The sequence below is a fragment of the Pseudorca crassidens genome, chromosome 18 (assembly GCF_039906515.1).
Source record: "Pseudorca crassidens isolate mPseCra1 chromosome 18, mPseCra1.hap1, whole genome shotgun sequence".
In the NCBI taxonomy this organism is placed as follows: Eukaryota; Metazoa; Chordata; class Mammalia; order Artiodactyla; family Delphinidae; genus Pseudorca; species Pseudorca crassidens.
Window position 1 is genome coordinate 2,221,013 of NC_090313.1, and position 71,017 is coordinate 2,292,029.

Here is a 71,017-nt window from a genome sequence, read left to right on the forward strand (position 1 = left end):
AAGGAAGAACTCAAGGGTCCAGCCTGTGTGACTGAGATCACGTAGCCTGCAGTGAGGGACCAGGATTTTATTTTTAATTTCCAATCTGCCATGGAATGACACTTTTGTAAAACATAATAAAAACAAATTACTGTAACTGAGCAGGACGCTGTGGGGCTTTCCCAGGAGACACCTCTCTCCGCCATCACCTGCCTCTTGTTTGTAGGAAAGTTTTAGCCTCCTAGGCCTTTTCCAGGTTCCAAAGAGCAAATTCAACTAGAGAAGTGAGAAAATTCAGAACCAAAGGAAAACAGTCAAGCAAAACAAAATAATCATACAAAGTCAAGGACCTGTCGTTCCTCCTCAAGGGCTGTAGAGAGTATCCTGAGCCATAGCCTTGAGCCGTTTTGCAGATACTAACTCCCCTGCCCCCCCCAAGGGGAAGACGTTAACTGCATGCTGACCACCAGCACATAGACCCCAGACCGGTTAGAACCAGAGGTTAATGACTGAGATGCCCGAAACTTCCCCACTACCTCACCATCAGTCAGAGAACTGCAGGAGCTGAGCAAGCACCACGTGACCCTCTCCCTTCATTTGCCTTTAAAATCCCTTCCCTGAAAGCCGTTGGGAGCTCGCATCTTTTGAGCATGAGCTGCCCGTTCTCCTTGCTTGGTCCCATGTGGGGAGCCTGCGGCAAACACTGCACTTCCCTTCACCACAACCCGGTGTCAGTAGATTGGCTTTGCTGCGGACCCAAGTTTGGTGTGATAACGTTACTACAAAAGTGAAATAAAAATAACCATCAAGATACGCTCTGATTTTTTTAAATTATGAGACTCAACAGACATAGCGTTACTTGTGAAATTGCTACAGAAGTTCCTAACTTCTCACTCTGCAATGCAGCCCTCTCCTCCCACACACGGTCACACATCTGTGGGTCGGCTGCTCGACCACACTGGGGTTGGAGACGGTGTGGATTCCAACCTGCCTGTAAAACTGGTCCAACAGCCTGACGCGCACTGGACGCGGTGTGGCGCAGTAGTAGTTGGTTTGTTTTCCTTTTGCTGTGTTTCCCAGAAATGGACGTGAAGTTGTGGTCATTTTAGATCCAAAAACCAAGGCTTCAGTGTCCTTCTTCTTTGGGGGTAACATTGTTATTCCTGAAAACAAGCAGTTCCTGGGACATTCAGGGAAAAGGGAGAAAACAGTTGTTTCTTAAGTCACAGAGTGGTCTTCTGAGGGATGAATCAGGAGGTACACACAGTACCGGTGACAGTGCAGATCTCCCCATCCCCGCCGGTGGGCGTGAACCCCTGGGGATGAGGTCACGATTTCATCAGCCACCGAGATGTCTTAGTCGGCCTCACGTCCACCAGTGCGGTTGAAACAGGCCTAGGGAGGCTCTGTTTTCCCTCTTCAGTGGGGCTCCGTTTGTTTTTCTGTTTGTCCAAACACCTACCATGCAGCTCCTGCATCTCAACAGAACCCCGAGAACAGGCTCCCTGGCAACATCATGAACACTGACCGGGTTTCTAGAACCAAGCAGAGATCTGGAATTCTTGCAGCATTTCGCGGGCAGCGGGCAGAGGCTTCCTCCACTGGGGCTGAGCCCGTGTCCTGGGGTGACCCTGGCTCCAGCCTGGCAGCCTCACCTGCTCCTTCCTACGTGGTTACTTGTGACGGGATGTGCGGAATCAATTGGATTTTCTTTTCAAAGGAAGGACCTACTGACAAAAGTGACCCTAATGAGTGTCATTAAGGCAGAAGTGCTGTGCTCTCGGTGGCCACCGAGCCGGCCCTCAGGGCCAGGAAAAGCCCAGTGTCTCCATGGCAACAAGCAGTCAACGTTTAAGTTTTCAGTGTCTGAAGGAGGTAATTACTTTCTTCTTCACATTTGTATAGTTTATAATCGCAGTAACGCTGCCCCCACCCCCAGGCTGGACAACTCCGGGGATTAATGAGCACCTGGCCGTTTGCATCTGCTTTTTTCCTTAAGGGGCTTTGATTTCCCTTCCGGGTTTTGAACTCCTCTGGTCACTTGCTAACTGCAAGAAGATGTCCTCCGCATGGGTCACGGAGGCCATCCCAGGCTTGGTTTTAAAACAAAGGCAAATGGACCAGCATCTCTTGCTGTGTGGCCCCAGGCTGGTTGGGTAGAGGCTCTGTTTCACTCTCATCCTGTGTGTGTTTATGCAGATGGATTTGGGCGTTTGAGGAGCCATGTGTAAGGATGTGGGTGGCACAACGGGTATGTGCTTTTAGGACCTGTTCTGTTTAATGCCACGGCACTCAGTCTCCATCACTGAGTACAGTTCTCTGTGTTTTACAAATGAAAACAGCAATACCTCCCTCCGCTCACTCACTGTCCATGCAGGGGCTTAAACTTTATTTATAACACAAGAAACATTTATCCATCACCAGCCGGGACATGTGCGCTAGGTGATGCGCGATTACAGAGTTCCTTTTTGTCCTTAATTGGAAATGCATCACGCCTTTGCTATGTACCGACTTCTTCACTTTGGGCTGCGCACAGGATGTGCTTATATAGTCCGTTGAAAGAGACAGGTGTAGACGGGAACTCATGCCACGAAGCACTCTAATGAGGCATCGGTGAGGCACCTTGAGGGCATCTAGATATGCTAGCACCTTTGTCATCTGCAACCACGGCACGGGCAGCAAGAGGACAGCACCGTGTACTGAATGTCTGACTGCACAGGTGCTCCTTAAACATCGAAATGAGGAGGCATTTGCCTGCGCTCAGGGCAAACTTCACGGTGTTTAAACAGGCAGCACTTGATACAGAGATCAAGGACGCTGAACAGAGGTAGGAAGCACACAATTCTCTGCTGTGTGTGAGCACAGGCTTTGCTGTAGCTGGTGGTTTGTGGAGGGGGAGAAATTTGTAACCCCAAAAGGACATCTGCTGTGACTTGGAGATGTGAGGGCCCCTGCTGACCCAGGCCCCGGGTCTGGACATGTCTGGTGAACCCGGTTTGGGTTCGTGTCGCCATCGCTTAGTACCGGAGGATGTTGGATAACACGCTCCTGCTGTAGTGGGTGCTCAGGGGTTTTTAATTTACTCAGTAAAGCCCTCTCTTCGGTTGTAACAGTCCTGAGATCCCAACAGAGTGACGTGCGAGTGATTACATCTGCCGCTTTTACTTTTAACTCCTTCAGTGTGTGTCGTGCGCCATGTGTAAGGTCTTCAAACGGCAATCGTACAAGTGGTCGCTGTCTGTGTCCAGCACGTGTGGCCAGCTGGCCGGCAGTGTGTCTGATGCCCTCATGCTGGAAGGTGGGGCGTGACTCAGCCATGACCTCTGTGTGGCCGTGTGGCTGACGGGACGGGAAGGCCCGGGTCCACCTGTCTCAGCTGGACTTGCTGTACTGCATGCTGATGGCTTTGCCCCTTCCCTTCACCATTCACCAAGGCTCATGGCTCAGAAAGCCACAATGGGAAAGGAAGGGTCTTCGATTCACTGACGCCGGGCGCCCACTCCCTGTGCAGCTGCCCAGCATCCGGCTGCCTCGCCGGCCCAGCCGTCGGTCCCACCCTCAGCTTGCCCTTCAGGTCAGTCACTCTGTGTCTTCTGTCCCCACCCTGCAGTGAGGAGCCGCAGTCACTGCCGGGCCGCAGCTGCTCGGATGTCTGTCCTCCCAGCTCTCTACACACATGACACCCTCAAGCGCTGTACTCTAGAAGCAGCTCGAACCACCCTCATGTGCTCTTGGCCGGAGAACGGGTCCCTCTGCCACGTAGGAAGCAGGGTTTTGCTTCTTTGACCCACGAGCATTGTCAGGCACCTGCCACATGCCGCGCCTGGTCCCGGGGTGTGAGCCTGTGTTGTCCCCTGCACACGGCAGTCAGACTCCAGGGGCGTCCACGGCAAGTGACACCAAGGCCGTGTCCCCTGCTAGGTGGCCTCTGCAGAGGTGACACTGAAGGCAAGTCCCAGTCGTGGACAGAGCACCCTGGGCTGAGGGACCAGCAAATGCAGAGGCCCAGAGGCTAAGCGAGAGTGAGCCTGGACTGACCAGGGTTAGGGGTGGTGTGGGCAGGACACTGGAGACCGCAGTCAGGGGAGGGTCTCACAAGGGAAGTGTCTTGATGTCACCGGTCATTCTAAAGGTTCTCTGATGCTCTATGGGGACCAGAGGGGACGCAGGCAAGGAAGGAGGGGAGACGAGTGGGGAGGTGATTGGGGAGATGGTGGTGTGGGCAAGTGGGAGGGGGGATGGCGGGATGGTGGGATGGTGGGATGGCGGGATGGAGGGATGGAGGGGGATGGAGGGGGAGGGGAGGGGTAGAGGGGAGGGGTGGGGATGGAGGGGGAGGGGAGGGGGATGGAGGATGGAGGGGAGGGGGATGGAGGGGGAGGGGTGGAGGGGGAGGGGGATGAGGGGATGGAGGGGATGGAGGATTGAGGGGGAGGTGGATGAGGGGGATGGAAGATGGAGGATGGAGGGGGAGGGGGATGGAGGGGGAGGGGATGGAGGGGGATGGAGGATGGAGCGGAGGGGGATGGAGAGGATGGAGGATGGAGGGGGAGGGGGATGGAGGGGATGGAGGGTGAGGGGATGGGGGAGGCGGATGGAGGATGGAGGGTGAGGGGATGGAGGATGGAGGGGGAGGGGGAGGAGGGTGGAGGGAGATGGAGAATGGAGGGGGAGGGGGATGGAGGTTGGAGGGGGAGGGAGATGGAGGGTGGAGAGGGATGGAGGTTGGAGGGGGAGGGAGATGGAGGATGGAGGGGGTGGAGGGGGAGGGGGATGGAGGATGGAGGGGGAGGGGGAGGAGGATGGAGGGAGATGGAGGATGGAGGGGGAGGGAGATGGACGATGGAGGGGGATGGAGGGGGATGGGGGTAGGATGGGGGATGGGGGATGGAGGGATGGAGGTAAGTTGGGAGCCCTGAGTGGGGCGGGTGGAGAAGCACTGACTGGACTCATGCTGGCTGGGCACCACGCTGAGTATCTGGGCCTGTGGGGATCACCAGCCCTGGAAGGAGCAGCTGCACTGTGCTCACCAATAGCGGAGCACTGAACGTGATTTAATCTGATGGTAAAAAGACCCCTGGTGACCTTGCAGTGTTTTGAACAGCAGCTACCACTCTCCTACAGACAACAGAGGGGGCAGTTACTTGCAGTTCTAGAGTGACTCATGCACTAGTTTTTACCCCAATATTCCCCTAACTGCCATGATATACTTTGAAAATGCATGTGGAGGAAATAATGATTAGATGTGGGTCGCTCTCGCTTGACCGAAAAGAATCACATGCAGGGCCCCACCTCCTTTCTGCTCTGGGGGGTTGTCTGCAGATAAGAGCCCTGCCGTCCACTTACCAGCCCTCCTGCAAAGGTGTCCTGGTAAATTTCCGTGGCCCAGTTTCCAAGAACTTAATGAACTTTGTTCCCTCTAACCAAGAGCGGAGCAAGTAAAAGGGGCGCCTTTAGAGGAGCTTTTCTCTCAGCCCAGGTTGTAGGTGAGCTTCTTAATTAATTGAACAATTTGACTGAAGGAGGCAGGAGTTTCTGGTGAGTCTTTCTGCATCGCCTGTGTGTCATCGGGATCACGCTGGTACTTTCTGTTTGGTTTTAACCATTACTCACCTTTTCTCAGTCTCTTATTTTGTGCTATGCCCCCTGCAGACGCCTCACCCACTTCCTTGCAGGTTGTCTGCTGTTAACTAGTGGCTGCCACGAACACAATATTCCTCCCCAATCTCACACCTATGGCTTCACACCCCTTTCCCTCCCCAGATAAAAGAGGGCATTGCAACCTTTATATCTATTCAGGGCCTTATTTACTTCTATTTGTCAAGTGTGTTTTTGTATAGCATGTTCTTCTATTTAAAAGAAAACGTCAGAGAATAAAAGCACATGTTTCAGGCAGGTTTGCTGTCGAGAAATGGGGAAAAGGAATCTATTTGGAGACAAGGAAAAGAGGAAGGAAGGAAGGAAGGAAGGGAGCACAGCGGAGCAGCGGGGCGCGGAGGGGCTGAGAAGGGGCCCTCCAGGGCTGGGGCAGCCGAGTGCCGCAGGGAAGAGCCTCTCCATCCAGCTTCAGGAAGAACCTGAGGTCCGGCTCAGGGAAACAACTATGAAAGCCCCTGCCCCAGAAGCAGTCATGGCATTGACTCTTCAGGCAGCTGGAAAGAAAGGAGAGTGAAACGGATGGGAAGGCCCCAGCTGCTTGAAGAGCTCGGAGCTCTGTCCTGTCACCTGGCCAGCTGGAGCCCAAGAGGTCTCTTCATCAGGACCCCATTTGGGGCATGGAGACCAAGGGAGCCCTGTGGTCAAAGGGTCAGAGCCCTTTGATGATCCCTTAGATGCCAATCAGCAGCTAACACACCCAAGGGATTGATTACCAAGGGGAGAGGGGAATCTGACCAACACTACGAGCCAACTTGACCTTGACATTCGTAGAGCGTTCCACACAGGACGTTCACCAAGATAGACCACACTGCATGTTGTTAAACAAACCTTAACCATTTTAAAGAATTGAAGTCATAGATATTATATTGTTTGAAATAACGGAATGAAGAAGGAAGTCAATAACAAAAAGATGCCTGGAAAATCCCCAATGTTTTGGATATTAAACAACACATTTCTAAATAACCCATAGGTCAATGAGAAAGTATCAAGGAAACTTAGAAAATATTTATTTGCCTCATAAAAATGAAAACACAAAATATCAGAATTAGAGGGATGTAGCTAGAGCAGTGCTTAGGAAAAAGTAGATTTAAATGTTTACATTTGAAAATAAATCATGTCTCAAATCAAGAAGACTCTAGCTAGAAAAATAAGAACAAACTAAACTGGGTTTAGCAAAGAGTTATTAGATACGACATCAAAAGTATAATCCACAAAGGAAAATTAATAAATTGGTCTTTATCAAAATTAAAAATGTTGTTCTGCCCAGGTCATGCTTGAGAGAATCAAAGTACAAGGTACAGATTAGGAAACATTGTTGTAAATCGCATGTCTGGCAAAGGACTTATATACAGAATATGTAAAGTACTCTCAAAACTCAACAATAAGAAATCAAGCAGCCCAATAATAAAGCTGCCGAAACATTTGAACACATTTTTACCAAAGAAAATATGTGGATGGCAAATAAGCACAGGAAATAAGTGTTCCACAGCATTCGTCATTAGGGAAACGCAAATTAAAGCCACAGCGAGATTCCACTCTCTTTAACAGACTTAGTATTCATAGTAAACAGATTAGAAAATTCAGTTACCAAGTGTCCATGAGGATACGGAACCTGTGGAATTCTCGTGTAAACTGGTTCAGGCATTCTGAAAGACAGTTTAGAAATTTCTTATAAAGAGTCTTATCATAAGAACTGGCAATTACTCCCTTGTATTTGTATTTGCCCAAGTGAAATGAAAACCAGTGTTCACAAAAACAAACAAACAAAAAACGAAAACACTTTTGCAAATGCTTTTAGTAGCTGTTTTGGTAATGGCCCCACACTGCAAAGAACCCACGTGACCCTAGAGTGGGAATGGAGGCTCCAACTGCTTCCTCCAGACAACGGAAACCTAGTCAGCAAACCAACGGGACAAGCTCCCTGGGCTCGCAGCTACACGGGTGACCTCAACTGTGCGTGCCAAAGTGAAGGAAGCCAGGCCAAAGCCTCCATTCGGTGTGATTCCATTTGTGTGACATCAGTTCTGGAGAAGGCAGAACTATGGGGTCAGAGGACAGAGCAGTGCTTGCCTGTGCTGAATGCAGGATCGGGGGTGACAGCAAAGGGAGTCAGAGAATTTGACGGGGGGCGGAGTGGTAATGATGGGACTGTTTAGTCTTTTAATTGTGGTCGTGGTTACACAGTACTTTGCATTTGTCAAAACTTACAGGGCGTGCATTAAAACCAGTGAATTTTAGTGTGGATGAAGTTTTTAAATGTTTTAATAAAAAGAGTGTATATTAAAAATTGATTTGTTCTTCCCATAAAAAATCTAAACATGATTTAAAAAACAAAACAGAACTAAAACTTAGAAGAAGGGAAAATGCCCCACACCTTAGCCAGAGATAACTACAATGGACTTTTTGGTGGATTTCTTCGTATTTTTCTATGGCTGCGTAGTCTTAGTTTTCGATTTTTGTCTTTAGGTTGTCATGGATGTCATCCAGAGTCAGCCTCCTGGAGGCTCGAAGTTCTCTCTCTTTCTAGGATAAGATTGAGGTGTCTCATGTCCCCATCCACCTTGGCCCATCACACCCTTCCTTCACTTTCCGGGCTTCTTTACACAGCGGGTGTTTCTCCCGGTCACATTTGCCCCAGGGTCCTTCTTGACAATAACTCTTCATCCTCTCTCAGCAGCTTGATGTCAAGGGCCAGCCTCAACTTGAACTGCGTTTCCCACAGTGACGTTCCCTTTTTCCCTCTTCCTCCCCGAAGCCAGGCACACGGGCGCTGTGCGCATGACCTTCTGAAGGTTTGGAGTCCCAGAGCCGTCTTTTTTGGGTATTTCCAACGTTTTCTGGTTTATAATAACACCTCTATAAATACCTGTGGCTCTGAATCTGTATCTAAAAGTCTCCCTTTAGAGTAGACTGTGCACAGCGTAGGGAAGGATTTGAAACTGAACATTGAGTGTCACCTCCTCAAGCATCACTGGCCATTTTTCCCACGAGGAACCTCCCAGCCAAGTCTTCAGATGGCAGCAGCCCCACTGTCGTCTTGACGATGACTCGGGAGAGACCCTGCCCGGAGCCACGGCGTGGAGGGCTTCCCCAGTGGTTGATTCACAGAGCCCTAGGGGACGGGTGTTTGCTGCTCAGTGTGGGGTGGCTTGTTACACAGCGATCGACAGCTAGTGCAGCGCTCAGCAAAGCAGGGCAGCCGGCCATCGGCTGATCTCCTGCGAGCGAGATACTCACTTTGGACAATGTGAGATATGAAACGCAAGCTTGGGAGAAAAAGACCCTTCTGCTATGTCCAGTACTGAAATACATGGGAAACTAAGACAATGAAGAAAATTTGACGTGGTAACTAATCAGGTGACTCACGTCATCTCCAGGAGAACGGAAGCCCTCCATTTCAACACCTGCCAACTCCTAGGAAACGGATGAAAGTGTTCAGTACCAAAGTACGCTCTTGGGTTTACAGAAAAGCCTTTATTCTAAGGAGTAGCTAAGGATTATTGTGAACACTCCATTTTGGTTTTAATCGTCATGTTCACTGATATGTATATAAACGGTGAATAATAACCTAAGGGTTGAAAAAGATGATTTTTTTTTTGAAGTCTCTGACTGGATTGAAAGAAAGAAATTATTCCATACATTATGAACCTTGATGTGAAGTTCTCAAATAATGGTGTTGCAGATTAACTAGAGATACTACCTTGGCAGCTGTCCTGTGGGCACACAGAACCCTGTGGAGAGGAGAGAAGGATGGGCTGTGGCTGGGATGGAAAAGGTGATTCCAGAAGGGAAGAGCTCCGTCCTCTGCACGCTCTTAAAATTCTGTCTTTGTGTCCCAGGTTTCAGCACAGTGCACACTCCGTTTTGTGCGTCAGGGCGGGACCTGTCTCGGTCCCCTGGGGTCTCCAGTGGCCCAAGCTGTGCCCCTGTTCCCAGAAACGACAGGATTCTGAAGACCTGGCTCCGTGTCACTCATGGGACATACAGTCTCCAAACAGGATTACCTGTCTCCCTCCTTCTCCCATGTGATGCTCTCTTCTGTGATCAAAAGTGTTTAAGGAGAGGGGCTTCCCTGGTGGCACAGTGGTTGAGAGTCCGCCTGCCGATGCAGGGGACACGGGTTCGTGCCCTGGTCCGGGAGGATCCCACATGCCGCGGAGGGGCTGGGCCCGTGAGCCATGGCCGCTGAGCCTGCGCGTCCAGAGCCTGTGCTCCGCAGTGGGAGAGGCCACAACAGGGAGAGGCCCGCGTACCGCAAAAAAAAAAAGAAAAAAAAACTATTCCTGACTGATCTCATAAAATAAAAATTATCTTTAAAAAAAAAAAAAGTGTTTAAGGAGAAAAAGACTCCTGATTTCACTGCACGCACACTCATGCCCCGTAGAACGGAGCTTGCGTTTTGAAATCTGTACCAAAAAAGCCGTCGTTCGTTATATTAGTCATTTCTTCCAGCTATTTCCCAAAATACCTGCAGAATGAGTCTGGTACTTCCTTTTTTGCGGTCCGCGGGCCTCTCGCTGTTGTGGCCTCTCCCGTTGCGCAGCACAGGCTCCGGACGCGCAGGCTCAGCGGCCACGGCTCACAATGGTACTTCTTAATTCAAATAACCGAACCCAGCAGTAATTATACTGTATTTCCACGTACCTTGATAAATTGAGCGTGATCACAAAGCAGTTTTATGGCCGTTTTCCCTTAAACAACTGTTTTCATGAAATCTGAAAATGACTATAATTAATCTTTCTATTTGGGAATTTCTGGAACATCCCTGAGTAATTATCTCCAACACCATTTCTCCGAGAACACAATGATGGCTCAGTTTGTTAACGCGAGCCGAGCTGGAGAAGAAGCAAATGCTGCTGATGCCCCAGAAGAGCAACAAGCCGGCGACCGTCTCCGCGTCACGGGCTCCGTTCACGTCACACACGCTGATCCCGTGAACACCCCGCTCGCCCACCTACCGCGCAAAGACGGCGACATTGGAACCGTCCAGAGCTGCCTCGGTGAGCTTCCGCTGAACACAAAATATCACGTCTCCCTTGGTCAGGAAAGTTCTTTGCACCCAGACTCGGAGCTTTTTGGTTCAAGACTTTAAATAGGGGATGTTACAGCTCTTGTCACCAGATCGTCCAGCTACAGACCGGGTGCTAACCAGTCCATACGCATGGCAAGGCCAAGGGCCTTGGGCCTTGTATGAAGGTCACAGGAAGGCCTCACCTTTCTAGGAGTGTGAACCAGCCATACTGTCTACAGCACAGACACCTGCCTCTGCCCTGCACCTCCCAGGAGGGCTCCTTATGCTGGCGTCGTGCAGCCCGTGTCCGTCTGGGTCTAGAGCAACTGTGCTTAAAGCACGACCGGGGCTCCCAGAGGATCCTGCCATCCCATGGGGTGGGGAGAACCATTTATACACTGTTCACAGTCATTTATTTATTCAACCAGTCCTGAAAGATGGTCTTTTTTCTAAAGAATGAAATTCAGGGGTGGTAAAAATAAAAATGTTCACAAGTCGTGCCAGCCAATCCCTGGATCAGCCCCTGACTTTTTTTTTTTTTTTTTTGCAGTACGCAGACCTCTCACTGCTGTGGCCTCTCCCGTTGCGGAGCACAGGCTCCGGATGCACAGGCTCAGCGGCCATGGCTCACGGACCCAGCTGCTCCGCGGCACGTGGGATCTTCCCGGACCGGGGCACGAACCCATGTCCCCTGCACGAGCAGGTGGACTCTCAACAACTGCACCACCAGGGAAGTCCCAGTCCCTGACTTTGAAAGGGAGAAGCTGGTCTTCGCCGTGTCCAGTTGGAGGCAGGGACACTGGGACCGCGGTGAGGAAGGGGGCAGCCCTCGGCACCCCTGCCCTGGGCTCAGCCCCTGACCGCCTCTGCTCGTTCCCAGCAGTGCTCTGCGGACACCGAGGGGAGCGAACCCCATTCCTGCAGCTATTGGCTTCCTCCTCGCCTGCCCCCCAGCTCTTCCCTCCCCACTCCCACAGCCAAGTCCAGCTCAGGCCGGCACCGTCCTCAGTGCTGAAGACACAAGTCAGAGGCAGGGCTCCTGTCCCAAAGGGGTGAGAGGGACAGAGAAATGGACCCATGATTGCAGTGTTCCGTTACAAACTCGAGCTGGGAAATACCCTCAGGGACTTGGAGGAGCCTCTCGGGCCCTGGGGCTGGAGGGGACCGAACGGTCCTGCAGAAGGACACGGGCTCTGGGCCCCGAGCGCCGTGGTGGGGAGATCAGGCAGGGGTGCGGAGCCCACTCCCGGTGGCTGTGCGGGCTGGCGCTGCTCCCCAAAGGCCCCAATGGCGCTGAGTCTTCGCATCCAATTCGCTCGTTTTGAAACGTGTGCGTGAATCTGCGTAGCACCCTGTCTCCTGCCCGGTGGTGCGTTCGCTACGTGAGGAGTGTTTATTTGGCTCCTCGTTTATTATTGTTCATATTCAAGTTCCAAGCATATGATTTCACCCTGAGAGTGCTGAGGGGGGCAGGAGTGAAAGGGGGACAGTCTGTCATCCCCAGCGGGTGCCGTTATCTGAACCAGCCCAGCGGCCTCACTTCCCAACCCCTCTGGGGCCGGGCCACGTGGCCGGCGGCCGCTGGTCTCGCAGCTGTGAGCCAGAGAGCTCCGGGGGTCTGCGGGGGACGCCCCCAGCTGCCGAGCCCATTAAGGCCCCTGAGGTCGTCCCAGCCTCGAGAGCAATCTGGGCACCGGGCAGCGTCGGATTGCCCCCTGACAGCCCCCTGACAGCCCCCTGATTGGGGCTCGTCGGCCCAGCAGGGCTCCAGGAGCTGAGAGTAAAACACGCCTGAGCCTCTGTGTCACCCCAGGGGCATCGCAGGGTCCTGGACCTGAGTGGCAGCGCCAGTGCTGCCTTAGTTTAGAATAATTGCAAGGTGGGATCCAGCTACGCCGATGCGGCTTTGAATCTAATCTCCTCCCGGACTGATTGGCAATCACGCTGCCGTGCGTTGGTCGGTGCAATCAGATCTGAAATCATCTCCATCCCGAACGCTGCCGGCGCCGAGGCCTCTCTTCCTGCGGCCAATGCAGCGGCCTGCCAGCCCGAGAAGCGGGGACGGGGAGGCAGGCTGCAAACTCAGGCCCTGGACCGAGTGCAGCTGAGAGATGACAACGTGGGAGGGTCGGGACCCCAGCTGTAACTGGCTGGGTCCATGGGAAAATGAAAAAAACAAAACAAAACCGAGAAGGAAACTTGAAAATTCAAACCAAGTGGGGAGCTGGGCCCACTGGGTGTTGCTTTTTTTTTTTTTTTCCCGGTCCTCCCACTGTTATGGCCTCTCCCGTTGCGGAGCACAGGCTCCGGACGCGCAGGCGCAGCGGCCATGGCTCACGGGCCCAGTCACGGGCATGACTGGGGGCTGGAGGGGTGGAGGGGTGTCCACTCCCCTGGCTGTGGCCCCGGCTCGCGCCTCTTTATACCACAGCCTGCCCCGGGTTCGTTTGATGACACGGCCTCCTTTGTGCCTTTGGGCCTAGGGGTGAGAAGGGCTCCGGGGTCATGATCCCCGAGACCCACGCCACAAGCCCCAGGCCGTGCTGGCCCCCAGTGCCCCCAGCCCACGGGCTGTTCTCTGGTTGAGGACGTGCCTACCCCCCAGGCGCGTGTGGGGAGGGTGGAGGGTCGGTTCCCCTGCAGGGCTTGTTCACGGGGGAGACTCCGCACCAAAGGAGCGCACACGGGGCCTGCACAGCAGACGGCTCCCTGGGAGCTCTGGACCCAGAAGCCGGAAATCAAAGGTCGGCAGGGCCAGGCCGCCCTGAGGTCCCCGTGGGGGGTCCTTCTGCCTCCTCCTAGCCTCTGGCTCCTGCTGTCCGTTTTCGGCCTCCCTTAGCTCCTAGGCCTGTCCCTCCCATCCCTGCCTCAACTTCCCGAGGCCTCCTCCCTCTCTGCCCTTCTTATAAGGACGCCCTACTCCGGTGTGACCTCATCTCAGCTAAGTGCCTCTGCTACGACCCCATGTCCAAATGAGGTCGCGTTAGAGGTTCTGGGGGTGAGGGCTGCAGCATGTCTTTTAGGGACACAATGCAACCCCTGGTGGGGCTGTCCGGCCAGTCGGCCCTTCCCAAAGCCCGGTCTCCCATTCTTCTGCTCTCTGCACACATCAGGCCTCGGTCACCCAATGCCCAATGCGGTGTGGCCAGAGTGCGGTGTCCTCCCTGTTTCAGGGGTGTTCCTGACCCCCTATCCCATCACCCTTCATTTTCTTTCCCTTCTACTAGGTCACCTCTGTAATCAATCATCCAAACCAGGGGCCTCTTGGCGCTGGAAGCAGGAGGGGCCGGGCAGCAGGCTGGACGCTGGCAGACTCGCCCGCCCGGGCCCTTTCTCTCAGGGACCCACCTTATCAGGACTGTAGCATTTACTGGTTTTTTAATTCATAGGCATGGACAGCTGGCTGCATATTTTTTTCAGAGCATCTGTACTAATTTGGGGAAAAGGTCACATGATTTCTCAACCCCCAAAATGTGAAGGTCGTCACCGTTTTTTCTCACTAATCAGAGTTGAGGGATGACAACATCTCTTTCTCTTCTTCATGTTTTTCCGCAAAGGCCCAGTGGGGCAGGGCAGGGCAGGGCGGTTGAGAGCGGGACTGGGGCCGCGCCGCCGCACCCGCCACTCACACAGATGGTGCATCAGGTCACACCCGGGACCCGAACAGCCTCCTGGGGCTGCTTTGGAGATTGTGCGAGGTGATCCCGGTGGAGGCGGGGTGTGCCGGCGCCCCCCGGGGCCCTGGCGGGCTGTGTGTGTGACCCGTTAGCCCTTTTTGTGTTCTGTCCTCCCACCAGCTCAATCTGAAGGGAAGAAAATATCCTGTATCGACACACGACCTCTGTACAAATTAAGGATGTGACATAATTTTCTCAAAGTGTGTGTTGACCTTTAAGTCTTGGACATTTCAAGGGCCACTTTAACAAGATTTAAAGTGGAAATAATCAGACCAGAATAAGGAACATACGGAGAGATTCTCTATAGTTTCATTTTCGTTTCTTTAATTCTTTGAAAAATTGACAGGAAACGACATCTATACATATTTAAGCATCAATTATGTGTTTGTATCTTTATTATCAACTTTTAACTAAAGGCTCATTATAGCGGGAGAAGCACTTTATGTTTTATCAGTGTTGGCAAACCAATTTTTGTTTTTAAGAAAAAGTGCCTGGGAAACTATCTTCACCCAACGAGCCTTGTGCGTGTAGCCTGCTTGCCTTTAGCGCACAGGCTGTCCCTTGCCTTTGCTCAGCTACCTCTTCGCTGCCCCGTCCTCCACGGGCATCTTCTGTGGATCCTGGTCATCACGCCGACTCCCCTAAGATGCCCTGGACCCTGGCATCCCAAGGCCCGGCCTCCGTCCCGCCTTCCTCTGCGCGGAACACACGTGAGCTGGCCTCCTCGTGTGGCGTTTAAGTGCTGCCCACCCGCTTCCAGCGCTGCCTGGACTCGCGTTGGCCTGGTCTGCTCACCCCCCAGCAGCTCCTGATTCTCTGTGGCCTTTGTCTCCATCCTGCCCTCGGGCACCTACTCTTCCCCCCTTCCTTCAGCAGATACCCGTGAGCACCTACTACGTACCTGGCCTTGTTCTAGGCACTGAGGATATTGCAACAAACCACACGGCGAGACCCACGTCCCAGAGGCTGACATTCTGGGTGGGGAGACAGTCATCAAAATGAACCGGGCGTATTTTGGGGTGTCCCCTGATGGAAGCGCCCTGGAGACCAACAAAGAAGAAGGAAGGATGGCGGGGGGTGGCAGATCCAGAGAAGGCAGCCCTGACAAGATGGCCTTAGAGCAAAGAGCTGCCTGAGAGAGGAAGTGAGGCTGCCTAAGGGAGAGGAAGCGGCTAAACCAGGGCCCTGAGGGGGACCAGTGTGGAGGTCACTCTGGACAAAAGGGACTAACCAGAGCGGAGTGTGAATCCAAGATGCGACCAGAGGGGTAGCAAGGGGCCAGATGGTGGTCCACGCACAGCCAGAAAGGGGCAGCCCACCTGCTCACCACCCGCTCTGGTCCCTCTGTCTGTGTCTCCGATTGCCTCTCTGTCTCTCCGTGTGTGGCTCTCCGGCTCTCTTTCTCTGTCTCTTTCTGTCTGTGTCTCAGATTCTTGTCAAGGACAGTTGGATTCTCATGGACCCAGGAGCAATGAAGCAAAGCCCTTTAGAACCCTAACTGTCCACAGCCACAAACCCAGACCTCACCACAAACCCCTCATGTCTCCTCCAGCTCAAAACATTCGCTGGGTCCTCCTCACGCAGAGAATCAGGTCTCCGTTCGCTACCGGCTGTCCAGGCTGCCGTGATCACCCGGACCCCTGCCCAGCATCGTCACCTCCTCTTCAGGTGCTGTTCTGCTCCGACCCAAGCCAGGGATGCCCCGCCCCAGGACGCTTGAACACCCGCCTCATCCAGCAGCTTCTGCCCCGGGATGCTACCTTCCCCTCGGCCCCCCAGGCGTCGTCTTGTTCCAAGATCCTGAGCAGCTCCCGCCTCCCTCTGGGAGCTCTCCTGACTACCACCCCAGCTGCTCCTCCCTGATGCTCCTGGGCACAGGCGCTGGCACCTCCTGACACCACTTCCTCTTTGTCAATGCTCTTCCCCGCCTAGAATGCCTTTCCCCTCCCCTCGTCTTTCTCCAGGACTGAGGTCCCTGGACACCGTGATCGCAGCAGGCACAGATGCCCACGGAATGGCCACACTGTGCGCTACTCAAGCGTTCACGTGCTCTTCCCGCAAGGTTGAGAATTTCTTAAGCGCGTAAATCATAACCGTTATCTCTTGTAGTTTTGTCTCCTGCACTTTGTCAAGTACCAGACAGATAATAGATACCTAACATATACCTATTGAGGTGAACTCCTACCCCACTGCTGTCACCTTTCTTCTGAGCAGGACTCTGTTACTGTTGCTGCTTGTGAGGGTTGGTTAGTTTTTGCAGAGACTAGAAACGCATCAGATCTTCAGAAAGATGCGCTCATGGGCTGAGCTTGGAGAGTCCTTCCCTCCCTTTGTTCCATCTCTTCTCCTCAAGAGAGAAGGACATGAAACAGAAGCTTCCAAAAGCCACAAACCCGGGGCATGCTCAGATCCAGAAGGAAAGAGGTATGGGGGGGGTCTGGGTCGTGATCGGGAAGGATGCTCCCCCATCGTCCGGTGTCACAAAATGTGGCTTCTGGAGCAGTTCCAAAGGGGCCACAGACGTACTATTCTTCAGAGGGGACAGGGCGCCACTGGAAGGGCTGTTCCTACTCCCCAGACATGACCCTGGCGCTGGGCACGTGGGGGTCTGGCTGGATGACAGCCAGCAAGTGTGTGAAAGGCCATCCAGACACAATGCCCAAGGTAGTGTGAGCCTGTTAGGTGAACCAATCCCCCAAACGCTAAGGTCAGATCATCCCAGTGGGAGCTTCTGAGACTCAGGTAAGGAGGGTGAAATACTAAGGGCCACATCTGTCCCTGCGACCCCATCTTCCCATGGACACGAGTGGCCCTGGCATCTGGAGCGCTCTGGTGGCCAAAGCACAGATGCTGGGCTTTCTAAACAGACCCCGCACCAAGAACACTGTTGGGATGGGGGTCCTGTCAGTTCACCCCGACATTCACCCCAGACCCGCGAGCAGACCGGGGTGGTCTTCAGCTCTCATTTTCCTGTGAAATTTACTATCTTAAATTGTGAAGAATCCTTTATTCCGGACCTCAGACTCCGACTTGTTTTGCTTTTTTCTATTTCTGTTCCGGCAGCTGCTTCTCCAGAGTTCCTCTCTGCCCGCAGCTGCTGCTTTGCTGCGGTATTTGAACGACCACGATGTTCTTCGGCAAAGCACTCACTTTCCTATTAGGACGCAATCAGGAATTTTCGGGTTTAGGCCGCTGGATTTTCTCCTTGGTTTTATCTCATTACAGTTTATTGCACGCCTGAGCCAGTGCGTTTGCATTAGAAATGAAAGTTAAACCCGAAGATAAAGGCTACCACAGATATCGCCACCCAGAAATACGTTCTAAATACAGTCAATTTGAAAAGGGTGGCATCGTCTAGGTGTTAGACTAGTCCGTGTCTATTTTTGAAATATATTTTCTAACAGCCATTCTGTTAATCATACCAAATTATCAACGTATTAAGTATCTTTTGTGTTAATAAATAGGTTGTAATGGTAACAGAAAGGACAAGTCAGTGACCTTTGATAAAAGAACCATGACCAAGGATCGGATAAATGTAGCACCGCCACCCCCCAGAAAGCGGCTGCAGAGGCTGACTGGGGAAAATAAACTGAGTTACGCTACTGACGTTAGCACGTGTGGTTTCTGTGTGAAGGTCTCAAGAACCTTCTTTTCCAGCCCTTGGTGTTTTGGTCTCATCCTAAGGAATTTCATCAGTATCAACAGCAGTTATCAGAAAGAAAGAATGTGTGAAGTTAAACAGTGAAGAGGCAGGAAGGGGCCCTCTCGCAATGATTCTTGGGTGTCACTCTCCGGGACCCTCTCCATCCCAGAACGCAGTAGACTGTCCAGACGATGTGCCCCTGAATTTGATAAACTTCGGGCTTTCTATCTTGAGGAAAAGAACAATGACCCCACCAGCAACGGATGGGTGTGCAAACCATCGTGCCTGGCTTAGAATTCTAGAAACTTTAGAAATGCCTGCTTTCCCATACAAGTTGCCTAACTTGCAAAAACCTTCACAATTTGCTTACGGCCATATTAAAATCTAGATAAGACCCCTCATTTACGAGCAGGCGCCATCGCTTTCTTATCTGCTTTTGAGACATGTTGTAATAAGTCTTGTATTTTTTTTTTTTTTTTTTTGGTCTGTGGTGCTTTTTCAATCACTGTCGCTGACACCAGATCATTTCAACACGAGGGACGTATCGCACTAGCCCTGTACGAACGTTGACCTAATTTTGTTAACTTAGATTATTTATCCAGAATATCTTGCCTGTGAATATTTGAAAATGTATAACCATTATAGTCTTTAGGGGAAAAAAGAAAACTGGAAGAACCAATGAAAGTGTTGTCTCCAGTTTTATACCACGACGAAGCACACGAGGCCACACAGCACATAGATGAAATAAGCCAAAGAATGGATCCCTGGGACCTTTGCGGGCACGTGGAATTCCCACAGTGCCAGTCTGGGCGCCATGAGCCTGAGCCTCTACGCTTGTTCATCATATGTTGTTCTTTTCCGTTCAGGTGGTTCTGAGAAAGCACAAGAAGAGTGGAGTTGACAGCAAGTGGCTAAATGCTGAATTCTGGCTCTTCAGTCCTTACAGTTACGTCAGTCAATTTAATGAGAGCAAACATGGGTCGTCTCAGAAATAAACCACCTCACCTACTAACAACGACACCATCCTACGCATCCTGAGATGACTTGAGTCTCTAATGGGATGCTGCTGGCTCTTCAGCAGGCTACATGCTAAATTTTCAGTTATTTCCTTGGAAACTCTGAAAAAAAAAACCAGGTAGCCCAATTAAAGAATTTAAATTTCTATTAGTTTCATATTAATTGGGCACAAGCTTGGATAACAAGAATGACATCTTCCAAGGAATTAATACAAAGAGTAAACCATTTCAGTGAGCTTACCCACAAAACTTTGAGCATTTTGGGCGTTCTACAACATCTTCTTTTTCCCTTAGTTAAATTTAATTTAGCCAAAAATAGAACAGTAAATGAACGTACTAATATTGAGTAACAGAAAGGTTCTTTTTATGATAAAAACAAATTTTATCCAAAATTATCATGAGATACTTCCAGTTACTGGCGACATAGACCCATCTCACATTTTTGCTGAATTGGTTTTTCACTACATATATAACTCTCAAGATAAATATGTAAAAAATATAATGTGTGTATAGCAAATATATAGGCATGCAGATTTTTCATATTACAGTTATACTGAATTTATTATAAACAATAGTCTTAGAGCATTCTCTTATCTCTTGCTGTCATCAAAAATGAAATACAATTTCTAAGTTTTATAACTTTATTTTTAGAACTCTTGTCTCTAAAGTGTTAGACTATTTTGAAAAATCTTATTTAAAATTTAAAAAGCTTGCAAGCAGTGTATTGTAGTCTCCTCAACCAAGGTGTGACTTCACAGATTTTTAAACCTATGGGTCAATCATAAAAAAAAAACCTGGAAGGAATTTCCTTCCTGCTTAGTAGAAAGCATTTTCACTGGGTGTAAACTCTGGCTCAAGCTTTCTGTGTTGTTTGTTTTGTCTGGGGCTGCAGTGGTGGTGGGTGGTGGCGGTAATACCAGGCAGGGGGAAAAAATAAAGCAGATAAGTACCAAAAGGCTGACCTGAAATTTGAAAATAGCAGGAAAGGGTTTGCTTCAACCTGTGTAGACCTCAGCGGATAACATGCTGTAATTTACATCTCATCACCACCCAACATTCGTAGCACGATTCTTCCAAAGTTACTTGAGAGTTCATTTCAGATTGCTGACTGAGATCACAATACAGTAATTAGACAGGATTAAAGTTAAAATGGAAAGAAAATGAATCAAGCGATAAAATACAATGCGTGATGCCACCCCACCCCCACCATGAGTTCTCATGAAAGAGAAGAAGCTTGGAGAATACGTTATGTGCTCTAGAGTTACAACTGCAACTCTAGCATAGGCGGTCCTGGGCCGCCTCCTGCTGAACCACAGGCCCAGCTCCTTCCGCCATTTTTGCTTTTCCTCTTCCACTTCCTGAAGGATGCCTGGGAAAGTCAGAGGCTGCTCTGCAGCAATGCAACGCGAGCCACAAACAGGGGCCATGTAACTCAGGCTGAACTTCCCAACAGCTACATTTTTACAAGTGAAAAGAAGCAAGTGAAATTAATGTCAAGAATGTGTTTTATTTTACCCACTATATCAAAAATATAAACATTTCAGCATGAAAACAATATTTTAAAACGATTAGTGAGGTGTTCTGCGTGCTTTCTTTCACACCACGTCTTTAAAGCCTGGTGTGTGGTGTGCGCTCAGCATGTCCCCACCTAGGCTGGCCACATGCAAGGTGCCCAGAAGCCACACATGGCCCGTGGCTACCCTGTTGGATCAGAGCAGTGTAAGCAACAGCCCAGGGAAACATCTTGGGGTAAAGTGAACTTGGACACAAACAAAGTGATGACTCAACCCACTCTAGCTGGGGACAGGAATCCGGCTCGGAGAGCTCAGAGGAAAAGGGTCGGAAATAAACTGCCCAGTCCCTCACTGCTGTGTTTGTTGAGTTCCTACAAGGATTAGCTCACTCGTGCTGTGTGTACCAGGTAGAGCTGTGTGACTTCTCCCCCCAGCCACCAGCCACCCCCAGAATCAGCCAGTCTGTGACGGTGGGACCCCAGGGTGTGTGTGTATGTGTGTGTGTGTGTGTGTGTGTGCGTGCCTGCAACTCAGGTGTAAGAGTGAGCATGCGTATGGCCCTGGGTAGCATGTGTGTGTATGAAGGAGACTCTGGGTGCTTGTGAGGGTGGTGAGTGCACAGTGTGTGTGGGTGCATGAGTGTGTAAGAATGCACATGGCGCGTGTGAGTGAGAGCTGAAGACGGAGTCAAGGGCAGGACCAGGCTCCCCAACTCTGTGGACCTGGCCCAGCGGGCCCTGGAGCCGCCTCTGCTGGGAGGCCCCCCACCTCCCCTCCAACTTGACCAGGGCCACCACCTCCAGCCACACGAGGGCCCCTTCAGGGCCTCAGCAAACGTGCTTTGGACGCCCACCAGGAACCAGGTGCTGTCCACACCCTGGAGAGACACTGGTGATCCAACCCGGCAAAAACTCTGCTTCCCTGGAGCTGGCAGCATCCTCCGGCAGTGGCCCGGTCCGGGGAGCCCCCTCTGGCCTCGGCCGCGCCCCAGCCGGGCTGGTCCCGCTGCCCTGGGTGCCGGGGCGGGCGCGGGAGAGGCCCGGCGGGTTTGGGGGGTTAGTGGGAGGGGAGGGGTGTCTTAGGCACGAAGAGGCTTCGAAGAGCAACTGTAGGGTCCAGGCCAAATGCATACAATCTTCCGGGGGAGAAAAAAAGAGTGTTCTAGTCCAATTCCCTCCAAGGTGTCCGCACTCGGGCAAAGCCCCCTACAGCGTTTCCCTGGGGGCCGACCGCGGCCTCCACCCGCACCCGCCCCCCACCAAACAAGACACAGCCTTTGGGGGCTTTTCTCCATCTACTTCCCTGTCCTCCTCGTTGTGTTTACAAAACCTTTATTTGGTTGACTCTCCGTCAAATCCTCCCCGCCCAGTTGGTCAGGAGACTGGAAGGCTTGGGGGAGACCTCGGCCCCCCGCCGCTCAGCCTCCGCCATCATCCTCAGCTCCGGGCTACGAATTGACCTGGTGGCTTTCTCTGCGTTGACTGCCTTTTCCTGGGGACAATTTCCAGCCCACGGATGAGAGAGAGGAGAGCGGGCACGGAATCCTGTTGAGAACAGCAGGACAGGTTGACACCGATGGCTGGGCTGCGCGTGAGAAGCGGAAAGTTGCCTCAACCTGCGCCCTGGGGCCTCCGGGAGCACAGCCCCGCGTGGTCCCCGCGTCCCCACGTGCCTGCACCCGACCCGCCCGCGCCGCACGTGAGCCCAGGGCGTCCCTCCGTCGTCCAGTTTCAGAAAAACAAGGTCACTCTGGAAGATGGGGGGCAGGGGCGCACGGCGATGGGCAGGGAGGAGTTTCAGCAGTCGGGGCGGGACAGGTACACCGGTCCTTAAGACGCGTGTCGCGTGGGCGCCCAGAGTCACGAGCCGTTTGTAGCGGCGCCAAGGGGCGTGCCCTCGTGTAACCACCTTGTCGCTTTAGGGCACACAGTGGCCCTAATAGGCATCGTTTTGAGTTCAATCTGAAGAAAAGAACTTCAAAACCTCTCACTGGTGTTATCATGAGAGAAGATGGGGTTTTGTTAAATTCACTCCATTTGTTACTTTGGTTGCTCTCAGGAATTTAAAACTTGCAAGCAACACTTAGGAGAAAACGCAGAAAGGTCGACATCTCAGAGGTGCTTGAGTCACACGTCCAAGCTCAGAGCTCCAAGGACGGGGGGTTTATAGCCCTCAAATCCACCAGAAAGAGGAAATGACGGATCATCAGCGGTTGTCACTTGCAAAACTCTCCCCCTCCCTTTGCTCCCCCCAACAGAAGGGGATCTGGAGTTTGCAACTTGTCACGGAGAAGAGAAACCTTTGCTGCGGAGGCTGCTAATGAATTCGGATTGTATAGTTTTCAAAATCTGATGTTTTGCAATGATGACATTAGTGTGGCAACCGAGGGTCCGAGACGACACGTCTGCGCAGCTGCTCAGCGCTTTGAAATGCTCAAGACAATGGGGCCACTGTTCCCGGCCCTGCGTCTCTGCGCTGCATTTGCATAGTCTGTTCTGCCTGATTGACCATCGGGGCTGTCGCGGAGATCAGCTTTGTTCCCAGATCACTTCGAGATGCCCCGGATGACAAGGCTCAGGTGAGAGGCTAAGTGGGACGTTCCCGACCGCCCGCACAAAGAACAGCCTGGGAAACCCGGCTGGGCCGCCGCCGACCTCAGAGTGGATTTACTTGTTTGCTTTTAAAGACCTCATCAAGTTGCTGGAGAGGAAAGGGAAGGCGTAAGGATTTGAACAGTAATTTACAACGCCTTATTTGGGGAGGGGGTAATTTGGGGTCCCCCTTTATCTAAAAATCCATTGATTTTACGGCACTTTGTTTCCCTGTATTCTTTCACTCTAGAATTTTAAGAGTTTTGCTGCCAAAAGGGAAACAAATAGTTCCATTCCGCGTGGCCGAAAACTGTCACCAATTGAGACTGACTTTTTGCTCTTTTCCGGAACGCCATTTTGAAAAGTTGCGATGCTGGTCCCTTGGCCAGCCCACCTGAGTTGCAGCAGTGACTGGAATCAAACGGTTTGCTTCCAAGCGACCAGCCACACCAAGTGCTTGGGTTCAGAAGTCAATCGTTTTCACTTCATCCTGCACATGGCGGTCACGCGCTGATCACCGCCACCACCGCCGCCCGGATTTCATCTGAACTGATGTTCTGACTTCAGGTCAAAGGCAAAATCTTTGCCACGCAAGTGCCTCTCCCCGCGAGGCCTCAGATCCATCTGCCACCGTGTTTTCCCCCTAACACGGGAGCGCCCGGGGGACTGAGGCAGTGGGACGTGTTTCCACACCCAAGATCTTCTCTCCCGGGGATTTCAACCTCAGGGCGTGTAAATATTGCCTATAATTTGCAGAGATGGGGATCCCAGAGGAGGGGTATCGTGGGGGAGGGACTTAAAGCAGAACCGGTGGGTGGGGCAGGGGATGAAGCTGGAGGAACCCAGGCCAAGAGAGGGAGAAACTTTTCTGGAGAAGGAGCGGAGGGCATCCTTTTACCCAGGTCAGAAGACCTGATTCTGGCGCTGACAGCTCCTGGGCTGCGTGGAGCCGGAGGCCGCGTCGGGATTCGCGAGGGCCTGACGAGGTCCAGTGGGGCCCCCGGCAGCCCTGCCACGCAGCCCTGCAGGTCGCCCTCTGCTTCCCCGCGCCACCCACGCGCGCACAGCAAGTGCTGGGGCAGGCGCCCTAGCCGCGCACGTGGGCACCACCCCCCGGGCCACCGGGTCCCGGGCAGTAGCCGGAATGGCCGGCACGAGGGCCCGCAGGCGCGGGGAGGCGTTTTCCTGTCCCCACCCGCGTTCGCTGCGCATTACAGCGACGCTCATCTCGGGAATATAACGATTAATCCAGCCGCAGGTTTCCAGATAAGTGATTGTGATGGAGATTGTTGGCGAGAAAATAGACAATTATCCGCTGTTAGCTTTACATAAAGATCGCATTAACTCAAATTAGTTATCAGACAAAAGAGCGTCGGCGCGCGCGCCCTGCCCGCGGGGACCCCCGGGCGCAGCCGGGTCCAGCACGCGGCCGACCGGGCCGAGGCCGAGGGGACGCGGGGCGAGGGGGTGCGCACGAGGGGGACCCCCGCCCCACGCAAAGGCTGTAACGCTGCGCTCGCCGGGACACAGCGCCGGGCTGCCCGAGAGCCGCCGGCGCGCCAGCTCCACCCCACAGCTCCGCCCGCGTTCCCCCACCCCCCGCGCCCCCCTCCCGGGCCCTCCTCTCACGCGCGTTCCCCGCGGCGCTGCCCTTCTCTCTCCGCCGCCCGCAGCCCTGGTTTTCTGTCCTCCAGCGCAGCCGGGGACGTCATTCATCCCCCGAGGGGGGCCGGCCCTCCTCCCCGCCGTGGAGTCCGACTCGCGGTGCAGGCATCCTAGGCCACGGGGAGCGCGCTCCGACGGGGCGGCCCGGTGACCCGCCATCCTGACTCCCCGCGCGGACACTGTCCCTGCCACCTTACGGCGTCGGGGTCGCCCTACGCAGGACCCGGCTGCCACGAGGACAGATGGGGAAGGCGGGCTGGGGGAGAAAGGGCGCAGAGTGACCCTCGGAGCTGACGGTCGGTAGCCTGGGGGAGTGGCCGGGCCCCGGAGCGCCAGGCTGGGACAGGGACAGGGCGGTGCGGTCTGGACGCTGGTTGAACAAAGGTTGCGCGCAGTCCACACACCGGGCTGCGTCCTCTGTCCCTACTGGTGTTGACCCGGGCCTGTCCGAGCACGGATTTCACTGGCGCCATCGGTGCAAATGCACAAGTCGCGGGCGGCCAGCGTCCCAACCCAGCCGCAGGCCCGTCGGGGTCCCCACGGCCGCCGGCTCTCCCTCGCGAGCTGGCCTTCCGGGCCCCCAGGGTCCCCGGGCCCCGCTGAATAGGGCGGATAATGACCCCCGGTTCCCAAGGCAGGCTTTCTGCCGCCTGGTGCGCTTGGATTTGTGTGGTCCAAGCCTTTCCCAGCTTGTCCCATTCTGTCACCGGGATAAGGGGCTCCCTCGGCTCGTTTGCACCTGCGTCGCTTTTGGCTCCTTCAGGAATGCGCTGAAGCTTGTAATCAGCTTTGTGAAGCCATTGAGTGCACGGCTGAGTGAAACTTGCAAAGCTCGAGGAGAGCGGGGCGCTGAATAGCGGCCAGCATGGGGCTGCTCTCCAAGCCCACGGGCTGCCAAATTCCAGCAGAGCCTCACAATCGCTCCGCGCGGGCGCGCCGCTTCCCCGCACTGAGAAGAGTGAGAAAAGAAAAGCGAAAAGCCCAGTCACCGAGCTTGACCGTTTGTTCCCAGATTAATGGCAAACGGCTCCCTCTCACCGCCCCGTCCCCCCAGTTTAGCTTCAGGAAATATGACCCAGGGAGTTACTAATAACACCTCATCTGATTTCACACTTTGGGCTGGAGCTTCCCCAGCTCCGGTACCCAAGTCCCAAGTGCGCCTGAGCCTCGGCCTGGCGGTTTGCTGCCTCTCGGCTTTGAACCGTCCTAGAGCGGGGACTTAGATGGAGCCACGCTGAAGAGCCCCCGTCTCGGGAAAGGAAAACAATGCGGTCCTGTTTCTTCTCTAGGCCCGCTTGCCCCATTCATCAGGACCCCCGGCCCCCTTGGGTGGATTGCAGTGGCTTTGGAAGGGAGGACGATTCAGGGAAAGCAAAGCAGAACTGCCCCGACATCAGTGTGGGGAAGATGTATTTGCTCGTTTCTGGACAGATACTAGGACGCGAGGCGCGGGCAGCCTGGAGCTGCTGTGTTCGAGGCTGCCGTTCTAGCATGACAGGCGTACTCCGAGCCACTGGTCCTACAGGGAGTGTAGCTCCTCAGACTAGGGCCTCCCCGAGCCTGCTCGCAGGCCTTGGTCCCTCTCTCCCTCTCAAGTGAGGGAACGAGGTTCCAGTCTGGCTCCCTCCAAAAAAGGAAATCCTTGTCAGCCAATAGATGGGCCGGGTTGCAGAAGGCAAACCCGTCCTCCTCAGCGTCGGACTTCCCAGCATCGTAACTGTCAGCTGGTCGGGGCGGGCCTCTTTCTTTGTGTTGTTACTCGGGGGCTCCGTGTTAGAACAGGGCCTGGCACACGGGAAACACTCGGACACATTCCTTGTACGAACGTTGTCCAGTTTTGACTCTGGACTCCAAGCCTGGAAGCGGGTCTTCTGAAATGTGGGATCCTTTCTTTCTCCCCGTCCTGCCTGAGGCCCTAACAGACAATACTTGGAGAAAGCGAAGTACAGGCACATCACAGTAAACACTCTTCACAACTGCTGCGAGTCTCTTTAGCTGATGAATTCTTCGCACAAGGACTTAGCCTTTCTTGTCTGCAAGCGCAAACGTTTTGAAGATTTGATCTGGATTTCCGTTCCTTCCGGGAATCATCACCGCAGGCCTGTAGGGTTCTCTCCCGCCGCAGCACCTTGATTTTGTGGGTGCATCTGAGGGCCTGACTGCGGCTCTGGACAAGAAATAGTCCCCTGGTGGATGGAAGGGCTTAATGAGTCTCCTTAAACGAGTCAGAAAGAGAAAAACAAATATAGTATGCTAACACATATATATGGAATCTAAGAAAAAAAAAAGGTCATGAAGAACCTAGGGGCAAGACGGGAATAAAGACACAGACCTACTAGAGAATGGACTTGAGGACATGGGGAGGGGGAAGGGTAAGCTGTGACAAAGTGAGAGAGTGGCATGGTCATGTATACACTACCAAACGTAAGGTAGATAGCTAGTGGGAAGCGGCCGCATAGCACAGGGAGATCAGCTCGGTGGTGTGTGATCACCTAGAGGGTGGGAGGGAAGGAGACGCAAGAGGGAAGAGACATGGGGACATATGTATATGTATAACTGATTCACTTTGTTATAAGCAGAAACTAGCACACCATTGTAAAGCAATTATACTCCAATAAAGATGTTAAACAAACAAACAAAACAAACAAAAAAATACCTAAGTATTACAAAGCGCGGGGAGAATGACCTTAACAGGCAGAGGAGCGAGAGAAAGCCCCAGTGTGGATGCCCAGGGACAGGTCGTGGTTACACTCTTGTGAGACACGGCGGAGGGCGGGGCGGGGGGGGGGGGCAAGACTTCTCCCGTTTATACAGGTTGACGTGCCTAAGAAACTATAACGTGTCAGCCCCGGGAAAGGGGGTGGTGGCGCTGATTGGGAAAAAGGCAGTTTGAGGGGGGAGCCTGTTCTCAAAGCGGTCAAGTGACCGCCCAGGGTACTCAGGGCACCACGGCTGTCATCAGCAGCGATGATAAGAAAATCAGTGAATGCTTTGTCCTGTTTTAAAACGCATCAGATCGTTTGTTTAAGAGAAGATAATCCTCCCATTCATCCAGTTCTGAACCCCCAAAGTGGCCCGTGAGGGAATCTGGGGCTCAGAGGGCAGTGAGTGTCTCTCTAGGCCACAAGGCTTAGTAGCAGCTAAAACGCGGAGCCATCCCGAGCCACGCCGCCCTTTCCGACATTTCAAGTTTCATGCTTTAGTATAAAGTTGGGTGTGTAGTTTTCGGCAGCATTTCTCCTTCGAACCATTCTCGGGAGCGAGTTGGGAGGCGATGCAGTAATTCAGAAATTAGTGAAATCTTATTCTTGGTGGGCGCTGGATTAAGAGGCTGGGAGAGTGTGATGCGAGGCAACTGTAATTGCATGATAAGGCTCTCGCGAGGAATTCATTGGCCAAGTTCCTGTTTCTATTCCTTCCTAATCTCGCGGAGCACGTTCATTCGCTGCAATCCGTCTCCATAATCTTCTGCGGCCCAACAGCAGCCGACAGAAGCGTGCATGTTTGGAGAGAAGAGAAAATATGCAGAAGTGTGATAAACTGATGCTAATTATCCGTATTTAGGACACCGAGTGCAGAAGGATCAGGGCTTACAAATAACGAACCAGAGCCGGTGATGATGGCTTCTGCGCGCGGAATATGTCGGAGGGGCCCAGATAAGGCTTTCACGGGCAGGAGAGATTTATTGGTCAAAGGGTTCACCTTCCACTTTTCCACCTTTATATAGCAGTAAATTATTTAGGCTAAATTCACCAGAACATTACTCTTTTATTTGGCCACATGCCATGACGTGCTCTTTCTTTCTGGCCTTTGAATACGAATCCTTGTAGTGTAACATCAGTTGATAAGGGACAAATAATTGAAGGAATAGGTAATTCCCTTTAAATCGGATGTATAGGACGGTGAGGTGGTGCTCCCAGGAAGAGCGAGACGAGGGAAAGCACAGGGGGCCGCGAGTAGAGCAGTAGCATCTCTGCCAGAAAAAAATGAACACGGACGCTCACTATATGCCCGTGTGTCCACATCTCTGTGTCCCACAGGCCAGCAAGCTTGTGCATAGAGGCTGCTGCTGGAGCACAGAGGCGATAGGTCCATTTTTCCTGTCTGGAATCCTTAGCATTTAAAAATTTAGAAGTCGAAACAAATTCTTTCTCTTCTCTCTTACTGTCCCCACATCACCTCAGACTGACCTAGTATTTAAGATTGGCTCCCAGGGCTTCCCTGGTGGCGCAGTGGTTGAGAGTCCGCCTGCCGATGCAGGGGACACGGGTTCGAGCCCTGGTCCGGGACTATCCCACATGCCGCGGAGCAGCTGGCCCGTGAGCCATGGCTGCTGAGCCTGCGCGTCCGGAGCCCGTGCTCCGCAACGGGAGAGGCCACAGCAGTGAGAGGCCCGCGTACCACACACACACACACACAAAAAAAGAATCGGCCTGCCAATGCAGGGGACACGGGTTCGAGCCCTGGTCCGGGAATATCCCACATGCCGCGGAGCAACTAAGCCCGTGTGCCACAACTACTGAGCCTATGCTCTACAGCCCAAGAACCACAACTACTGAAGCCTGTGTGCCACAACTACCGAAGCCCACGCACCTAAAGCCCGTGCTCCACAACAAGAGAAGCCACCGCCATGAGAAGCCAGTGTACTGCAACCAAGAGTAGCCCCCCGCTCGCCGCAACTAGAGAAAGCCCGCGCGAAGCAGCAAAGACCCAATGCGGCCAAAATAAATAAATAAATTTATAAAAAAAAGGAGAAAAAAAAGGATTGGCTCCCAATCCTCCCCAAGACGTCTGGCTCCAAGAAAAGACGCAGAAAGACTTCGGGCTGGAGCGATCGCGTGGCATGGCTGTGGGCTCAGTGGTAGAGATTTTCCTGCATTACAACAATTGCCTTGTAAAGGTTCCAGAAAGCAAGCACAAGTGTAGCTTAGTAGTTTGATGCACAATTTGTGGGCTCATCTTGAAATTTAAAATACTAACTAAATCCCATTCAGTGGCACTAACTTTGATGTTTCTTTTCTGACTCATCATCAGCTTGGGTACCAGTTGGGAAACTGGCCTCCTTCCTTCACCCTTTGAGAGTCTTCTAGAGTCTTCATTGGGGAATCTTTCAGCTGGTGTTGGACCACCTCTGGTCCAAGGCAATATGGCCCCTCTGTCAAATACACAGAGCGATCTAGTGCAAACCACTTACGATAAATACAAGACTTTTTAGAATAAAAAGAGCCATGCTGACATTTGGGCATGTAATTTATAATCTCTGTGTAAGGAAGTGTCCAGGAAGAATAGCTTATCTTGGGGCTTCCCTGGTGGCGCAGTGGTTGAGAGTCCGCCTGCCGATGCAGGGGACACGGGTTCGTGCCCCGGTCTGGGAAGATCCCACATGCCGCGGAGCGGCTGGGCCCGTGAGCCATGGCCGCTGAGCCTGCGTGTCCGGAGCCTGTGCTCTGCATCAGGAGAGGCCACAACAGTAAGAGGCCCACGTACCACACACACACACACAAAAAAGAAGAGCTGATCCTTGACCACACGGATAAGAAATTATCTGTAGGTTACGACCACTCACATGCACTTTTTCTTTTCAACAAGCCTAAGATGCCAGTTACCGTAAGATGCATCTTTATTTTACATGCCACTGTGAAGGAAAAAACTCTGCCACTTATAACTGTGAGCTGTCACTGAGGGTAATGGAGCACTTAGATTCCAGAGATGATAAAACTAAACACGTGTGTCTTAGAACCAAGAAAACGCAGTGTACACAGTTGTTAGTCAAATAATGAATTTGCACCATTTTGCCCCAAATATTTTCACAATTATCCATTATTCTATAGAAATTAACTTTCTTAAAATGAATGGATGTGTTAAAATAATATGCAGTCAACACAGGCAACAATTACTCTACAGTTCTATATAGTTTAGAAATGCAGAATCTAGACGGTTATCCATTCAATTCACCAAAGAAGAACAAAAAAAGAGAAAAAAGACAAACGTTCTTTCATCAGTAATACTCCAGTCATTGAGGCTAACTATGTAGGTTGCTGGCATTTCTAGAAATTACCTATGCTAGAGAAAGAACCCAGTTCTTCAATTTATTTGATTCCAAAAAATCAATGTGTTACTTCACATACATACATGTCCTGCTAAAGTAAAGTGACGAACTGAGGCTGGTTTCGTTTGGTTGGGTTGGGTGTTGGTTCTAGAGGCTGTTAATCTGGATAATTTGTTTCCCAGGATCAGGTTTTCTTCCCGAATTACAAAATTTTTACCGAAGTGATCTGAATAGTGTCTAAACTCTCTGCCTATATATGCTCTCCTGTCCTCAACGCGCCCTTCTTCCCTACCAGTAACCCATCTACGAAAATTAGCGGTTATGATGAAAACAGGGTTAAATTCAGAGACAAACCAACAACTATTTTTAAGGTAACCAGTTAAGGGCAAGGAACTAGTTAAACTGCGTATCAGTTTGAAGGTAATTTTAAAATGTAATTTCTCGTTAAGATTAAATTCAGTGTTTTTTAAAATTAGCCTGCGTTCATACACTTGGACAGTGGCAGACTTTCACCCCACTAGCAGTGGGACTTGGCAGAACGTGGAAGAGTAAAAAAGGGGCAAAGTTACCCAAACAACAGACCTAGGGTTTCTGAATGTGGCTGCTGTCCTTGCTGCGCCCTTCTGGGCTGTGGGGTGTGTGTGTGTGTGTGTGTGTGTGTGCGCGCGCGCGTGCGTGCGTCCCACGTGTGTGTGCTTGGCAGGTGAGGGAGCAAACGTGGAAGGTGGGGACACCAGGAAGAAGACAGGGGAAGCGGGAGGTATTGCAGCCCTGGGTTAGTGTCCTTCTGGAGACCAGCTCGGTCCTTCCTCAGAGCTCAGGATGACAACACAGGTGTGAATGTGAGCTCCGTGCCCAACTCCCACTATTGGTGGAAAAGGCGAGTGGTTAGTTTGGTGCATGGCTACGTTCTCTCACTCCTTCTCCCCAGAGCCTTCCCCCCACCCTGCATCAACCGACATCAAATATATACTCAGTGCATGCAAACTTCATTAGGCAGCTCTGTCCGAAGTACCTTGCTGCCACCGAGCCTCCCGGTAAGGCAGCAGAAGGATGGCTTTGCGTGCTCGTCTTCTGGAGTCGCACTCCCGGACCACCTTCTCAGGGGCGTTGCAGCCCCTTTACCAACGTCTCTGAGCTGGATTCCTATCTGCGGGTAGTATATATTGAGGTATCTGAAATAAACACAGAATTCCAATTATCGTTTGCCTGCGGACTCGTTAGCAAGATGATTACAAGATAGCGTCAATACGCTTGGCATGTTGAAACATACTTTCAGCTCCAACGACTTCAAATAGCTTCTAAGTAAAACAAATAACAGAATAATGGTGGGATTTATTTGGAATTATTCATTATGAGGCGACCCGAGCCGTGACATTTCCAATCACGTCTTAATTGTCTTTTTAGGAGCAGGAAGGGTTTTCCTGTCTTGACACACACCTCACCCCGGGCCCCAGGCAGTCTCTCTGCCTCGTTCTGTGGCTCCCAGAGCTGATGGGAGGCTAGGGGTCTTTTGTGGATCACACATAGTTTGCTCTGGTTCCTACACATTAAAAGTGAAATAAATACCCAGGCTGACTGTCCTAGATTATGATCTCTGAGCTGATGTGTTAAATGAGCCCGTTGCTTTAAAGGTTCTAAATGACAAGATTTTTACTATTACAAGTAATTTATAGCTATTTCCTGTTTGACATGACAGATCCTCGTGGAGAAGTCCAAATTTGCTTGACATACATTTATTTTAACACCTTCCCCTTCTCCAAATTCTAGCGTGTACTAACTACTGTTTTCCTAGGTGTCAATTTGCACCTGTGGGGTCTACCTCTTGAGGCTTCACTGAGGTCCCGGGCCTCCCCTCCAGATGGCTGCCTGCATTTCAGCAGCTAATGGGGGTGATTACTGCATATTTACTGTAATTTATAAAAATCGCAGGAAATGACATTTTTATTAGTCACTGACTCCACCATCACCAGCTGCAAATGGATGTTATGCATACAAATCCGTTTCTTAAAAACTGTTCTTCCCAAATCACAAGCTACCGGGCGCTGTGCTGTGTTTTTACCCTCACTGGCTTCTTGCGTCTTCCTAAGAATCCTCTCCCCTTTCCAGAGTTGAAAACCACACAGGAGGCGTCAGCCTTGGGATCTGGACCCAGGCTGCTCTGACTCCAAAGCGTGGCATTAGCCGCTGCCTGGGAGCAGCTGGCACCGGGAGGAAATGACCTTAGAACCACGCGGAGGGAGAGCCGCGACCTCGGACAGGGAGAGAGGGAGGGGGCCCAGGGACCCAGCGGGGTGTACCCTCCGAGGTGTGTCAGCCACCCGCGCGCCCAGCACTGACCGCCACTAACGAGCCTCAGAACAGAGAGAGGCAGGTGCTTTCATGTCCGTTTCAAACAGGGAAACTAAGGCTCAGCGGACACGGCTGATACATGGGGACGCTCACATCTTAACTTACATCCGCACAACCGAGATGCGCCAGGCTGCCCACCACGCCCCCTCGGTGAGACCTCTGAGGGCTGAGGAGAGACACGAGGCCCGAGAACCGATGTTGATGAGAGACGGTGGATGAGACACTGGTGAGAGATGTGCGTGAGATATTGCTGAAGGGCATGCAGGCTGTGAGCAGGGGAACTATATCCCGAGGGGCAGCTCTGCTTTAGAGAAGCCGCTACGTCATCGAAAGGGAAGGGAGGTGTGCACGGGGGTTGAACGGCTTAGGGGGGCAATTGAAGGGCCAGGGTCTCAGCTCTTCGAATGGAAGAGGAACCTGGCCAGGCTGGTGCACAAAGGGAAGCCTGAGGGGCTTGGAGGGCCCAGCTGATCTTTCGGATGAGCCCCCTGAGCGTATATGGATGGACCGAAACACAGCACAGATACTCCCGTTGGACCGGGGGTTCGAGCAGGATACAGGCATTTCAAGCCCAGGATGGGGGGGATGCCAGCTGTGTTGCAAGGTCATGAAGAAGGGAGCTTATGGGACCAAGGGAAGAGAGGGGACGTGTCCTGTCGTGGGTGGGATGTGGTTCACTGCAAAGAGCATTTCAGAGACGGGAGGCTCCCACCCCGCAGAGCACCCTGTGCCTTGAACAGGAGAGAAGTGAATATGGGAGCGTGTGAGAGAGAGGGTCAGAGAGAGAGAAAGACCAAGACAGAGAGACAGACCAAGACAGAGAGAGTCCAGGGACAGAGAAAGACCAAGACAGAGGAGGCGGGTGGAGGAGGGAAGGGAAGACGGAGGGAGGAGGGGAGGAAACAGGGGTAAGTCAGCCAGGGAGACGGGAGAGAGCTGGGCGGGTAGGGGTGCGCTGTGACTTAGGGGTCTGAGTCAGGGGTATCTCACGGTAAACATTTTCTTTTTACTCCTCTGGCTGCTACCGAAGATCTAATTAACAAGCCCCTGCTTTGGGGGAACTAAGAGTCAGGTTTAACAAATACCTGCTGAGGGCCAACAATGTCTCGATCTTTCAGGAATGTTTCCCTCTTTAGTTCTCACAACAATTTCTTCCAGTGAGGTATAATTTTTTGCCTTTTTTTTTTTTTTGCCATCTGCCTTATGAAGAAACGGAAGCTCAGAGGAGTGGAGAACGGGCCCAGCTAGTAAGCGGCGCAGCCAGTGTCTGAACCAGACCATCGAATTTAAACTTGGTGGCCCCTCCGATACCACAGCTGCGGCTGCAGGATTGGTTTCCGTGTGTATATCACAGCACAACACCAGCATGCGTGAGATGGAGAGTAAGGGTGTGCTGGAGGAGAAACGGCCATCACTGTGGCTGGGAGGACTGGACAGGAGCCCAGATCACCCTCTGCATCTCCCGGGATGGTCCACGATAGGAGGTCTTAACTGTTCTGTGACATCAGCCCGGTTGACCTTTGGGTGAAGCCCACAACCCCTTCTCAGGATAGTGTTTTTACACGTATAAAAAGGAACTGACTCATCATTTGGAAAATTGGTAAACAAGGGGAAAGAATCTAGAGTGTGTATTCCATCTTTCTATACTAACTGTATCACTGGGTAACCAAACAGTTGATGAGGCATATTTTTTTCTTGAAGAAATATTACAGATAATAAATTATAAGAATGATAGAGTTAAAATAAAGCATTGTGCAACCCCCACTTAACTAATGGATCTAAACATTGAAAACCAATGGCTTCCTTCTGCCCCCAAACCTGATGGCATCAGGCCTCTAGATGAACTCTCAGTTGACAGGAAACAGAGGAAAGAGGGACGTGATAAACTATGACCCGGGGATGCAACCCACAACCCAGATGGGGAAACTCTGCAGGATAAACAACCTCTCCCCATTTTTTTTTTCTTTTTTTTTTTTGCAGTACGCGGGCCTCTCAGGGCTGTGGCCTCTCACTGCTGTGGCCTCTCCCGCTGCGGAGCACAGGTCCGGATGCGCAGGCTCAGCGGCCATGGCTCACGGGCCCAGCCGCTCCGCGGCATGTGGGATCTTCCCGGACCGGGGCACGAACCCGCGTCCCCTGCATCGGCAGGCGGACTCTCAACCACTGCGCCACCAGGGAAGCCCTGCCCCCCTTTTTTAACTTCAAGAAATAAATTGCAAGAAGAGAGAAGAGATGAGGCAGAATCTAGAAATTAAGGGACTTAAAAGACATATCAACTAATTAAAAGTGTGACCCTATTTGAATTCTAATTTTAAAAAAATTTTTAAAAGCTAACACTTATGGATGCCTAGAAACTTGAACACTGATGGGATATTTGATGCTATTTAAGGTCGTGTTGATTTTTTAAAGTGTGAGAATGGTATTATGATTATACTTCAAGAAAAAGACCTTATATTTTAGAAGTACATACTGAAATAGTTACAGATGAAATTATATGACATCTAGGGTTTACTACAAGATAATGTAGCATTGGAAAGGATTTGGGGGTATAGTTGGGAGATGGGTATGTGCGCTTCTAGATATCATTTAATCTACTTTTATGTATGTTCCAAGTCCTCCGCAATAAAAGGGTAAAACTAAGATTTAAGATTACCAAGGAAACAACTCATATTGAAGTGCAAATATCAGAATATATTTTTAAAATATTTTGTGATATAGTAATAATTTTCCTCCATAATGCACTAAGTAACAAGTTCTGTAGCAGGTCCAAAAATGACTGCAATTTCAGAGTGGTTGGGAGTGTAAATGATATTTTGAAATATTTGTAACAAGTGTACCATGACATGAAAATACTGATTATTTCAGTTGATGACAAGGTCATAGGGAATGCCGATACTCCTGTGGTTTGTGGACTTACATTCATAACCAAAGGAAATGCTCAATTTCAGTTAAAGGTTAATAAAAATAAAGGTGACTATTTTTCTGTCCAAGTTCAATGGACATTCTGAGTTTTCCCCATGGAGTCCTTTGGCCCCAGGTTAGCGTGGTGGACCCAGGTTAACGGCCGTGTTCTCAAGGTGTGGGAGCGTTCTGGGGTGGATACCATGCTTTTTTCTGGATTAGAGCCAGGCCATGTCTGACGTGGGGATTGGAACTGATTTTAAAATCCTGGTTCTTAGCTGCTTGAGACACTCCTGGATCTGTCTTGTCTCCCTCTTTTTCTAGGAGCCATGGGGACCCTTGCTTCAGACAAGTTGGGAATCTCAGCATTTCTTCTTTCCTCCCCAGATGGAAAAATGGCCAAATTAACATTCCACATTCAAGGGACCACTTAGGAATCAGCTGTCATAATACAGAAACAGATTCCTAAAATGTTAGAATAAAAAGAGAACTTGAGGACAATTTACCACAACCCTTGCATCTGCAGGTAGGAACAGTGATGCCCAGACAGATGAGCTCTCTGGTCCAGAGGGTCCCAGCTCGCCCAGGTCATGGTGCCCTTCGTGTCTCGGGAAAGTTCCCACAGCAGCTTCGTCCAAAAGAAACTCTTAAGTGTTTGTTTATTAAGAAGTTAGGTTCAACTTAAAAATTTTTAGGTACTAACAGCTCTGTAGCCAATTGAAAAAAGTAATACATGTCGGCTGAAGAAAAAAAATGATATTTTAATTACATTCTTAAATAACTATACTGTATTACTAAAGGCATGCGTGTCTGCTACTGGAATCAGATTTAGCTGCCATCACCTTCATTTCATGTTCTACACGGATTTTTCTGTGAGACTTTGCTTTTTTAAAAAGCCAGTTTGCTTTTTTTTTATTTATTTATTTTTACCACGGTGCATCCGTTTGATGGTATAGTGCAATACAAGGGGGGCCCACATAGAACAAGGCAGTCCTGCTGAGCTGCAGGGACGGAGACTGGAGAATAGGACCAAAGAGAGAGCTGGAGGGTAGGATATAAGGAGTGCCTGGAAATCTACCCAGATGTCCCCTGAGTCCTTGACCGGACACTTGACTCTGCCTGCAAAAGGCAAGGTGCTGACATAGCAGGCAAACTACCAAGGAGAAGCGAGCTGAGTGGAAATCCCAGAACTCACGTGGGGCTGGGAAACAGTGCAGTAGTATGAAGAGACCTCGTTGAACACACCAAGCACTCAAGTGACGTCCCAAAAGAGATATGCCTTAAGAACAGGGCTACTCTAGCCCAAGAGTAAAGACTACTGCAGGCGTGCCCTAACAAAGCTTAAAGACAAGACTTAAAAGATCAAGCTGAACTGCCTCAGAATTACACTTAATTCCCTTTAAATGAAGGCAGTCACGTTTGGACATTCAACAAAGGGGCAGCTACTAGCCCAGCAGACAATAAAAAATCACCAGACACATAAAGAAGAAAAAGTGAGAAAAATATGAGTAGGAGAAAAATCAGTTAAAAATAAAAAAGACCTGAAATGGCAGACGTGACGGACTTTAATATGATAAAAACAAGCAGTTTGAAGGATTTAAATAAAAATATGAACACAGTGTGGAAACAGATGGGGAATATCAATAGAGAAGTAAAAATGATTGAAAAAGAACACATGGAAATTCTAGTACAGAAAAGCACAATCTAAAATGAAATATTTACATTCATCTGTACATTCTCCAATCAAAGTATCTGTCTTGCCCCTAAACATAACAAAGTATACAAAATGTATTGTCTCTATGAACAAAGTACGATATTAGACCAGTAACACTAGGTTTTACTCCAGCACATTTTCTGCAAGGAAGTCAAGGAACTTTAATCAACGGGGCACCACTGGACACCGTTTTCACTCTGAGACAGCACGGTTTAATCACTTCTGTGATAATGGAAGCAATCAATATCTGCACTGTTTAGTACGGTAGCCACTAGCCACAGGCAACTACTTAAATTCATTTTAATTAAAAACTGTGCCCCTCAGTAGTCAAATTTTCAGGGACTCAGCACACCTCTAGGCTCTTAAGGAGGGTAGTTATGGCCTCACACTCAATTTTGTTAAAATCTAATTTTTTGTATGTTAAAGGAATTAATTCAACTTCCTAGGCTTAGAATAATTCAGTGAATCCATTTATGCCCTGTAGTAGTTTATGCCCTGGGGAAATTCAAGTGGAATTGTTTTCTCATTTTATCGTGGTATATCTGTGCCCTATATATGCTGTAATATAGACATGTCCAGATTATATAAGGACCACCCAGATAGTCCCAGTATCAATCACGCCATTTCGTCTTTGCGTGTGTGTGTGCACATCACGTACTGGTGAGGACACAGTTAGACTCAAGTGTAGCTGTAAATGTGCATTTTGAGAAGACAAAATATTTCCCTTATTTATTCTTTAACCAAATTCTGAACCTTATAAAATAGCCTGTCATAAAGTGCATTTCTGAGGGTTTGATTTGTAGGCTCCTGAATCCATTCCCTGTTTTATGTTCGAGAATTATATATACTTTTTTGTTGACCACAACAGCTCCATGAGACTTGATTTTGGGGGACATGTGTCCTAGCTACAGCCTATTTTCTCTGTGATAGAAAGGAGATGAATGAATGAATACCTTAATAAAACCTGTGTGTATTTTCCTTTTTCTCAGCGTTTCTGAATAGGGCCCAGGAATCACTTAATAATTCTGTGAAATGGTCTTTCCATGGCAACTCTCTGGCTATCTCTAACGAGCCAGTGGATCAAAGTCCATGTTTGTGGAATAAATGGAATAATTACCCTAAATATCTGTTACATAATAGCTCTCAGATCATGCAGCTCACTGGGGAATCACACCGGGCGGGGGAGGGTGGGCATGGTCTCCTTCTCACCTTAGTCTCAATGGGTGGCTGACCTCGTCATTACTGGTCATTACTGTTCGTGGTGGTGGTGGGGTGGTGGCTGTCATTGTAGTTTCACTTTTCTAAGGATTCGAAGAAGGACTCTTTGCAGAAATGCTTCCAGATTCTGACTTAGTTGCAGTTCTCTCCTCCTCAGTCTGCTCAGGGGTGCAAGGGCTCCCATCATCTCAAAAGGAATTACATTCCCTTTCCTTTGCCCATGTCAAATGGATAAAGTCTTCAGATTGAAAAGGGAAATGATGGGGTCATAGGTAACTTTAAACCGTAACAGCAAACTAAAAACAATCACAACTGGTACTGGAGCATTTCATCTTTTGAAATAAGAACCCCACCGACCAGGAACTTCTCAGTGAGCATTCACAGCTATCTAAAACTGTGACTCTAGGGGCAGAGACGAGAAAATGCAGGAAATCAGTATATTCAAAACCTTTTTTCACGTCTAGATGCCCATACCTCTAATGTACCATAATTTAGGAGACCATAATTGTCTCCTAAAAAGTTCAGGAAAAATGGATTTCATCGAATGTATTTTGACTTTGCAGAATTCCACTCTTACCTCTTAACTCTCCTTACATGCATCCATTTGACTGTGCTCAAAACTCAGTGTTCAGTACGATCAAGTGTCACTTGATGTTGGAACAAGAAAGAGGTTTGAGGAGCGAAATCTAGCTCTGCTTTCCTATAAGAAGCCAACATAGGGAGGCAAAGCAGAAAAAGAGAGAATTCTGTGAGACAAGACAGCGTGTCCAACACCTGAAAAAAGAGAAAATTCCAATATCTTTAGCAATGTGAAACCGCAAGCCAAGGAAGGAAAACCGCAGAGGTATTCTTTAGGATTCCAATAAGGGAGTATTGTCACTGATTGGGAGCCAAGAGATCAGTGTAACTGAATAAGCAGTCTAAAGCTAGGCCCAAACATACACAGTTAATTGATTTTCAACCAAGGTACAAAAGCGATCTAATGGGGAAAGAATAATCTTTTCAAAAAATGATACTAGAACAATTGAGTAACCACATGCAAGAAATATTAACCTTTACCTCACACCACATACAAAAGTTATGCTCAAATGCATCACAGACCTAAATGTGAGAGGTAACACTATAGAATGTTAGAGCATTATTCAATAGAACTTTCTTGATGATGGAAATATACTTTGTATTTCCCAAAATAATAACCACATATGACTGTCGAGCATTTGAAATGTGGCTACTGTGATTGAGGAACAAAGTTTAAAAAAATTCATTTTATTTGAGTTAAATTCAATTAGCCATTTGGAGGCAGTGGCTACTTCATTGGGCAATGCGTTACCAGAAGAAATCACGAGGGAAAATCTTAATGACCTTGAGTTTGGCAAAGATTCCTTCAATGCAACACAAAGTGCATGAACTGTATGAAAGAAAAACAAAATCAATAAACTGAACTTCATCAAAATTTAAAACTTTTCTTCTTCAAAAGACATCGCTGAGAAGATGAAGAGGCAAGCCACAGATTGAGAAAATATTTGCAAGACAGTGATCTGAGTTGTGTCTGGAATATATAGAATTACCAAAATTCAATTAATACAAAAAAATAATAAAAATGGGCAAAATGTTTTAATAGACATTACTCCAAGGAAGATGTATATTTGGATGGCTAATAAGTACCTGGAAGGATGCTCGACTTGATTCGTCATCAGGGAAAGGCTAATTAAAGCCACATGGGATCCTACCACACACCCAGTAGTACGGCTAACAATGAAAAGCAAGTGTTGATGTGGATGTGGAGCAACTGGAACTCTCATACTCGCTCGTAAATTCCTGATATGTTTAATCTTGCAAATCATAGTGTCAAAGGTGTTTATGATAGTGATGTACAGCATGGAAGGAATGTGTGGTAAGAACAGAGAAAACTAAGCATATGAATAACAAGAACTCTTGCGAAACAAGACCATTAATAACTTCAGGGGGAACAAAAGTTTGGAACGAAAGGAAATGCAATCGTAGTTTACCACTCTTCTCAGCCATGACCAGTACTTCCACGTTCAGACTAAGGTATACACTGAATATTTAACAGAAACAATGACATACGTACTTTGGGAAAGAGGGAAGTGGGGAAGAATGTAAAAGAATGTGGAAGCTTTATAGTTGCTAATGAATAAGGTCCAAATAGATAATGTCTAAAATTAATAAATCAAGAATAAGCAATATAAAACTATAATTCAGAAATACGGAGATAAACAGTGGGAAAACAGCCAGAAGGCTTATAACAGGTTGCTGCTGGGGAATGGGACTGAGAGCTAGGGATGCCTGACACTAGGGAGGGGGGCTATTTTCCTTATAAGCCTTATAATACTGTTTGCCTTTAAAAAGTACAGTATTCAGCAAAACTATGGAGACAGTGAAAAGATGAGTGGTTTCCAGGGGAGGATGAATAGGGGAGCACAGGGGATTTGGGGGGCTGTATGATGCTATAACGGTGGATACATAACATTACGCCTTTGCCCAAACCCACAGATGTGCGACACCTAGAGTGTGTGCAAACGTAAAACTGTGGACTCTGGGTGATAATGACATGTCAGTGTAGGATCACCAATGGCAACAAATGTACCATCTGGTGGGGATGTTGATGGTGTGGAAAGCTGTGCATGCTGGGAGGAGGGGGTACATGAGAACTCCCTGTACTTTCCACTCAGTATTACCGTGAACCTAAAACTGCTCTAAAAATGAAGTCTATTAAAACTGTTCCTACGTACTATATTAATTATAAACATTAGAATCTGTCAGCACTAGATTTTAATCCTGAATTTTATGCTCATTAATGATATGCCCTTTTGTAGATAACTTAACCTCTCAGGTTCTTAATCTATAAAAGGGGGAAATATAATAATCATAAATTGGAGATGTAGTGAGGATTAAATGAGATTATATATGTGAACTTCAACAGTGATTAATCTCTTTATACATTGCATTCTTCGCAAAGAGATAGATGGTTTACAAAGGTGCATTTAATATAGCAAGATAAAGTGAATTAAAAACAAATAAGAAAAATAAGTCTGGCACCCAGGAACTGTTCACTTTTCTTTCTCCTGTAATTGGAGCAACACGTTTTGGGTAAACTTCATGAGTTCCTGTGCCTGCTACGTGCTGCCTTAAAGTGGCGTCAGTAAGTTCCCTCCACTACTGTGTTTTTACGTAAATGATTAGGTCAAGATGGACTCCTGCTTGGTTGCATTAAAAGGTCCTGTTTAGAAATAGCTTTTGGGAATAATTGCACATAGAATATTTGAAAGCCCGCAAGACTAAACTATTCAATTTTCTAGTAAACCAGGGCCTTCAGAATGTGCAATATTCACTAGGCAAGAAAATTTATTGGTGTCATGATCAAAAGAGTGAACGTCATGGCTTGAATGGTGTCCCCAAGAAGAGGTTGGCATCCTAACGTGACCTTATTTGGAAATAGGGTCTTTGCAGACAAACAAGTTAAGATGAGGGTGTCGGTGTGTGTGGTGTCCTTGTAAAGGGCAAATTTGGATACAAAGACACACGGGGAGAACTCCAGGTGAAGGTGAAGACAGAGATCGGGTGATGCTTCTTCAAGCCAAGGGACGGCAAGGATGCCAGCAAACCACAGAAAGCGGAGGGGGGGGGGGTACCTGGGACAGACCCTCCCTCGCGGCCTCAGAGGGAACCAGCTTGCAGGCACCTTGATGTCTGACTTCCGGCCTCCAGACCACGAGGCGATACATTTCTGTTGTTTGAAGCCACGCGGTCTGAGGCACTTTGTACGGCAGCCCCGGGAGATGTGCTACAATAGGGACTACGTAGTTCACAGGAAGGTTAAAAAGGATTCCTTGCTTAAAAGAATCCGGCCCGAGTAAAGGATGTGATCTAACAGCTGCGCCCCATCTCTGATCCTGGCACCGCGCACAGTACACAGCACTTCTCTGAGGCAGGGGTTGGAGGGCTCCTTGCAAACTCTTGTCTTTTTCATGCTTCGGTCTTTCCAATGTGACCCCTCTCTGACCCCCTCTGCTTTGGGTCCACCTCCAGCTTCCGGGTAACCCCTCGTTCCTAATCATTTTCTTAATGCTCCATGTATTTCTTGGGCTGAATTATGTTCTCCACTTGTTCCCATGTTCTAGTCACTGTCATGAATACATCCAACCGAAACATTTCAATCACATCCAGTTCAACTGCAATCGTATGTTTATAACAGAGCCCTGGCTTCCGCGGGCGAGAGGCTGTGTAGGAGTATTTTTATAGCGAACTTGAAACGCCCCTCGCGTATCTCCCCTGAGCTGGGTGAGAACTGCATCGAAGCCTGAAGTCCTTCCTCCGTGGCTCAGCCCACGGCTGGTCACAGGCAACCTGCCTTCCTGCACTGCCGGCTTCCTTTCCTTATTGCTGTCCAGAACTTTCCTTGGTCGTTCTCAACTTCCTCAACAAAACAAAAATAAGAAAAATGAATTTTAAAATAATAAAAAACTTTAGAAAAAAGTAGTTTAACATGCATACTTGAGAGTTCTCTCTTTCAAAGGGAGCGTTTTCTCCTATTCATAGATATTGAATCAGCCTATAAGATAAAAATAATTATTTGAAAAAATAAAAATGGTTATCAAATGTTTGGATTTCAGAGTAACAGTAATAACTCATACTGACGCCCTCTACTTTCTGAACTGCCACCTTCAGACACCGAATTGACCCGCCCCTTCCAACATTATCACGTACTGTTAAGGCCATGGAGGCTAGGATGATGATTACGTGCAGACGTGTTCCTTGTACGTTGTCCCCCAACACCCAGGACTATAGACATTTTGTCACCGTGTGGTTTACAAAGAGAAAAGGACATCCTGTACTAAGATAGAAAAAATGTCCTGGGACAGAATAGTTGACATTAAAGTGACTTAAATAGAGAAATAAAATCCAGGGCGACTCTTAAAGCAGTCTTGTCCTTGGTCAAAACTAGTAGACTAAGCATCTTTTTAAAAAGTTGATAGAAATCCTGGTGCTGGGCGCATTCACAACGAAAATAGACAAAAAGCTGATGAACACGTTTTAGCAAGTTTTTGCATATGTTTACATGTTGGTAGTTTACCATCTCTAATTCTCTCTGAGTTGCATGAATTTAAATTTGGTTATGTTAATCTGAGGAAGATATTAATGTAAAACCTTTCTTCTCATTTAAAAAAAGGATAAATCGTTTATATTACTCTTTCGAACTGAGATTACTAGCAGAAATGTATTCTCAGTTTTAAAAAATGTGAAATTTGGATAACAAGCTAAATTACCCACTTACTAAGGGAAATGATACAAAATTCTTAAAATAATTAAACCAATACTTTATTATCTAAATGAATACGTCACCTGTAGTAGCTATTTGCAGAAAAAGAAGATTGTATTTAAAGTCGCAGCTCAAAGTAAATGATGCCATTGTAGAGACATAATATAAGCAAAAATAGATCATTTAAAATCAATCTACAAGCTGCAAATTCAGTGCCAACCTGACTCGTGCACGTTTTTACCATACCCTCAGTATTCTGGTAATTGTTTACTGTGCCCCAGGCCAAAAGAAATATCTAACAGTTCCATTTGCTAAGTAGCTATGTAACTTAATATATGTTTATATCCTAACAACTTAGCAGCCATTTAAAAAAAATTACATGAACTGAATGAAAAAAATAATACTTTCACTTCATTCCCTGACTAACCCCCATTGCTGAGTAAGGCTCAGCGGTACGAGGTGCCCTCTGCACAGCTCCTCTGACCTTGGAATCACGCGGTCCCCGACACCTCACTCCCGGCCCACCCTGTGTCTCCCACGGGAATGGCTTTTGACTCAGCGACTGACAAAAACCCAATTTCGTGGAGATATGGTGTCATCAGGAGGGATTCAGCTGCAAGCAAATGTTGAGACTGGGAGCTACCGTAAGGCACGGCTCCCGGGGCAGCTGACCAAAGTCCAGCATTGCTGTGTTCCCCCCAAATTCACAAGTATCCTGAGCTGTCTCTCTGAGTTCTGTGGGGCCCCTGGGGACGCACAGGACGGGGACAAGGTTGGGACAGGTTATCTGGCACTGCCCTACCACCCAGTGGAGCTGCCATGTGCTTTCCTCTGCTGCCACCATTATTCTAACCGTAAGAAATCAACGTCCAGTTTTATACATTTCAACCATACAAGCAAGTTACACAGTCCAATTCACACTAGAACGAGGAGCATTACAGAGGATGATAAGGCAGCATCCGGAGACAGACCTGGCTGGGACTAACTGTCAACCTATTTCCACATCAAGGTCACCACCTTCAGACTTATCCCCCTTGCGCTCCCTGCTAGATTTCTTGATAGTTCTACGATTAAGGTGGAAGAGGTGAATTCCCACCCTGTGCCTCTTCACAGGTCCCCCTCCCAGTCTAAGAGGGTGGCCCCTTTCCCCTGCCCACCTCCTCCTGTGCAGGTGGCTGAATCATCTCTGTGCACCAGAGCTGGCTTTATCCTTATGGTCCTGGGAGGAAACTTACCTTAATATCATATGAAACAGCTGGGCTTGGTACCACACCGCACCGTATGATACAATATAACGCAACAGAGCACAACTGTAACACTTCACTGGCAAACCAAAGTTCCTTGCACCCCCACGTGTCAGATTATAGAGCAGGCCTTGGGGAATTGAGAGTTGGAAAACAAGTTCCCCCAGCCCAACAGTCCCTTGGATTGGGGCTTATGTACACAAGCTCTGGGGTCCACTCGCCCAGCCACAGGAGGAGGCCTGCGTGCCACTCTCAGCGCCGGACTTTGCTTTCCTGTCTCCTTAATCACCACCAGGACTGTAGCCAGGGAGGCACGCAGCGGCCAGGGCTCTGGGATATGCACCAGGCACTGTGCTAAGCCCTAAGGTGCCTGCTCCCCGCACCGCTCCCCGGGGGTGCGCGGGGGGCCTCCAGGCGGAAGCAGGCTGGCTCCTCTGGGCTGGTCCTTGACAGCAGCATCTCAGCAGCCCCCCGAAGCCCCTGCATCTGCTCCGCTGTATGGATTCAGTTCAGTAAACGGCTGTTGGTCCCCACAAGTTGCCTGGAACTGTGCTGATGCTTGAAATCAAACTTTAGGACAAACAAACGGATCAAGCCAGACACCGAGCCTGTTCTCCAGGAGGCTGGGGGCTACTGGGCACGCTAGTTGACAGGCGGTCTCTGCCCGGGGGCACGTCTGCTCCCCGGAAGGCGTTCTAGCAAAGGCAGGCCTTCACGTGCACAAGTCTGCAGGTGGCCCAGGCTTCGCACAGACTGCACAGGGAAGCGGGAAGGGCCGACCCCGTTCTGGTTACGTTTTTAAAAAATCCTAAAGTGAAGACTTCGCCTTAAAACGTTGTAAATGTGCAACTTTCCTCAAACCTGATTTAATATAATCATAACTGTTTCAAATTCATTTAAAACTTAAGCTGTTTAAATTTATGTTGAACTTGAAGCTTATAGATTGATTTAAATTATCTGTTTTTAATGCAAATGCATGATTACATTTGAGCTGTGACTTTAAAGGCAATTTTAGTTTTCTGCAAATAGTTGCTACAGGTGATGTATTTATTTTAGACGATAAAGTATGGTTTAATTATTTTAAGGCTTTTATATAATTTCCTGTAGTAAGTGTGGAAATTAGTTCGTTTTCAAAACTTCGTGGTCAATGTTTTAAAATTAAGAGTATATTTCTTGTAGTAATCTCGGATTGAAAGACTAAAATAAATGATTTATTATTTTTTAAAAGAGAAGAAAGGTTTTACATTAATGTCTTCCTCAGATTAGTATAACCAACTTTAAATCCATGCAACTCAGAGAGAATTAGAGATGGTAAACTACGAACATGTAAACTCATATGCAAGGATTCGCTAAAACACGTTCATCAGCTTTTTGTCTATTTTCGTTGTGAATGCTCCCAGCACCAGGATTTCTATCAACTTTTTAAAAAGATGCTTAGTCTACTAGTTTTGACCAAGGACGAGACTGCTTTAAGAGTCGCCCTGGATTTTATTTCTCTATTTCATTTCATCCACTGTAACTTCCCTCCTTCCTTCCTTCCTTCCGTTCCTTCCTTCCCTCCCTCCCTTCCTTCCTAGTACAGGATTTTCTTTTCTCTGTGTATGTAATCACGCGGTGACATTACGTCTATAGTTCTGGGTGTTGGGGGCAGTGTACGAGGAACACGCATGTAATCATAGTAACCAGAGCAATTATATTTATAATGTGCAATAATGATCAAAACAAGAGAGTTTAAGAAACTCTTCCCTGCCCACTGTTCACAGGGGCCTGATTATCTGGATTGACATCTTATCCATTAGAATGATGAACGATTTAGACAACAAAAACAGTGTCATCTTCTCCAAAAGCTATAGTTAAAATGCATAGGTTATCAGATCTCCTGAATGATGCCCAGTGTCCTGAAATTAGCTAAAAACCCTATTGGAATTCCTGTATTATCAAGATAGCTTTGATTCTTTCTATAGAATATTTTCTCTCACTTTACCCTGCTTAAAATTTATTTTCTCGCATGCTACTCAAATAGATACGGATCTCTTCCATGACCACACTTTTATCTAGATCTGTATCTATAAATACAATGAATGCTATCTTTATTATGATCTGAAGTAACAGTCACACGCATCATGGGGAACCCTGTGCTTTCTAGATAAAACATTGCTGATACGTAATAGCTTATTCTCTTTACAACAGCAGCCTCTCTATTTGTCCAACCTCTTCCTCTCAAAGACACTTAAAGTACTTAATGTATTTTGTACTTAAGGTTTTTGTTTTTTTAAACAAGATACTCCCGTTCTACAGATGACAATACTGAGAAACTTGATAGTTAAATATTATATTATTATGATTACAACTATGATATATTCAACAGAACCCATTTATTCCATCTCACATGTACTATTAAATGCCCTTCTCCTATTTTCAAATACCATTAAAATAATGCTCAACTATTTATGTGACTGTTTCGGCCCACACTGCATTCACGAGGGCTGTGCAGACCTAGTCTACATAAATACAAATTAGTTTGGTAAAATTAGAGATTGATAAGGCACAAGGTGACATTGCTTCGTCCTTTGAATCGCCCATCTTTAAAACAAAGATGCGGGTGTGGAGTCCGCCTCCTGTGTCTTCCTGACTGCCCTCCAGGAGAGGCCCAGTGCGTCCACGGGCAGCCAGGACGGCCGGTCCAAAAATGGAAAATAAAATCAGTAAATCGGTCAGTCCTCTCTACTTACAAGATTCTACTGATAGAGCTTAAGTTTTTTCTTCTCCCACTAATTTAATTTTTTCAAAAATAATCTAAACTGAACAATTAAGTGAGAGCACTTTATAAATAATAAACTGCTACTCAAATTTAAGTGATCTAGACACGGTCTTAATAGCTACTTACCGTAAAATTGTTGGGGCCCGTGTCCTATCACGGGTCTCCCGAGAGCCCTGCTGGACCTGCCTCAGCATCTTCCGGAGGGTGCCTAGGAGAGGGCCAGGTCCCCTGGAACCTCAGGAGCAGCCTGCCCGGGGCGCTCGGTCTGAGAACCTGCGTTGGTAACAAGCTCTCCTGGTGTCCTGTGCACCCGGATGAGAGGCCGCCGCCCTCGTGAACCTCTAAGTCTAAACCTTTGCCAACTCAAAGCCGTGATCAGACCTACTCTGCTCAAAGTTATTCCAACCTTCCTCCACGCAAAAAAAAAAAAAAAAAAAAAGAAAGAAAGAAAAGAAAAGAAAATACAGTGTGTGTGCACGCCCCACGGGAGGACCCCGCCGGACTCAGCTTCCAGCCGAGCTTTCACTTACTCCGAGGCGTCTTCCCTGACCCCCCAAGATGGGCGTGCACAGTCTGTCCCACAACTGTGGCCCTCAGTGTCACACTTCTTCATGTGATGACCAGGTCCACCCACTGGGCAGTGAGGCCCGTCATGTCCACCACTGCATTCTCAGCACCTGCGCACAGGCCACACATACAACAGGTGCTCAAGCAGTAACACGGGCCCACCATGGACTTGTAATAAATGTCTGCTGGGCAGATGAGCCAATGATGTGACGACCATCAGGTAACTCTCAAGAGAAACCGTTATTAATACGATGGAGGGGAGACGGGTTTGTATAATTATCACTGTTTCCCAGCCAGGCCACACTTGGCAACTGACGTCACAATTCCCCACGTTATCCCTGCCTGAACGGACACAGGCTTACGTGTCAAATCACCATTTATCGGGAGGTTACTATTTGCTGGGCACACAGCATACTCTTAGATCCTTAATCCCAACTACATCCTTCTGAGGTTGGCTTGATGATTTCTGGTTCACATGTGAGAAAATGGACTCAGAGGCAAAGACAGTTACCCAGGACATAGGGCTGCCATGTGACCAGCCATGATTCAACTTCAGTTCTGACTCCAAATCTTATATCCTTTCCCATCTTGCTGGACAAGGCTCGACAGAGATTAGAAACAATATAAATATCATCTCACCTCACCATGATTCTTCCTTTTCTTTGAGCACAGGTGTCGTTTCTCCCTGAGGTGAAAATGCAAACGGCCAGTTTTTAGAAGGATAAACGTCCCCCTTCAGTTCAATTGCTAACGCAGAGAACAAAGCCCCTACTTTTCCATCTGTGTGGACACTCAGGCTAAATCGCCTGCCGAGGTCTGGCCTTTCCCACATACCTACATTTCCCCCTATAGCATGGATGAATTAAAAGCACGAGGTTTCTAAACCCTTGCCCAGGTTACAACATGCTCACCTGGATTTCCTCCTGTTCTGTTGCTTAGAAAGAAAAAGGAGAAGTTGGCTTCTGCTTGGAATGTCTTCAGGCCGACCCTACCCTGCTACTATACTGTTTATAGGTGTTCTGTACCTATGAGGTTCTGTGCCCTACGCGTTCCAGTTTTCCTCCTGTGAAACCCGAGGCCAGTCTTTTCGAGGCTAAGACTCTCATCCCCACGTCTGTGAGCGTGGAGGACTATTGCTGCCACTAGATACCGTCTCTACTTAGCGTTTCCGGGGTGCGCAGAGAGAGAACAATGTCTGGGTGATAACTCTTGTCAGTCCCCCCATTGTCAAACCCAATCTTACATTCCTCCACACTCTCACAATATTTCCCCATTGGGAACACGCCTGACACTGCAATTTCTCAAAACTGCAGCTCTGCAGTGAATGCCTAATTCCTGAAACTGCAAAATCTAACAAAAGCTGATTTTTTCCACTGATTTGACTGGCTGACTATTTCGAGGCTTTGCATGTGATGCCCTGCTGTTCTTCACAAACTGCATCTTTAATGTCCCCACGCGGTCGTTCTGAAGTGGCTGTGGGCAATGAAGTCCTCGCGAGGGACCTGCGGGGCGTTCAGACTCACTCACGATGTCCGGCCTTTCTGCCGCAGACAAAATTTCCCCATAGGTTACATTTAGCAGTTCAGGAGTAGCAATCGGTTACGTGCTTTGAACCCGGAACCCATTCACCAGGAGAGTCCAGTGTCACCAGGGTGGCTGTGCAAACACAGCAGCGCACTTGGAGGTATCTGTTCGTGGTGTTTTAAACACTGCCTTCTCTCCCTCTCTCTCTGGTGTTGGTGTTTTCACATTTAAAGATGAAAAGCCAATTTAGAGGAAAATATGGCAATTCTGTTTTGTTTTCACTATCAAAATAGATGATCTTTTTCTATCTTTGGATACACCACTCGTTTGGGTGCTTTATCCACTTTTCGTATTTGTTAAAGCTCCTCGTGCTGTTACTGCAGCGCAAATTCCCAGCTTGACTGGTGAGGAAGACAAATTTATCCTCCTCCTTCCTTCTCCCCCGACCCCCGACCCGATCCTTCACCGCAAACTCCAGTTTTCCTGACTTGCCAGATGAGCCATGGGGATTTCGCTCCCTGATGAGCTACGCGGGTTTATCACCCAGATTAGCGCCTCATTCCTCCGCCCTGCTGGAGAATGGGGTCTGACGACAAACAGCCTGAATGTATTCCATCGCCCACCTCCCAGTACTGCCCCCCCGCCCCCCCCCCCCCCACGAGGTTTGCAGGAGCCCAAGCCAGGCAGCGATTCCTGCAGAGCCTAGGTGAAATCGGAAAGGCAGGGCGCCCAAGGACCTGGTCTTTCAGGTTTGGTTTCTCACGCACACACAACTGCCTCGGCAGGACGGGCCTCTCCGGCCTTCTCCGCCCGGGCTCGCGTGCGAGGGAGCCGCCGAAGGCGGCCCAGGAAGTGGAGCCGGGCGCTCTGGTGACGGAGAAGGATTCGGCCCGACCCGCAGTCCGCCCTGCGGTTGCAGTCGCCTCGGCGCGGGCCTCCCGTCTCCCCGCCCCCAACTTGTTGCGGCCGAGCCGGGAGACGGCCTGTTCCGCTCGCTGATTGTAAAAGGGTTTGACTTGCAGCTGACCCCGGGTCAGGACTTTCTCTGCACTAATCCCGCTCTCTTTAGACACAAAACACGCTGCCCTCTTCCCTCGCATCAGTCATCTTAATCCCCCCGGCGGCTGACACCCCGCGCGGCCCCCGGCTGCACCCGAGTGGGCTGGGGGTGGACGCCCGGGACCCCACGCCCCTCCCGCGCCGAGCCCGCGGGGACGCGGTGGAGCGGAGGGGGGACGGGCCGCCCCCGGCACCTGCCGATCCCGACCCGGACTCCGGGGGAGCGTCCCGGGCCGGGCCGCGGTGGGGAGGCGGGCCGCGGCGAGAAAAGACAAAGGAAAGGCCGGGAGCGCAGGGCAGGAAAGCGGAGGAGACGGAGCGGGAGGGGCGGTAGAGGGGAGGGGAGAGCGAGGCTCACGGGACGGGAAGGGACGGCTGGAGAGCTGCCGAGAGAGGAGTGAACGGGAGGAGAGGCGGGGGCCGAACCGCGAACCCGGCAGGAGGAGGGCGACGGCGGGCAGCCGGGCCCCGGCCCGGAGGGGACCGGGACCCGCACGCCGGGCGCCGCCCGCCGCCGACGCTGCCGGGCTCCCGCGGGCGGGCGGAGCGGGGTCCTGGCGGGCACGCAGCTGGGGAGGAAGGGCCGGGAAGGAGGGGGGCGGCGGGGAGGGAGAGGAGGGAGGGAGGGAGGGGAGGGGAGGGAGATAGGGGAGGGAGGAAGAGCTCCGCACCCCCCGCGGGGCCTCGCCGTCGGGCTGGGGGAGGCGGGCCGGGGGCCGGGAGTGGGGGGCGAGGGTGAGGGGTCGCAGGTACCCTCCTCCAGGGCTCGGCCTCCGCGCGCGCGCCGTCCCCGCGCCGCCCCGACCCTGCGGGGCTGGGGGGGCGGGGACCCGGGCCCACCTCCCTCGGCTCCTCGCTCCGGGGGGCCCGCGCCCCCTCAACCCCTCCCCTCCCGTCCCGGCCTTTCAATCCCGCCAACTAGTCATGCTGGGAAAAGGGCTGCGTCAAGGCCAAGTCTGCTTTTCACTTGAAGTTTCCAAGGAATCAAACCTATTATTACGTTCTGTCGCCGACGTTTCTGGAGCCTCTGCCCCGCGGGCCGGGCTGCGGAAGCGGGGGAGGGGGCGCGGGCGAGCGGGGTCGGGGCCGCCCCGGAGCGCGCCTTCCCGGGGCCCGCAGCCCGGGAGGGGCTTCTCGAATTAGCTGGAACTTTTCGGAGACAGAAATCTGCGTTGGCCGCTCTTTGTCGGGAAAATGAAACGCGCGAATACGCGTGTTGTTCTTCTCCCACATGCAGGATTTTAATAGACCTCTCAGTCACCGCCGCCCGACGCGCATCTGCACATCAGGCGCGCTCTACGCGCTACCCGTGTTGAAATTAATTCACTTCTCCAGCTACCGGTGGGTTTCTTTGGCGGGGAGAAGAGGGTAGGGTCAAAGTCTTAACAACAACGAAAGGGGCCCGTGAGTTTAAAATAAAACAGGGGCGGGGGGCGGAGGACAGAAACGAGCAAAAAATTCCTCCAGCAAACAAACCGTGCTACCCTCAGCCTGGAGAGCCGGGCGGCGCACCGAGGCCGGTTCCTGAACTCCCGCGGTCGTCCCGGCACGAAGTTGTGCGAACTTTGCACAAGGCCTCCAAAGACCGTCCGCGCTCGCCACACGGTTTTCCTACAAAATTGGAATAAGCGATAGAAGTACCGCCCTGGGATCTGGAAGTGGATGAGACCATCACAGTATAATGATGGTCACATAACATTTTCAGTTCGTGAATAGGGTGAGGGGTACCTTGGCAAGAACGGAATTCACAGTTGAGTGAGGCGTCTCGGGAGCCTTGTGGAATATTCTCACCGCGAATTTAAATCGAAGAGACAGTGCTGGAATGATAAGATCTCAATCCTGAAGGATGAATCCTAGCTAATTTCTACTCCCCCATCCCAGGTTGTTTTAAAATTGAATCATTAAAAAATTTATATTTGCTTTCCTTCACATTGTTCTAGTCAACAAAACTGCTGGATATCAGGAGTTCCCTCTTTGAAGATCTTCCTGGGTTTTTTAACAAAGTGGCTTGGGCCACCTGGCATTGACTATTTCTGCTGACTCTGTATGAGACAGACAGGGGGAAATGCCACACTGTAAGTCCACCTTTCAGGAAATCGACAGACAGCTCTTCCCAGAGTCCCCCGCATCCTGCTAAGCTTTCTATAGTCAGAAACGTTTCAGGTGTTACCCACATTACTAATATTCTTATGCCAATAGTCGAGCATAGATACAAGTTTGGTCACACATATATTCGAGCACAACCCCACATCTGTCTGCCACCTTAGTAAGTGCAGGGAGATGCTGCAAAAGAGCCAGCCGGAGTCCACTGAACTCTGTATATTTCAGAGTAAATGAGGCCTGCACCTTAGGCTGCATGTGGAGTTCACAGAGCGTCACAGAATTTCCTCTCCCAGAGGGGATTGTGTGTGGCATTTATTCCCAGACTATCTCACTATCTGAAGATGCTGTTCTACTCAGCAGTCCCTATGTATCCAAACACATCAGATTGCTAAAGCAAAAAAAAAAAAAAAAAGAGGGAAAAGAAAAAAGAGGGAGACTTTATTATCTTGTTAGAAAGAAGCAATTGACGTCGTTCTTGAAATTTCTGCAATCACCTTAAGGAATGAGTGGTTGAAGCAAAATTATCAGTGACTCCAAAAGATTACACACGTCAATTGTCAGGTGAGCATTTGACTTAAAACTATTCCCCAGCATAGGCTGAAAGAACTTCTCATTAACCTGCCAGCATAGGCCCACGTTTGGAAGTATAGTCTATACTCATTCCAGGACAAAAAAAAAAAAAAAAGATGTTAAGAAAATGAGGGGGTTGATGAAATCAACATATTTCCATCTGGCCTAAAAGTTTGTTCTTTTCAAAAATATTTCATCTTTATGCTGTGACTAATGTCAAAATGTATTTGCTACAGTATAATTTTAAATGCAATATTTAATGCTGTCAGATTACTTGAAGACAAAGTTTTACAGAAAACTTTAAAATCCAGAAAAAAACTGCAAGGTACCAATAAACACCTAGAAAAAATATAATTAAAAAATTTAAAGCATCAAACAACCTCAGATCTCATTAGAATAATAAACACCGCATTTTGCGTTCACATCGGTTAACAGCTTGCATCCCAGTGTCACGGCGGGGCATGTGGGGCGGTCGGTTCTGTGTGTGTGAAAATCCAACGAAATTATTTTGTCCCTTTCCAAGGAGACATATACCAGAGGGAGGGGCTGAGGACAGACGGAGGGGCCTCGGTTGCAGTACATTTTGGTTTAGAGAGTGCGTTTCTCCTTGAGCCAAATTCAGAAAATTTCACTCGCAATCTTGTTAACTGCCCGGGAGTCGGGGGCCCCCGCGCCCCCGCCGTGGTCTCTGTCATCCATCCTTGGCCTGGTCCCGCCGCTGGGGTCTTCTCTCCTCCCTCCTCCGCCCCAAACTGCACTCAGGTCCCGGGCCAGCTGCAAGAGGCAAAGCCCGAAACCAGGGATCGAAAAGCCCACCGGCAGCGGCCGGCAGCTGAAAACTACACACCCAACGGCCGGACTACAAAACTATAAATTTTTGGGGGGGGGGAGCAATTATTTCTCGTTCCGTAATAACACTGTAAACGCTACAAAATAATTACCGATTTTAACTTCCCTCCGTTCCTCTGAATGCAGCTCCATGAAAACCGTACCCTCTCCCCTGGTGTTCCCTCCGTTTTAGTTCATGCTGATAATTTTTCTTTCTCCTTAGTCAGATTTACTGATTGTGTTTTGAGCTCATAAAACATGAATCTAAATTTAGCACGTTTCAAGTTTAGGGGAAAAAACCGGACTTTTCTCTCTCAAATTTATTGACTCAAAGCTCGATGCACTTTTAGGGTGGAGGTTCCTTTACCGTTTTGAGCAGAAAGGCTTTTCGGGAAACTATGTACATAATCTGAATCCTCCTCCCCACACCGCAACGCCTCCAATAAAAACTGCACAACGCGTTTACATGAAATAATACAAAACAAAAACCCGGAAATGCTCAGATACAGAAAGTTTTACAAAACCCAGAATAACGCTGCCGTCTGAGAGGGGTGCGAGTGGGGATCTCTTGGTATAAATTAACCAACCAATCCCCCAAGGCGGTAACGACCACCAAAAGCGTGTGCTTGGCTCCGGCTCACTACACCGATAACAAATGAGAACAGCTCCCCGCGTCGCCGGCACCCGACGCCGTCAGGAGGCGATGCGGCCGGAGGGCGGGCGCGCGGCCGGGATAGAAAAAAGCTGGCGTCGCCTCTCGCATGGTTTGGTCTCTGTGTCCCCTCGAGCAAAGAAAACGCTTTCTGCCTCCGCGGGTGATAAATACTGTACAAAAAGTCTCAAGAAAACACCGAAGTTCAGTCTCAAACGCACAACGGTCCCGCCTAGCGGTCCCCAGGAGCTCCCGGTTAGGGGGGCCGGGTGTCACCTGGTGCTCGGCGCCAGTGTTTGCCTGTTTACGAGAACGTGGAAACGTCTGTACAAAAGCCAGGCGGCCCGTCGCCGGCCGCAGGGCCCCCCGCGTCCCTAGATGTGCGTCAGGGGCACCGTGCCGTTGACGCCCGCGCCCGCGCCCTGGTAGTGCTGCGGCAGCGAGTGCAGCCGGCTCTGCGCCGCGGCTGCGGCCGCCGCCGCCGGGTCGCCGCCCTCGCCGGCCGGCAAGTACATGCTGATCATCTCACGCAGGTCCCCGGGGCACGGCGCCCGCGAGTGCGCCGGGGCCGGCGGGCTGCCGCTCGGCTCCGACTTGACGAGCGAGCCAAGCGTGCCCAGGGCGCCCGACGACGCGGCCGCCGCCGCCGCCGCCGCCGCCACGGCCGAGTTCTGGTGCGCGCCGCCCGCGGCGGCGGCTGCGGCGGCCGCGGCGCCGTAGGGGAGGCCGCCGTAGCCCGAGGGCGAGGCGCTCATGTAGCCCTGCGAGTTGGAGATGGGGCTGTACTGCAGCGCGCCCATGTCGTAGCGGTGCATGGGCTGCGGGTTGTGCGGGTGCGCGTGCGGGTGGTGCGGGTGGGGATGCGCCGGGTGCGCGTGCGGGTGCGCGCCGCCCGCGCCCGGATGTTGCCCGTAGGCCAGCTGCGCCTCCTGCATCATGGCCGCGGCGGCCGCCGCCGCCGCCACCGAGCCGGGGTAGGCGCCGTTGGCCCAGCCGTTGACGTGCGCGTAGCCGCCGGCCGCCGCGCCGCCCGGGCTCTCGAGGCGCTGGCCCACTGCCGCCGCGCCCACACCCACGCCCACGCCCATGGCCACGGCCGTGCCGCCGCCGCCCGCGCCTGCCGCCAGCAGCCCGCCGGCCAGCGAGTACTTGTCCTTCTTGAGCAGCGTCTTGGTCTTGCGGCGCGGCCGGTACTTGTAGTCCGGGTGCTCCTTCATGTGCAGCGCGCGCAGCCGCTTGGCCTCGTCGATGAAAGGCCGCTTCTCGGCTTCGGACATGACCTTCCACTCGGCGCCCAGGCGCTTGCTGATCTCCGAGTTGTGCATCTTGGGGTTCTCCTGGGCCATCTTGCGCCGCTGTCCGCGGGACCACACCATGAAGGCGTTCATGGGCCGCTTCACCCGGTCCTGGTTGGCCTTGGCTCCCGCGCCGCCGCCGCCGCCGCCACCGCCGCCCCCGCCCGCCCCGGCCGGGCCCGACAGGTTCGTGGGGGCCTGGGCGCCGCCGGGCGAGTGCAGGTCGGTCTCCATCATCATGCTGTACATCGGGGCGGCTCGCGGGTTCACCGGCACCGCGAGGAGGGGGCCTGGAGCATAGACGGCCGGGGGGCGGGGGGGGACGGAGAGGGGCTCAGACGGAACGAGCCGTGGGTCGCGGGGAGAGGTCCTGGCAGAGAGAAGAATGGGGAGAGGTGGAGGCGACAGCAACAAAAAAGAGGCAAAAACACACGCACTTAGCGCCGGTCCGGCTCACAGGTGGAAAGTTTCTCTGCAGCACAAACCACTTGCCAAAGAGGCCGAGGGCCGGGATCGCCGTCGCCGCCGCAGCCGGGTCGCCCTCGGCGGAGCGGTGCAAACAGGTTCAGTCGCGGCGAAGTTGCAGCTACACTTTCCGGGACGCGAGCGGTGCGCGGGGCCCGGCCCGGGGCTCGCCGCCGCCGCCGCCGCCGCCTCGCCCGCCCGCCGCCGGAGCCTCCTTCCTCCTGCGCTCGGTCCTCCAACTCCGGGGCTGCAACTTCTAGCAGCGCGGCGCGCCGCGTGCGCTAGGCATGTGCCGGTCCCAGGTGCCCGTGGGGAGCGAAGCGCCGAGGGGGGAGCGGGGGGGGCGGGGGGGCGCTCACGGTGCCGCCAGGGAGGGGGGCCGGGGGCAGCGGAGGGAGGGCAGGCGCGCAGAGAGGGCCAGAAAGCAGGGCGGCCGAGCCCGGGATGGGCTGCCCGCTGCCTGCCCGGGGCCGTGCGCTCGGAGCAGAGGCGCACGCGGGGCCGGCGGCGCGCGGGGCCCAGCAGCCATACGCCCGGCCCGGGCTGCCATTAAATGAGCGCGCCGCGGCCAATGGGAGCCGGCGGCGGCGGTGATTTGCATGGCGCGCTGGCGAGTGACGTGGGGAGGGAGTAGAGGCGCCGGGCGCGGGCGGCGGAGCGGGGAGGAGGGGGAGGAAGGAGGGGGAGCGGGGGCAGGAAGGAGCGGGGGGAGGAGGCCCGGGAGGGGGGTCACAGCCACGCTGCTTCCTGAGCGCGCGCGGCGGCGGCGAACCCCGAGCTCACCCTCCTTGCCTCTCCCCGCCCGCGCGCTCCGAACGATTAACGATTGGGTTTAAAAGCGAAGACGAAGAAAGAATCCTGCGGGGCGGGGGGGTGGTGGCGGGGGAATGCAGCCCGGAGCCTTGTTTAAAAGAGCGCAAAGGAGACCCGGCTCCTCCTCTGCTCCCCTGCCAGCCAACTCTGCGCCTGCTGGGAAGGGGAAAGTTGGAGGCCGAGGCGGCATCCTCGCCCTCATCTCGGCCCGAGGGCCGGAAAGCAAGGGCGCGCCCTTGGGAGCAGGGGAGACCGTCCTAGGTACACAACTGGAAATCTCCCCTCTCCCCGCACCCCGCGGGCTCTCCGGCGAGGCCTGGGCAGCTCAGCCCCCCGCCCTCCCACGGATGCACGCTTCACCGCCGCTGTGCTGAAGTTCTCCAGTGCCCCCTCTCGTAGGCCAGGCCTCCGCGGTCCAGGCCACGATAATCCCGTAACGGGGAAGCATTTGTGTCGGGCTTGGCTCCACAGCTGCTTTTAGCCTTAGCCCTGAACTCTTACTGCTTTTAATGAGCCTAGGGGTTGTAATCACGTGCTCTTCTCAATTTGGCTTCTTCCTCCTAAAAAGGAATTTCTGGGAAGGTTGAAAACAACAAGATCCATCTGGAATCTACTCAATGACAGTTGAAAAAGTTTGTTGAAATCGCAAAAGAATGATCTAGCCCACGCTCTCTTGGAGCGAATCTTCCACAAGCCGTTTGCCTAAGAACTGCGAAAACTCCGTGAACGGAGTGGGGCCCACCTGAACCCGAATCGGAAAAGTGAGGCCTCGGGACCGAGCGACAGATGCCGTTTCCCTGCATTATGCAAACGAGAGGCCTGTTTCCTGGAACGATTAAGGCATAGACCTGCAGTTATAATTCTTAAACCTTGAAGGGTTCTCAATACCGGGAACTACAAGAAATTTCCAAGCCCATTCTCAAACACCATTGCGCTCACGCTGCCGGTACAACCCCAATGGTATGAAAGTGGCCCAGAGACTTGCAGAAAATCCATGACAGTCCAAGCATCCCTCCAGAGTCCTCATGGAGGAACGGGGGCGTCTCTGTGCGCCACAGAGGGAGATGTTTAGGAGATTCCTGGTGGGTAAAGTGGAGCCTAACCAAAGCGGCCCGACTGACCATACTGTAATAGAAATAAACATATAATGATGATGATGATGATTACAAGAGGAGTAATAATGATGTTTAAGTATGTTGGGCAGTGAATACATGACGCCTCTTCCCTTCCCCCCCCCATTAAAAAAAATGCTGCCGTTGTGAATTTCCTGACCCTATTGCTTGTCCAAGGTACAGGAATAATGCTTTCTTTCCTCTCAATTACTATGATTATTACTGTAGGCTTTTTTTTTTTTTAATTGCAGGGTTGCTACAGTATGCAGTGCAAGAGCAAATTGGTCTCTGCAGATTAAACTGCTTTCATTTCAGGCCATTCAGCATTTAATAGTGAACTCATCAAATAATATATAATTATATTAGAAAGGAAACGTCATTTCATATTTATTTTTCACTAAATATCTAGGTTATAAACTTGGTTTTCAACTGCCTTCTTATTTCACCAGTCGAGTTTGTTAAACCTTTTGATTTGTTTCACGCACTACCTCCAAATATCAGTTACATTGTGAATGAACAAAAAAAGAACAAGAATACTGTTTACGGGTGCTACAGATCTGTTTCTCCTTTGATAATTTAGGAGGCAATGGGTGTGCCGTGTGATCCAGTGTGTTATGGAAAGTCAGCAAGACCGAAATAAAGGAAATGGTTTACAAATTATAAACTATATTATACACTTAGCAATTGAAAGATTTCTTTCCTCTGCTTTCCAATTTAGATTTTAAAATACATAGCCGAAGCCCTCCTGAAAATACTTTGTGTGAATCAGGCTTGGTACATTCTTTTCCGTATCAATGGAGCAATGTATTTTATAAACACCCTGCCCTCCAGTGCACACTGCAGGAAGGCTTTATGCTTTGGGGAGCTTGGATAGCTGACTTGGAAATGGTCTGGTTTCTTTCTACCATAGTCCTGAAAATTGTCTCCAAATACAAAGTTACCCTTGTTTTGCAGAGCATCTAAATAGGGGGTAAATGGTTTAGCCTTGTGTGAGATCGTGCTAGTGTTCAGCGTTCGGGGCGCTCTCCATAAGCCCTTTTTAGTGACGAGGTGTTCCCTGGGCCCTAGCGGGTGCACACACTATGGGTGTCCAAGTGCATCAGTATTAAACCCGAGCTGCAGGTGTAACTTGTTGCCAAGCGATAGATGATTGGCAGCCGCCGCCTGTGCCAGTCAGGCAGTGGCAGGGCGCTGCTTGCCAGACCTCTCAGTGCCTTCCATCCTGGCATGGAGGTTGTGGAGCATCATACTAACCCCTGCGGGCGATGGCTTCCAGGAGCCTCAATGTCTTGCTCCTTGTGACTCCCCCCCCTCCCCAGCCACACTTTTAAAAGAGAAAACGGTTCAAAACGGTTTGAAAACACCTCCTCTCCCCGATTCTATGTTTCTCCCTCCTGCCCCCCACCAGGTTGGCAGGGACCTTCTTTACGCTGAGGACTTTCTCCAAGGCCAGGCACTGGAGAATCTGAAGACAGACTACACTAGGTCCAAGTAACATCAAAGCCCAGACCCCCAGCAAAGGATTCGTTCACTGTTGAGTGACCACATTTGCTCTCTTGGCAGCTCAGAAACTTCATTGTGCTTCTTTGTTCAAAGCGCCAAAGAGAAGATCAACTTAGAAATGTGCATAAGTAAAGATGCTTTCTGTTCTTTTATTTAACTTGTAGGCATGATCCTCAAAGAAAATTCAGATCCAAGCCGTCATTAGAGGAAATTATATACACACACCTTGCATATGTATGCATACATGTGTACCCACAGAATAGATGCATGTGTGTATACATATGCATACACAGAATATATACACAGGTTTGTATCCATGTGTATACACACAGAATATATGCATTGTACAAACACACATATGCACACACACAGAATATATGCACGTTTACACACGTGTGTACACACAACATATGTACATATGCATACATATAAATAGTTGTATACACACAGGACATACACATATGCGTACATATACATACTGGTGCACACGATATATGCACACCTGCATATACCATGTATACCACAGAATATAGGCATACAGTTACATACAGGTGTGTACACAAAGAATGTATGCATATATATTTATGTGCAGTATTTAGGCAACTATACAAGAACCCTTGACTTTCAAATAACTTGAGTCCTGGACTTTAAATCTAACCCCAGTAGCTTATACTGCCTGTACGGAGTGACTGAAACTTTTTTGGCGTTTGCTTTCCCCCCTCCCCTTGGCTGCGCTCAGGAGAATTCTGGGAAGCACAGAGGGTTACTGTGGACAGCATCCCCGGCCCTAGCAATCTGTAAATGAAAGCTAGCTCTCAGGCACACAGAGGTGACCTTCTGTACCAGTGCCCGCCTCAAGCTCCAAGAAGCAGAGAGATGGACAGATTAGGGGTTCCAGAGGACAATCAAAGGTCATTCTGGGGAAGCGAAGAAGACCAATACTCTCCTGTCTTCCGAGGCCCTGGCGCAGACGGCCTGTCTTGATGACACCCTCCGGGGGATGTGCCCAGACCTCCGCCTGCGGCCCTCCCATAGTTCAGCTCCAGCGGCTTCCCGAGGCCCCTTAGGACGGAGGCCACGTGTAGGCGCTTCCGTAGACCGCCCAGGGCGTAGCCCAAAGGACTGAAACCAGAGTTCCAAGAGGCAAACCACGACGGAGCCGCCAGTTCCTACGCAGGACTTTGGGGAAAGAAAGGAGCGACCTGAGGAGAGCGAGGAAGAGAAGGCGGAAAGAAAGCGCGGGAAAGAAAAGGAAAGGAGAGAAAGACAGTTCAATTGGAAGAGGCGTCCGAGGTCATCTCGGCCAACAGGAGGCGCAGACGGAGAAGAGGCGGAGACGCGCGCGTGTGGGAGGGGACCGCGGCGCCGGGCGGCTTGCTGGCCGGAGGGGACCTCGCGGGGATGCGGTGCGGGGCGGGGCACCGGCCCAGGCGCGCGCCCCGACCCCGGCCCCGGCCCCGGCCCCGGCCCCGCGCGCGTCTGCCTGGACCTGGCCGCCGCGCGGGCCGCGATCGCCGTCTGCTGGCCGCCGCCGCCCTCGCCGTCCGGGCGGAGCTCCGGGGCCTCGGGCCGGCGCTCTCCAGCCACACGCCGGGTTCCGGGGCTCGGCGAGCGCGCGTTCGGGGGTTTGCGCGCGGGCGACGGGGCTGGGGGTCGTGAGGGCGCTCGTCTCTCCCGGTCCCCGGACGCTCTCGGTACCCCTCTGCCCCCTGACACGGCGACCTTGACCCCACTGTTGCCAAGGCCAAGGAGCCAAAGTAACCGAAAAGTTTTTTTTGTTGGTTCGCTTTTGTGTTAAAGGGGAAAAAACAGTCGTGGGAAAGGGGGAAAGAGAAGAAGGAGAAGGGAAAGAGAATCGCTGCCGACATGGAGCTTCGAGCGACTTCAGTCATCACAGAGCAGGAGGTCTTTGTAGCTGCTCGGAGCGTCCAAGGCCCCTTCCTCTCCTTCAACTAGAAGCGTGGGGTTTGGAGGGCTGTTCCAGGACCGTCTGCAGGAAAAAGGAAATAAAGCCCATCCCCTCGAAGCCAAGCAAGACTCTGTCTCCAGCGATCGGCGTGGAGATCCGTAAATACACAGAGAAGATCAAACAAGCCTGCATGTGAGCGCGCGCGCGTTGTCTGTGCCTCTAGCGCTCTGGGTGAAAGCGTTTGGAGAATCTCTGGGAGCTTTCGAGTAGGGGCTCACCCTGTGAGCAGTACTCACACATATAATTCAAATTTCACAGCTGACCTGCTCTGAAAACCTCAATCAGCTTCTAATTGAAGGGAAAACAAAATATTGCTTCCCTACAGCAGAGCTAACGATTTAATCATTATATCAGACATTATAGCTTTTAATTAGGCTAATGCTGATACTGTATGGAAAGAGATAATTCAACACAGTTCTTGATGAATTCTGTAATTGGGTTAACGGCGGAGCAGTTGGGGGAGAGCCGTCAATATTCAAGCCGCGTCTGTAGCCACCAGGTTTATGAATGAACGAGAGAAGACAAGGGGAGGAAAACACTGGGGCCCGAGGGGAGCCTCGCGCCCTCCGCCCGGGCGAGCTGCGGGCGCTCTGGAGGGAGGGCGGCCGCGGGGTGCGGGGCGCCCAGGCCTCCCCGCCAGCTCCGCTCTGCCGCTCGCCTGCCCAGCGGTTCTTCTGCGGGAAACTTTCCGAGAAGAATCTCAGCCAGGCCTGTCTACTGTCCCGTCCGCTTGGGCGCTGGGGTCTCCTCGAGGGTGCCCACCCTGCCCAAACCAACTGGGGCGGAGGGCTGGGCCGAGCGCGGCTTCAGCGCGCACTTCAATTGGGTGGCCGCTAAAGGCAGGAGTCTGCCCCGGCTGCCACCCCGCCCCGCTGCGGGAGGGCTCAGGGCCACCGGCCCAGGGCAGCCCTCGCCGGTCCCTGGAGCTGGAGGTGGGGTGAGCGCGTGGAGAGCCAGGCGCCTCTGGGCGCCGCCGGCTGCCCGCATTCTGTGTCCCAGCCGATTACGCAGGGCTGGGCGGGAAAGTGGTTCGAGTGGGAACCGCGGCTCGTGCTCAGTGGCCTAGCCCGGTTGGCCCTGTTGAAGCCGCTGCCCGACCCTGGGCAGAGGAAGATGGGCGCAAGCCGGGCCGCTTCCCTTCCTGGACCATCGCTGAAAGCCCCAGGAAGGACAGGGAGGGAAAAAGCCGTTAGACTCGCCTGCAGGAAGCGAACTGGGCGAGGGGACGTGGCCGACCCCCTCCCCACCCCGCCTGGCCGGCCCGAGCCTGGACTCAACGCGGTTTCAGGGTCACCCGGGAACCCCGCTCGGCGGCCCGGCTGTCCAGCCTCTCCTCCCCGGGGCGCGAGTCGGGCGGGGGCCGAGGCAGAGCCCTCCTTCTGCCTCCCGGATTTCCAGGACTCGCAAAAGTTGAGCTCAAGGCGAGGAATCCGCGGCGCTGAGACGACGACGCCAGAGCAGTCGGTTGGGAGCCTTGGATTTTAGGGAGGAAATGCCGGAACCTCTAACATTTGCACGGGCTTTGCAGAAAGCCACCTGAGCCGCGCCTTCTGTGCTCTGAGCCCAAATGGTTTCAGAGTGCGATTTTTATGGACTTTTTATATTTCTGCAACACCCCACTCTCATTTGTTCTTACTCCTTCTCTGAACTACACCAGTGCAATATTCTCCTTCAAGATAAATACACCGCCTTGTCTCATTTTGTCAGTAATCACCACAGAATTAAATTGGGTCACTGCTAAAGTTTCATTTACACAACCTCCGGTAATTAACAGTTTGAATACACCTTTTTACGTTGTACAAAAGTTGTAATTTTCTAACGCGTGTCGTTTTTTATTGGTAAAGAACGCTTGTGTTCAACGTGATAATAAGAATACAAAGCTCCTCGTCTGAGCGGGAGGTGTGCTTGGTTTCTTCCAAAGCTCCCGGGAAGACTCGGCAAAGATCTAACTTTGCCGAATGGGAGGACCTTCCTAACTGTTCACATTAAAATCTGCAGAACTAAAGCCCTGTGAGTACAGTACATCTGATTAAGCTCACTTCCAAAGCCAACATCCTTGGCAGAAACCCATCCAGCCTCTGCAGGTAAACAGACAAGCCTGGCAGGCCCCATCCGAGTGGTGGTGGGGGAGGGTTTGACCCTGGAGGCTGCCATAAGGTTCATTCTGAAAAGATCAAAAATAGTGCCTCAGGGCCATGCAGTGCCCCGGTCAAGTCCAGGCCAGCCGAGGACCTTGAGGTGTATGCAGAAAAGAGCCGTGGTTATGAGTAAACGTGGCCCTTTCTCATATTCTCTCTCAGCCCCCAAACAGAAAAGGCGTCACTCACAAGAGGAGACAAGTCATAAGGAATTTCTATATGAAAAGAAATAAAGTGAAATCAGAGACGCTTTTTCGTACAGGCCATCCCTGTTATTGTAAATTAGAATAGCTACACAGGCTTCAATATAAACATGACACGAGGTTCACATGAGTGAAAAGACCATCCACTCCAATCTCTCCTTTCATCGAAGCATCTCACATAAATTACATCTTGTCCTTTAATACACTTTTCAATGAGATTAAAACATCACTTGTGACACAATTTCAAGCCCTTTCAGTTGCTTACTTCAGAAAACAGCAAACAGAGAAGCAGGTCAGTCAAAATCTTCAGGCAGTGGGGTTGGGCTCCAAAGGCAGCACCAGGGCCCCGCGCTCTGAGCTAAGAGAGGCCCCCTGGCTACATTTCAGTGCCATTTTCTTACCCCATAGAGACAGAGCCAGCCATCCTGCAAGGGGAAACTAGGTTTCCCTCTCGTTGGGTGGAGGTCTGGTGACTATCTGGGTGCATGGGTCTTTGTGGAGAACACACTTGTATTATTCTTTCTTAGATATCTGGGGTGGCAGGAGGGATGGGGAAGGACCTGCAGCCTACCCCCAAGGGCCTCCAGGGGCCTCCCCCCACTCAGAACAGTAACCATCTTGGGGATTGGGCACCATCAAAATAAGATGGAGGGAGGTTTGGCGAGAGAGAGAGAGAGAGAGGAAGAGAGAGACAGAGGAAGGGAGAAAGAGAGAGTGCACCCTACTTCCGAGGTAAATACTTGACCCCTAAATCTGAGTGAGGAAAAAGTGGGTGAACACAGTGGCGTTTCTACAAAACCGGCTAATAGGAGATTTCCACCTCTCCATCTGGCTGCTGGGGACCACCTCTCCCTTTATGGACTGACCGACAGTTCCTGGACTGGCACCCTGGGGCACCGGCAAGTGGTCCCAAAAGGACAAAGGACCCCATCAAGCAGCAGAGGAGGGGCGTTAGGGTTTCAGGGTAGGAACTCCGCGCTTAGGTTTCATCTAAAATTGTGTTGAGCCCTCACGACAGCAGGCGCATTTGCTCCTGCAGGACCCCCTCGTTACCACCGGCCTCTCCAGGTGGCTGACACTCTGCTTTCGCCCAGGGAGGCGGCGCTTGGGGCACAGCCCCGCGGCAGGGTCCCCGCGGCCTCCTTCTCCTCATGTGCGGGGAGATCGGGTCCAGCAAGTCTAACTGGCCGCAGTTCCCGCAGGTTCCGTGAGAGACGCCCCCTCCTTCTGATGCCAATCCTGCCCGTCCCTCCAGCTGCTGTCATCACACGCCAGGCTCGGCCTTTTGCTCTCTCCTCTCTGATGATAACGAGGGCTGGAACACAAGGCCACCCGGAGGTTCTCTGTCGCCCTCAAGGAGCAAGTGTGGCATTCTCCGGCCTGCCGGTGCTCAGGCCACTCACCCGGCCTGTGTCGCCCCGTCCATGAAAGACGCTGCTGGGACAGGAAAGCTGGGAGCACCGCACGGAGGTGGGGTGGGGCGCAGTTCCTTTCCGCGTGGGCGCTGGCCTTAACCTCTGGTTCGCAGCCACAGTTGGGCGCGTCGGGGGACACTGGCGGGCGCGGGGCGTTCCCCCCTCTGCAGCGGGCATCACCGTCCCGCCAGGCCGGAGCTGAGGACAGAACGCCCCCCTCCTCGACCCTAGCGGAGGGAGAAGCCCCCGACCCGGACGCCTGGGCAGCCCTGCCGCGGGACTGAGGGTCTCTGAACCAACTGGACACCCTCGGTGCAGACCCCCCCCCCCACCCCGCCTTCACAAAGGAGCTTCCAGAACGCCGGCCCCGGAGCGCTCCGGGAAATCGATGCGGAAAAGCGGGTTTTTAATGGGTTAATTGACTGCCGGCCGCTATCGTGTTCAAACACCCGTTTCTTGCATGGAGAGGCAGCCAGCCCCGTCCTGTGCCCGGTCGATGGCTGCCTGACCGGCCCCTCCCGGCCGCTGGTTTCCAGCGCCAGCCACCGCCGAAAATCCATTTCACCTTTGAAACTTCCCCACCGCTCCTCTCAGCGGGCGGCTCAAACCGCGAAAATAGAGGGCGGAGGCGGGCGGCCCGCGCACGCGGGTGGGGAGACGCCCAGCTGCGCGCAGGGAGGACCGAGGCGCGCGTCGTGTGGAACCGTGAAGCCGAGCGGGTGCTATTTCGCTGGAGGAGGGAGGACGCGCCGAGGGGATGGGCGACGGCGCGCGGTGGGGGGGGGGGGTCACCCCTACCTAAAGAGGCCCACCGGGCAGGCGGGGCTTTAGGGCACCCTGCACCCCACCTTGGGGCGCGCTGCCCTAGCCAGCAGGACGGAGGCGGCGGCCGCGCCCGCGGGGCTCCCGGCCAGGCGCCGAGTCCAGGGGCGCTCGCCGCGTGTCCAGGAATCCCGGTTCACTGATTTTGAGTGTGTGTGTGTGTGGCAGTATTAACAGTCAAGACCGTCGGTCAGTCAAAGTTAAATTGATTCTTTGCCCAAAACACCTCTCACTAAATGGCACACGCTCGACATGTTCATTTTTAAAACGTAATTTCGACCCGCGGCTTTAGTTCTCAGCGCTGCCGGGCGCGCTGCCGAGAGCCGGAGTCGGCTCGGCCAAGGGCAAGGGCGCTGCGCCGGGAGCCCGGGCCTCGGCGGGGCGGGGGCGCGCGGGCAGGAGGAAACGGGGAGCCTGCGGACGCGAACCTTCTCCCCCAAACCGACTGGCTCGACCTTCCTCCCCCCTCCCCGCAAAAGGCGACCCGGAGTGAAACAGAGTCTCGGCCCCTTGGGGAGCGGCCAATCCAAAAAGCTGAGGAGGAGGGAGGAGTGAACGCACAGATAAGAAAATGACCAACGTGGCCGGCGCGCGGGCCCGAGTCCGCCCGCGGCGGTCAGCGCAGCTCCCCACCTGTGCTCGACCGGGGACGGAAGCTGGGGGACGCTCCATGCCCCCGCCCCCGGAAGGTCGCCTAGGGCCCCCGCGCCCCCCCCCCCGAAGCCCCTCCCGCACCCTTTCCCGGCTGGGGGCGGGCGGCAGCCCGCGCGCAAGTTGGAGACACACTTACAGTTAGTTCCTTCGCCGGCTGCAGCGGGTCCTCGGCCCCGGGCACCTCCCCAACCCGGCGTCGCGGGGCCCGCCCACTCCTCACGCCGCGCGCCGCTGCCCAGGGACCCCAGCCCGGCCGGCTCCGGCGGCGCCGCACGGCGGACGCGGGCGCCACGCGCACGCACACTCACACGCGCACACTCACGCGCGCCCCGCTCGCACACTCGCTGCACACGCAGACGCCGCTCCTCGCCTCGCGCGCCCTCCCGGACACGCACGCTGCCGGCGGGAGAGACCAGAAAATGAAATTTATTACTGATGGAAAAGACTTTAAAGACAATTTCAAGTTATTGTTTCTCCCTGGAAAAAGGGGGATCCCTCCACATAATGAAACGTCTTTTGTGTGGCGCCGAACAATACCAAACAAGTATTCTAATAAATAGCCACTTTTTTGTTCCTAGTCGACAGTGAATAGAATCGAGCAGTTGGTTCGCCAGCAGCTGCGACGCCGTTCGGAGCGGGAGGTGTAGCCGCGCCGCCCGCGCTCTCCGCGCCCCCCTGCGCTCCGCGGATCCACCGTCGCCCCCAGCCCCGGCCCGGCCCGGCCTCAGAGATCGGGCCCAATAAAGCTGACCCGGCCGGCAAGTCCCCCTTCTCTCCTGCACCCGCCCCCCGCCACCCCCCCCCCCCCCGTAAAATAGCTGTCACTCCTGTCATCACGCAGGCTACCGAGTTCCGCCTCGAACTGCTCTCCGGGTCCCTTCCCGACCTCGAGGGGAGGATGGCAGCCCCACACCCGCAGTCGCGAGTCACCTGGACCGCTTACAAGGGTCTCAGCGCCGCCCCCTCGCTCCCCGCCGCGTCCTCGCTCCGGGCTCTCTCCCCCCGGGCCCGAGCTTCAGCTTTGTTCTCCCGCCCAGGGGACACCTTGGCCTTGCTTTTATTTTTTTTTTTACTTATTGTTTGTTTTGTTTTGCTCTGCCACAGGCTTTTAACCTCCACCCCCTACCCCCCGCCGAACAACTCGGCAGCTGCAGAACCAGAGACTGTGTCGAAGGTTTAGTGTTGTGGACACAAAACTCTCCAGGTAAAAAGTGGCGGCGGCCGGGAGGCTGGCGTTCCCGGGGCGCACGGCCGGTGGGGAACCCGGCGGGGCTGCGCGGCCACCCCAGGGCGCCGGCCCTCGCTGCGCCCAGACTCCCTCTGCAGGCGGAGGCCCCGGCCTCCCCCAGAGGACCGAGCCGTCCGCCCGGCAGAGCCCGACGAGAAAACCTTCCGAGGAGGCGCCTGGGCTGGAGCCACACGTCTCTCTCCCATCTCTAGCGTTGCGCTTCTAGCACTCTGAGAGCCTCTGGAAATGTATCAAAAGTAAAGTAACTGCCTTTCTGAAAATGATGACCCCACCTTTCCCCAATGGACTTATGACCCCCCTCCCACCAGAAGGAACGATATTTACCAACATTAAAAAAAAAAAAGGCGTACACGTACAGCACATTTGAACATCTTAAGTGCTTGACAGCCCTGAGTCTTCCAGGGGGTAAGGCGTGTGTACTTATCTATATATCTTGGACAAATGTATGATAATTTTTTTTTTCATTGCTCACAGCTGCAGTTTTCAGGAGGTCCTTGTCTGCCGGGCGCAAATTGTGGAGACAAAACCCCACATGACTTTACTCAATGGACCTCAATCTAGAGAAACACTGTGTCATTTGCAAATTATTTCTTAATCGGACTAAGCTATTTAGAGGTGCAGTGAGAGGAGGTAGTGTTTCAGAAATCACCAAAGAGCTCAGCGTTAACTAGGACGCTCTTCCCCCAAAGGCACATTGGTGCCACTGTCAAACGCGAAATAAAGCATCGCTTTACTCGGGGATTATTGTTATTGTTATTTGCAATCTACTTTTGAGGAACTGTATTCCCTTGGAGTTTAAGGTAATTTAGTTCTGTCATCGGAGATGTCGGTAACAGCAGGAAGACAGAGTTTGGTCCTTGACATTTTTAAAAACCGGGTTTGTGCAGGAATCTCATGCTGGGGAAGGAGAAGCAGGTTGGAACTGGACCGATTCCAGCAGACACACCCTGAAAGCTTTTTCTTTTTGGAGGGAACATGGAAACATTTTGGAATCCAGATTTAAAACTTTGACTTATATTTTACATGTTAAATCACTGAAAGATTGGGTACAACACTGCATAAAGCTTCAAAACCTGCAAATATTTGAATGGTTTTGTAAGCGAGCAGCTGCCAGTCTTCTGGCTTTGACAGGCTGCCACAATTTTGTCACTTAATAGTGGGTGTTAGGCTAAGTGCAAAACACTCTGGCAAACAGATGTCAAATCCATATCTCACATCAAGGGGCTTGTGAAGTGGAGTTTTAACCCACATCTAGGCCTGGAGCGCGAGAGCCCGTGTGGACACGAGGGGCACAGCGCCAGGAACGCGAGCGCTCGGAAAGTCGTGGCCGAGCCCTGGGCACAGGCGACCTAGGAATTCAGTAAACACGGAGACCGCCTCTCTCGCGCAGGCAGGGGAGGAGCAGCGGTGGGGGAGATGCGAGGTGCCTGCCTGGGGAAGGACCGAGCCAGCTCCACACCCCACCTCGGTCTGTCCTCCTCCACCCGAGCGACCCCCCCGCCCCCCCACTGCTGGTGGCAGCTTTGCAGATCCCAGGGCACCAGGAGGGGGCAGAGAGCGCAGCTCCGCTCCTCCTCCGGCCTCCCCAGGTGCCCAGGCCTCTACCCAGAGAACTTGGCCTCTGGCAGCACGCCTTTCCCGTGGCCTCAGTAGTGAGACTGGGGGTAGCTCCCCAGGAAAAGAAAGACCCGCTATCGCAGCGGAACCGGCTGGCACCGCTGAGGTCCGCCCATCTGTCCGCGGCCACGCCAGTCCACAGTGAGGCCCAGAGCGAGAGCAGGGGGCAGCGGGTCCAGCCGCTC

The 71,017-nt window shown here is 51.6% G+C and overlaps 1 protein-coding gene and 1 long non-coding RNA gene across 6 annotated transcripts; both read right to left on the minus strand.

Annotated features, from left to right (window-relative positions):
- Positions 1-24,713: 24,713 nt before the first annotated feature.
- Positions 24,714-51,930, minus strand: LOC137210876 (uncharacterized). Of its 5 annotated transcripts, XR_010936763.1 has the most exons (7): positions 49,753-51,930; positions 49,481-49,526; positions 42,642-43,422; positions 39,566-39,688; positions 38,980-39,226; positions 31,819-31,978; positions 24,714-26,940 (listed from the first exon to the last, which is right to left on the minus strand). It is a non-coding gene; the product is annotated as an uncharacterized lncRNA (long non-coding RNA). The 5 variants fall into 5 exon arrangements; XR_010936765.1 differs by lacking the exon at positions 38,980-39,226; XR_010936762.1 differs by having other exon boundaries at positions 39,566-43,422.
- Positions 51,931-53,851: 1,921 nt separating this feature from the next.
- Positions 53,852-57,851, minus strand: SOX1 (SRY-box transcription factor 1). The gene has a single exon (XM_067713037.1). It carries the CDS (start codon positions 57,119-57,121, stop codon positions 55,952-55,954), a length of 1,170 nt encoding a protein of 389 aa, XP_067569138.1. The 5' UTR covers positions 57,122-57,851; the 3' UTR covers positions 53,852-55,951.
- Positions 57,852-71,017: the final 13,166 nt, after the last annotated feature.

Bases quoted from the DNA above. Each gene is read 5' to 3' on its own strand.
- SOX1 (XM_067713037.1), bottom strand. From the start codon at position 57,121: ATGTACAGCATGATGATGGAGACCGACCTGCACTCGCCCGGCGGCGCC.